General features: G+C 32.3%; 7 protein-coding genes and 1 long non-coding RNA gene across 14 annotated transcripts in view; 5 read left to right on the forward strand and 3 right to left on the reverse strand.

Annotated features, from left to right (window-relative positions):
* LOC148276284 (uncharacterized) overlaps positions 1 to 3,073 on the forward strand; it is a 6,578-nt gene extending 3,505 nt beyond the window's left edge. The window contains exon 2 of the mRNA XM_088234486.1: positions 2,000 to 3,073. Within this exon, the coding sequence (XP_088090612.1) occupies positions 2,000 to 2,983 (984 nt within the window). The 3' untranslated portion in view covers positions 2,984 to 3,073. The remainder of the gene's footprint in view (positions 1 to 1,999) is intronic.
* A 5,769-nt stretch (positions 3,074 to 8,842) lies between these two features.
* Positions 8,843 to 16,317, reverse strand: Srp54k (signal recognition particle 54k). The gene is made up of 7 exons (XM_088234485.1): positions 16,120 to 16,317; positions 15,835 to 16,011; positions 14,293 to 14,522; positions 13,260 to 13,410; positions 12,547 to 12,695; positions 10,572 to 10,830; positions 8,843 to 9,350 (listed from the first exon to the last, which is right to left on the reverse strand). Exons 1-7 carry the CDS (start codon positions 16,195 to 16,197, stop codon positions 8,883 to 8,885), a joined length of 1,512 nt encoding a protein of 503 aa, XP_088090611.1. The 5' UTR covers positions 16,198 to 16,317; the 3' UTR covers positions 8,843 to 8,882.
* A 2,069-nt stretch (positions 16,318 to 18,386) lies between these two features.
* Positions 18,387 to 19,976, forward strand: mRpS2 (mitochondrial ribosomal protein S2). Its single transcript, XM_088234469.1, has 3 exons — positions 18,387 to 18,561; positions 18,723 to 18,830; positions 19,271 to 19,976. The coding sequence occupies exons 1-3, from the start codon at positions 18,537 to 18,539 to the stop codon at positions 19,915 to 19,917; spliced, it is 780 nt and encodes a 259-aa protein (XP_088090595.1). The 5' UTR covers positions 18,387 to 18,536; the 3' UTR covers positions 19,918 to 19,976.
* A 2,828-nt stretch (positions 19,977 to 22,804) lies between these two features.
* On the reverse strand, positions 22,805 to 30,771 carry LOC148276287 (dehydrogenase/reductase SDR family member 7). Of its 3 annotated transcripts, none has more exons than XM_088234480.1 (6): positions 30,627 to 30,771; positions 30,137 to 30,281; positions 27,358 to 27,507; positions 24,375 to 24,727; positions 23,425 to 23,711; positions 22,805 to 23,077 (listed from the first exon to the last, which is right to left on the reverse strand). In XM_088234480.1, exons 2-6 carry the CDS (start codon positions 30,258 to 30,260, stop codon positions 23,005 to 23,007), a joined length of 987 nt encoding a protein of 328 aa, XP_088090606.1. In that variant the 5' UTR covers positions 30,261 to 30,281; positions 30,627 to 30,771; the 3' UTR covers positions 22,805 to 23,004. The 3 variants fall into 3 exon arrangements, with proteins under 3 accessions (XP_088090606.1, XP_088090605.1, XP_088090604.1); XM_088234479.1 differs by having other exon boundaries at positions 30,137 to 30,286; XM_088234478.1 differs by lacking the exon at positions 30,627 to 30,771 and having other exon boundaries at positions 30,137 to 30,393.
* A 4,472-nt stretch (positions 30,772 to 35,243) lies between these two features.
* LOC148276288 (protein THEM6-like) lies at positions 35,244 to 55,508 on the forward strand. 4 transcript variants are annotated; one of them, XM_088234481.1, is made up of 6 exons: positions 35,244 to 35,371; positions 35,913 to 36,099; positions 41,147 to 41,361; positions 47,784 to 47,975; positions 49,064 to 49,194; positions 54,790 to 55,508. In XM_088234481.1, exons 1-6 carry the CDS (start codon positions 35,306 to 35,308, stop codon positions 54,863 to 54,865), a joined length of 867 nt encoding a protein of 288 aa, XP_088090607.1. In that variant the 5' UTR covers positions 35,244 to 35,305; the 3' UTR covers positions 54,866 to 55,508. The 4 variants fall into 4 exon arrangements, with proteins under 4 accessions (XP_088090607.1, XP_088090608.1, XP_088090609.1 ...); XM_088234482.1 differs by lacking the exon at positions 54,790 to 55,508 and adding an exon at positions 50,543 to 51,994; XM_088234483.1 differs by having other exon boundaries at positions 35,245 to 35,526.
* A 2,814-nt stretch (positions 55,509 to 58,322) lies between these two features.
* On the forward strand, positions 58,323 to 62,770 carry LOC148276289 (protein THEM6-like). The gene is made up of 3 exons (XM_088234487.1): positions 58,323 to 58,611; positions 59,767 to 59,981; positions 61,906 to 62,770. The coding sequence occupies exons 1-3, from the start codon at positions 58,470 to 58,472 to the stop codon at positions 62,134 to 62,136; spliced, it is 588 nt and encodes a 195-aa protein (XP_088090613.1). The 5' UTR covers positions 58,323 to 58,469; the 3' UTR covers positions 62,137 to 62,770.
* A 6,010-nt stretch (positions 62,771 to 68,780) lies between these two features.
* The window catches only part of LOC148276290 (protein THEM6-like), a 4,625-nt gene continuing 1,316 nt past the window's right edge, over positions 68,781 to 72,089 (forward strand). The window contains exons 1-2 of the mRNA XM_088234489.1: positions 68,781 to 69,295; positions 71,376 to 71,590. Of these exons, the coding sequence (XP_088090615.1) occupies positions 69,154 to 69,295; positions 71,376 to 71,590 (357 nt within the window). The 5' untranslated portion in view covers positions 68,781 to 69,153. The remainder of the gene's footprint in view (positions 69,296 to 71,375; positions 71,591 to 72,089) is intronic.
* LOC148276291 (uncharacterized) lies at positions 69,422 to 71,463 on the reverse strand. Of its 2 annotated transcripts, none has more exons than XR_015823808.1 (2): positions 71,345 to 71,463; positions 69,422 to 70,795 (listed from the first exon to the last, which is right to left on the reverse strand). It is a non-coding gene; the product is annotated as an uncharacterized LOC148276291 (long non-coding RNA). The 2 variants fall into 2 exon arrangements; XR_015823809.1 differs by having other exon boundaries at positions 69,422 to 70,828.

Below are 72,089 nucleotides of genomic sequence, written 5' to 3' on the forward strand. Positions count from 1 at the left end.
GTAACAAATACCATAACACTATAATCGAGGTTATTTTCACAACATTTTGTGTACAAAACATAAAATAACATACTTATCTTATTTTTTGTTTCGTACACCATTTTGTGAAATGGACCTAATTTACATTGTCATGGCATTTGTTAACTAAAGTAAAAATGGCATTTTTCAATTAAAAATTATAAAAGCGTTATCTATGAATAATTAGTTTTATATTTGCCTTTAGAATCACCTTAACTACTGTTCATTAAATAATATCGAGTTTTCTGGCCAAAAATGCGTATATTTGTGTAAAATTTTTAAGTTTCTTCGTCATTTACCTAAAATTTATTAAAGATGTTTTAAAAATAATTATCTGAATATTTACTTTTTCATACGGGAAATTCGCTACATAGACAAATGAAGATAATTCTGTTTGACATTGGAATACGGGCTTAAGTAAATGTGTAGCTACAGTATAAAGAAATTGAAGCACCAGTGTTGAATAAATAACGAGGCAGCCTCGCTAGTTCCTCTTAAATTCGCCTGCATAGAAAATCGAGTAGGTACCTACACTTGTATAATTAAATCGGCCATTAAAACTCTCAAGAATGTTTTTTTAAACACGTTTTTAAATAAGGTTTATATTTTTTAAATATTTCGTCGTATGGCATCGGGTTCGGTGACAGAATTCTCGAGCCCCTGGACAACGAGGGATACGGACCTCTTTACCCCCACTATTCGCAATATTTATTGAGATTTTTTTTACACAATAGGGAAATATAACTTTTTTTTACATGTTTAAATTAATAAAGGTCTATGAAATACTGTCCATTAAAAATTTTTTTTGTTAATTATTAGAAGCGTAAAAAATACTTTTAAATTTGTAATTTTGAATTCCCGCAAAAACGGTCATTCCATTGGCCACGCCCCTAATACGTCACGATTCATGTTTATTTGTTCCTGGCCATTGAACTTTGTTTAGAATAATATCGCAAACCTTGACGCCACGACAACCAAGGCCAAACTCGTCACATTTTTCTAGAAACGTATTTTATTAAATTTCTTTTTTACATTTATGTATGAAAACAATTCTCCAGAATATCCATATTGATTTTGAAAATACAATGAATTATTCTATTTCCATTTTATATATTTTTATCGGTATTCGTAGTTTTATTATTATTAAGTGATATTTCCCTATTTCCGCATAAATATTCTCGTAGCTCCAGGTGTAGTAAGAAAAAAACCGCGGGAGATTCAAAACTAATAGTATTTAAAAAAAGTTTCCGGAGCCTGGTTGTTGAAAGGTCCGGAAACAGCTAATCCTATGGTCCCGTGGATAAATTCGTGGAATCACGGATCAGGGTACGAAAACTTGATTCCCATTTCCTTACAGTGAGTTATTTACAACACGTTTAAAATGGCCCCCCAAAATTGAAATATTCGGGTAAATAACAGGAACAGTTATATTTCATTTTTCAAAAATTGAGAAGATTTAAGATCTCGACTTATTTAACGACTCAGCTCTCCGCTGCAAACGGAAGCTGAGTCTCATTTACAAAAATAATACTTAGCCTTTCATATTTAGCCACTATTAATAATATTTAGGCTTTCAGAAAAAAAATGGATATAAAACAAACACTACATTTTACACAAATCACTTCTTAAACCATACTCCTTATTCAAAACTATGAAGATACCAACACAAATGGAGTCACGTGTTATACATATTCTCGTCACATCAAACAACAAATTGTCCTTTTCAGAAATTGTATTATATATTGAGTTGAGTACATAATTGGTGATGTGTTAGGTTTATGTTTTTTTAGTACTGTGTGCACACCAATAAACTTAAATAAATAAATAAAAATATACTGCAGACTTCAAGTTTAGACTCTTTATGTCTTTATGTTTTAGCTTCAGCCCTCGGAATTCCCACTCAAATGACAATTTTAAAATATACAACTTACCTTAAAGTTTTTAGGACTTCTTATTGATTTTTGTATGTTTAATTTTTCAGTTTTTAATGCTGGTAGCTTTGGTTGGCTGCGTGAGGGCGAGCGTTGTGCCCCTCCACGCGGCGCCCCTATCAGCAGTCAAAGCAGATTTCGATTCCAACCCTCAATACGCCTTCGCCTACGATGTCCAGGACACCAACACTGGTGACTTCAAGAGTCAGTACGAGACCCGCTCGGGAGACGTCGTGAAGGGATCTTACTCCTTGGTAGACCCTGACGGCACAAAAAGGACTGTAGATTACACTGCTGATGACGTGAATGGATTCAACGCTGTCGTGAAGAAGGAACCGATCGCTAGTGTGGCGATTTCTTCTCCAGTCGTTGCTGCTACCGTCCCCCTTGCCGTCTCCACACCCGTAGCTGCATCACATGGAGTAGGCGTACTTGCCACACCCTCAGTTTCCCATGTTGAAACCGCCGACGTGGCTCCTCTTAAATACGTAGACGCGCCATCAGTATCTTACCAAAATGGCGCCTTAGCTGTTTCCGGGCCTAACTCGGCATACGCCACTGGTCCCGTAGCACAATACGCTAGCCCAGTGACGTCTTACGCTGGACAACTTGCGTCTTACGCTGGTCCAGTCACGTCATACGCTGGCCCAGTCGCGTCTTACGCTGGCCCAGTTGCGTCTTACGCAAGCCCAGTTGCGTCTTACGCTAGCCCAGTTGCGTCTTACGCTAGCCCAGTTGCGTCTTTTGCCCCGGTTCCGTCATACGCCCCGATCGCTGCGTATTCTTCTCCAGTAGCTTCCTACTCTCCCTATCCTCTGACTTACACTTCTTACCCCAACAATGTTCCTGCCTACCAATCTCCCGTCGCTTACTCCGCTCCTTACATCACATCCTATGTTAAGAATGCCCCAATCTCCTACGCTGCAACCAGCTCGTATTCTGCCCCCCTGGTAACTAAGGTAGCTGCTGCCCCTCTGCAATACACAACCTTCCAAGTCCCCAATGTCTACTCTTCCCCGGTTGTTCAGTGGTAATCTAGATCAGTATATTAATTTATTTGATTATTATAACTCGATGTGGTCTTGTAATATCTAATTTAGACAAATAAAAAAGGTAAACACCTATTTATGTGACTTTAATTTATCTATGTACCAATGTAATAAATGAATCCTCTATTTCCAAAACCCAGTATCTTCCTATGGCGACCATAGGAATAAAGCGGGGTTCGGAAATACACTACTCAAATGCAAAATATAAATTATTGTAAAAAAACAGTAAAAATTTAGCTTTGGAAATTTAAAAAAAAATTCTGGTATATTACTTCTCAGAATAATAAAATATCCCAGAGTGGAGAATGCAACAATTTGTAAAACTTAAAATATTACAGAGTTACATTTTATACAGCTAATATAAAATGTGTAGTAAATAATTACATGGGTTAAAATAAAAGCGCTAATTAACACAAGGATGATATTTATTATGGAACATATATTTTTTACATTATAAATGGTATCAAAAAAGCTCAATTATTATCAATCCTATAATGTGGTGTAACATCTATGCTATCCTAATTTATTTTTTCAAATAAAAGTATTAGGCTCAGCGGAAAATGGTATACCTCAACTATTATAAATAGAGAAATTATAAAATAGAATTATTCATTATAAAACATAATAGATTAGGAAAGTCTAAATTTTTAAGACCATTTGAGTGTGGCATGAAGTTTCATCGCATTAAAAAATGAAAAATCTTCAAATAAATCGCTCTCTAGGGGGGTAGAGAAGATTCATAATATCGCCACAGGGTTGAGTTTGACTTGGTTCAGAATAACACCCAAGATAAGAAACCAATGAACTGAGTATTGTATAAATCAGCTTTTCACTGTGTGTTTCTCAAAAACAAATCTACAAGAAATTGAAGGAAAATGTAGTATACTATTTAATTATTCAGTTTTACATACGATATTAGATTTAATTGCTGTCGAATCAAAAATTGGATTATGAAAATGTTTATAAAAGTTTTACTACTACTACAAGCATGCAAAAATGATTCACTACCTCCCATGATGCAAAATACAAACACCAGAGTTACTAGACATTCAACCCTGATGCGGCAAAAGCAATTAAAAATCGGCATAACTTTCGGTCAAAGACATTAGGTCTAATTCTCCATAAAACTGAATAAAATTGCATACAATAAATGTGTTATGTCCACATATTATGCATATGTATATTCAATTTTGAAATTTGGTATAATTTTTTGGGGGAAACTCTACTAATGTGCAGGAGGTTTTTAAAATTAAAAAAAAAAGATGTGTAAGGAAAATGGTAAATGCCGATTACCTGGCAACATCCAAGCCAATTTTTATTCAATTAAATTTACTAACAATAACGGGTATTTATATAATTATTGTTAAATTAAGACTTGAATATTTTAGTACACTGGAAAAAAGAAACTTACATAACACCAGGAATAAAAGTAAATTAAAAATTCCATTGGCGAAACAATCGTTTATACAAAGAGGACCCATAAGCATTGTAGTAAAAATTTGTAATTAGCTTCCCAAAATAATTAAGGATATAAACTTTATTAAAAAATTTGCAAGAGTGTTAAAAATGTTTCTAATAAATACATGTTTCTATAGTATAAATAAATATTTGGAAGATTCAATCGAAAAAAATTAAATGATATTAACATATTACAACAGAGATGAAGAACATTTTAGAGAAGGTAATATTGAAGTCTAGGCATCTACAGCTCTTTGACTTCACAAACATCAATAGATGAAAGGATTGGAGGAATATAAATGTTCAAATATGGGCAGAATGGTGAATGTTACAAATTGTGTAAAATGGTCACTTAAACCAGCCAATGACAGGTCATAAGCCCTGTAGATGCCTAGACTTCTATATTACCTTCTCTAAAATGTTCTTCACCTCTGTTGTAATGTGTTAATATTAACAGCTCCCCGGGAGTTGAATCCAGCCCTTGTCTACAAAAATTTGGACAAACTCAAAATATTGTTGATAAATTAAAATGCATTAAATGTAAATAATGTAAGCAATACACACCATAACTAATATGTTTTTACTGTTTGTGTTTTCTTAACTATTTATTTATTTGTTTTTCATTTTTCAAAATTTATTTTTTCTTATTGTATTTTTTATTTTTGTATTTTCACGTTGTATACTTATATTATGGTTAATAACCTTAATTATCATTATAAATTGTAAATAAATTATCATTATAAATTGTACAAGCTACTTCCATTGTCCATAAGGACAATTATTAGTAAGTACTATCATTAAAAAAATGTTATTAAGAAATGGATCATGGAGGTGGGTTGCGCACGGATTGATGAGTGGATCAGGCCAAAATCGGCAAAGAAGTGTTTTTGTTTGTAAGTTATTTGTGATTTTATTATGTTTAATACATATTTAAGGAATGTTTCAAAATGATAAAAAATGTTTACCTCGGCACGGGACATCCAAGTGAGGAAAGGGAATATTATCTTTGACGTAAAACAATTCATACATAAATTGTGAAAGAATAAATAAAACTATGTGTATATAAATGAAAATTCATTTTTTTTATTGAATAAGTAAAGTAACCAAGATAATAAAGCCAATAGTAGTCACGATTTTAATATAAATGTCAATAAAATTCCCCGGTTAAGTTTTGTTACATTAATTTATTTGACCAACCAGCGCTTTCTACTCAGAAAGCATCTTCAGAACTGGTCAATTGTTTACAACATTTTTAACTCATATACAGTAAAACCTTGTTATTACGTTCCTCGATTTTACGTTTTCCCGCTTTTTTACACCGAAATGTTCAGGACCCATTTTTTTAACACATTTTCATACAAATATTCCCCCCCTATTAACGTTTTTTACATATTTCATCACCCCGGTTTTACGCTTAAAAATTTTCGGAATGCATTTGATGTGTTAAAAAAGCCAAAATTATGTCATAATAATGATGCTGCGGCCCACGCGCCACGGCGTGTGCCACGCGAATGAAGAATAAAAACAAGTAAACAACTAATAAAGGATAAATTATTGTCTTAACCTAAATTCAAAGCAGGTACAGTGTAATTGACCTTTTGTTTGTTTAAGTGTCTTCTTTAGGGTTAGTCTTTGTTTTCATTTAAACAAAAACGCCATATTGACTTGTACCAATCGTGATACGCAGTTAACAAACGTTCAGAAGAAGAAACAATAAAGTTTTAATATCATTAAATTGCGATGCTTAAAACATAACAACAGAAATATTTAAAGTTATAAAAAAGTTGTCATGGTGGAAAAAAAATTGCCGCGATCCATATGGCAGTTGTTTTTAGCGATGCCATAGAAAAAGTGATACCGTATAAATAAAATTTCCCAACATGTAGGGAAAAAAATATTTTATGTTATTTTATGAAAATTTCAAAATATATTTTTGTTTTTTCTTTATTTACACATAAAATAATTTTAACATGCTGTTTTCAGATCAAATAAAGAAACAGATTACATAATTTTGTTTGAAAACATATAAAAATATTTTTAGTAAAATCATTGAAAATAGGTAAAAAAAAATTGTCAATTTCCTCTTATTACCGTTTTTACCTTTTCTGGAAGCATATGTACACTATAGTGTGGCAAATAAATTTTATTTTTATGTAGTTCTTATTTTTTCCATACATTTTTCATTTCCTTAGCGTTTTCCTGTTTTATAATTTTTTTTTTGAAAAACGTAAAAAGGTGGTTTTACTAGGTAATTTAAAAAAATATTTTTTTACAATTATAAAATGTTTAAAATTATAAAGACGACACGAGTTCTCTTCGGTGAGTTCTGCTGATTGATGAATTGGCTTCCCATAAACCGTAAATCTATCACAACACTTCATCATTTGTTGATTCGGAAGACCTAGTGAAATCGTTTAAAGTACTTTGTTTTTATTAAAATCATTTTTATAACTTTTTTCATATGTTTTTAAGAAACTTCATACAATTAAATGGTCTAATTTTTTTATCGCACGTAATAAAACATTTTTATACCTAATTTCCCGTAGCATTGAACTTCCTCATTCCAAAATATTGTAGGTAAGACAGGTTTCTTATTAAACTTAAAATTAGGGCAATAAAGGTTTGGCTAAATCTAACAAAAATTCTTAAAAATTAGTTAAATTTTGTAATATCCATTGATTTTATGAAAGTTGAACAATAATGTTTTTGATGTAAATGCCAAAATTTACATTCAATTTCCATGAAAAAAAAGTGAAGGGTCAGTTCCGTAGAACGACAAGTTGAAAATTTAAAGTTTTGAGGTATATTGCCCATTATAGGTACATATATTAAAAAAGCACTCCTTTTCAATTCTACAAAGGTATAAATAACTCCAAAAATGCACAATAAGGTTTTTCTGGGTTATTTTATGCTGTATGTCGTTCGTATTATTTATTGATGATGAACGCTGTAATGCGGTCCGAAACATCGGTAAATAGTACAAACGACACACGCCATAATAACCCAGAAAAACTTATTGTGCATCTAAACGGCCTTGAAAATCTAAGAAGTTTAATGAACTCTTAATGTATGTTGGTTTTCTCTTATAAGTTTTCATAAGAAAATAACTTAACACAATCTCTCAGCTCCAGAACTAATTAAAACGTAGTAATTTGCATAAACAACTTTACTCCTAAAATTAGTAATCCATTGTGTACATATGTGTTTTATAAAAATTTTATGTCACCGCTAAATAGTTAAATTGGCCACTCAACAGAGCGGCTAGGCTGTTCATTAAATACCGGCTTTCACTGGAATGGCTAGGCCATTCGTTGAATGAACGTTTAACGAAAGGGCTGAACATCGCTTAGCCCCTTTAATTTTAATACAACAATAATAATCATTTTATTTTTTAATTTATTATATTAGGATGAGTTGGGTTAAGTTTAATAATATTTTTTAAAAAACAGTTTTTACTTAACTTAACCCTTAACTGAACTCAATAGTTAAATTAAAAAAACTAGTATTTTTTATTATTAAACTTAACCCATCCTAACCTAATCCGGCGGCTTTTGGATCAGCCATTTCCAAAGGGCTAGCTTACACGTTGAAATTGAGTTATCTTAATTCATTCAATGAACGGCCTAGCCATTTAGGTGAATGCCGGCATTTAATGAACACCTTAGCTGCTCTGTTGATTGTCTGATTGAACTATTTGGCGGCGGCAAATATATAATATACTTCACTTGACTCTTTATAGGACACCTAGAACAAAGTGGTACATAAATATGCCACCAAAATTGAGGTATGTATTTATTATTTCATATGAATAATAAGGCTTATGTCACAAGAGTATCGTAATAACATACACTGGTGGATCAGTCTTCCGCTCAGCTTTTTTTAATGCAATAGGTTTGTTATCTTAAAAAATAACATATTTCATTAGGTTTGCAAGACGTAAATCAACACAAAATATTTGTCCTTTAAAGAGTTAAGGTGATATAAATATAAATTGTTACAAATCAATTTAGATGAGTCAAAACTTTAGTCAGCCATTTCTCAAAATGAACTATTTCTAGATGTAGCTTAATGCCATAAATAAATAAATATGTATAAATCAAATTCAGCTATAGTGGCACATCAGTTACTAAGCCTTTTTCCCATCAACATGTATAGAAATTCTAGTGTACTGTGAATGTCCTCTTCCAGTACATATTATTATTTCAAGGTCACTGATTAATTGTTAAAGATGGAGTGTTTTTTGGGTGATTCAGGATGAAGTTAATGGTCGAAACGTCAGACAAAACTTAGTTCACATGTATCCACTAAAATAGTGCTCAAATATAAATCTAGTTTTTTCATAACTCCATCGTTTGTAAAAGTCAACGGATAATTTGAAACACAATATCAAGAATCAAAAAACTTTAATGTTTATAATACAAATATGTTACTTTCCGCCCATCAAACTAGAGAGTCCCCCGAGACCTCCAGCACCCTGTTGCAGCTGTCTCATCATATTCTGGAGGCCCGATACTCCCCCCATTTGGTGTAAGACTCGCGGGTCCATCATCTTTGCCATTTGCTGATTCAACTTGGCCATTTGGGTTTGGTTGACATTCTTGGCAGCGTCACCTCCCTTGAACAGACCCTTGATGCCTCCCATCCTTTTAACAACGGCGGCAAATTTAGTGTACTGGGAAATAAGGTCTTTGACTTCTTTTTCTGTAACGCCAGCACCCTGGGCTACTCGAATGACCCTGCCATTTTGTTTGGAGAATAGCTTTGCTCCGTCTCGGTTGTCAAGTTCTGCATCATTCATGGAGTCCATCATTGTCATGAGACGTTTTAATCTAGCCATTGATTCTTGCTCACTGCCCTTTGATGTCAGATCTTGGGAGAATCCTGGTATCATGCCCTGTAAATAACATCATAAATAATAAAGAAATAATATATCTAGAATTAACTCAATTCAATTATAGTATTGCTTACTGGTAAGGTCTCGATTAGAATATGCATCTCAAATCTGGTCACTTATTTATAATGTAAATACATATAACTTAAGAGTCCAGAGAAAGTTCCTACAAAATATTGACTATAAGATGGGTCTACCCCTTTCTGAGATACCATATGATTTATTATTTAAAAAATTGCATATATTTTTTTAATCATTTATTCATTCATCCAAATACATTTACACGGGTAGGCGCTCGAAGTGTTACCAACTTCACGCTGCTGTAGCAACCAAACGGCTAATGACAGTGCGCTCATGTTTTGACACGTGTCAGTCTGTTATATTGTTAATAATTCTACAGAAGCATATCGTTTTACGTCTCAGTTAAAAAAGTTATCAAAATGGAATTTAAACACAACTATTTGGTTGGAAAATCGCAACTAGCCATTATTAATGAACTACGACATTTACATATGAACAAAATGTTTGTGTATCGGACCATTTCACGTTACAATGATACTGGTAGCATAAAAAAACGCCATGGAGGTGGACATCCAAAAACAGCAACATCGACAGAAATGGTTCGAAAGGTGAAGGCCAGAATTCAAAGTGCAGTTCAACTGGCGAAAAATCTCAATGTGTGCTCGTAGCATGGGGCGCATATTAAAAAATGAACTACGATTGAAGCCATACAAAATACAAAAAGTGCAAGATTTAACGCCTGCACAAAAGGCAATTCGCCTAGCAAGAGCAAAGGTGTTAAAACACTTGCATGTTGGTGGCGAGCTAGAAAATTTGGTCTTTTCTGATGAAAAATTTTGCATCCTCTACAATTTTACAAAAAAATCTAAATTAATAATTTTAATTAATATTATTATTTGAATCGGCATTGACTTCGTAACACTTTATTATGAAAATGAAACTTTGTTATTAGTGTTACACAATTTTATTCTTTTACAGGAACACTACTCAAGTTTTGGAAGAACACTCTTCTCATCGACGGGTGATATAAAACGTTTTAAAATAAGTTTTATATCACCTGTCAATGGGAGGAGTGCTGTCCCGAAACTGTAGTAGTGTTCTTGTAAAAGAATAAAATTGTGTAACACTAATAACAAGTTTGTTTTCACGATAATTCATTGTATATTAAATGGAGTGGGCTTTTTTAGTAAATAATTCGCATACCATTATTTGTGAAAAGGGTCCCATCTTCATTATATTTTGAAACTGTTCGTACATATCTCTTAATGTGAATTGACCGTGTTTGATTTTTTCCAGTAGCTCATTATCGTCTAATTTTAGTTCATTAACTTTATCTATAAGGCCTTCTATATCTCCCATGCCTAACAGTTTGCTAATAAAAGGTTTAGTTTTGAACGGCTCTAAATCATCTATGTGTTCTCCTGTCCCGATGAATATGATGGGACTTTTTGTTGCTGCAACCCTGGTAATGAACAAAAACATGAAAATAGATTATCATTTAAACAGAAGTATACAAGAAGTTTACACGAATTTAAACGTACCCAAAATGCTTTTATTTACTATCAAAAATACGAAATATTGCTCATCGCTGAATGAGAAAGAAATACATAATTATATACATTATTAGATTGAGGAAAAAAGGTAAGGGAATTCTTCGCTGACTGGGATTTAATCGATTGGACATGATCAATTCGCCAAAATGATTATAAAATATATCGGAGGTCATAAAAATAGGCTAAGGAGAGTAGCGAGAAGCACCACAGGATAAATTTAGTAGATTTTAAGATAGGTAGCTTGCCCCTCACATATCGCACACCACATCTGAGGACTTAAGTCTCCTTGGCTCTCTATAATCTGGTAGCCTTGGCATTTTCCTTTCTTGGCAAAATCCAGGAGTATTAAATGTACAACTTTGTTTCCACCGTTTTCCTGTAGATGGGTTTAGCGGTAAGTAGTGGTCGAAATAAATAAATCATACATGTCATGCAGTAAACTTGGGCATCTGTCAACATAACCTCATAGAAACATTAGATTTGTCTTTGCATCATAAAGTTATTCTCGATTGAAAATGTCAGTTTATGAGCCAAATTCTCGTAATTTGCAGGAGGTTTTAATTTTCTGCTTCAGTATGAAGAAATTTGTGGGTTAAGCTCATCGAATGCTCCAAATACTTATAGTGAGGCCGCTATTAGTGAAAGTACGTATCGTCAGTGATTTCAACGCTTAAAAAACTGTGATTTTTATGTTGAAGACGGCCGTAGCAGTGGAAGAGAGAAGATTTTCAAAGATGCAAAATTGGAAGCATTACTTGATGAAGACTTGTGTCAAAAGAAGAATTGACACAATCATTGAGAGTGACTCAAAAAGCAATTTCAAAACGCCTCAAAACCGAGAGATATTGAACGGCGTTTGTTTGCTAGTGAACAGTCGCTTGAAAGGCAACAACAGAAGGGATTTCTCCATTGCATTGTAACTGGGGAAAATAAATGGGTCCATCACAATAACCCTAAATGCAGAAAATCATGGGGATCGACGGCCAAACTGAATATTAACGGTTCTGAGGATATGCTCTGTATTTGGTGGAACAAGCTCGGCATAGTATATTATGAGCTGTCATAACCGAATGAAACAATCACAGGTGATCGTTATCAAATGCAATCAATTCGTTTGAGCCGAGCATTGAAAGACAAACAGCTGCAATACAACAAAAGACACAAAGTGATTTTGCAGCATGACAATGCTCGACCCCATGTTGTGAAAGTGGTCAAGACATACTTGGAAACATTGGAATGGGAAGTCCTACATTGCCCCCACTGACTATCACTTGTTTCGATCAATGGCACATGGCCTGACTGACTAGCACTTTCAGTCAGAAAGAAGAAGTAAAAAATTGGATCGATTCGTGGATCCTGTCAAAAAATAACCAGTTTTTATCAAGGCGGGATTTATATGCTCCCCGAAAGATGGGAGAAAGTAGTGGCCAGCAATGGACAATACTTTGAAGCATAAATGTATAACCATTTTTTTACAACAAGGCCCCAAATTTCGGAGAAAAAAAAACGGCGGAAGCTAAGTTGTACACCTAATACATAATATTACTTCATTGGATTGAGGAAAACCGGGAGAGGAGGAGACTTAATTTTAAGATGGCAAGATCTCTATAATTGATCAAACTTACGCTGACAAAGCACCTCCTCCTTTGGCGTGACCATCAAGCTTAGTTATGATAACCGATCCAATATCAACTTTGTCTTTGAAAGCTTTAGCTTGTGCCTCGCAAGCCTGACCGATTGTGGCATCCATGACGAAAATAATATTATCGGGTTTCTGAAAAGAAAACAGTCTTTGTTATTATTTCATATGGTGTCAAATTAAATCCAACTAAATAAGAACGAAACGATTTTAGATTCTCAATATTGTCGGGTTTCCGGAACAAGTTGGTAACTATAAATTTTCAAAAAGTAAGATCTCTTCATAACTGGCATCAAATAATCTTTACTAAAAAAGTCAATAGAAATATTTTGCAAAATAATGTTTTACAATAGTTTGCTAGCGGTTTTGATTTGGGGTGAGCTTTCAACTGTAAAAGTAACAAATATGACGCAGTGCCCTATGCACCATTAGATATGAAAAAGGAATAATGATAGTGAAATGAATATGTAGGTATCACCATCAAAAATGATACAACATATTAATAAATTGATTAAAATAAGATAAAAATACCATGACATCACACAAATGTATATACAACTTTGTTGTGTATTTAGATGCTATATTTTATACAACATTGCATATATCATTTCCTGTTTGTTTAGATATGTTTCTAAAAATATCATTGTAATAATGTAAATCACCATAAAAGTTTATGTGATTAGATGTATATCTACTTACAATAGCATTAGAAACTGCCAACATCTCTTCGAAAAGAGATTCTTCCTGTTTATGTCGACCACTGGTGTCAACAATAATAAATTCAAAACCTTCTTTTTTGAAAATTTCTACTCCTTCTTGGGCAATGACAACAGGATCCACTTCTGTGTAACTGGAAAAAAAAAATTAAAACTTATCAATAATTAAACCTTATAACTGAGGGTGACAAACAAATCAATACTGGTTAAAATGGTATTTTTATTTCCTTAGTTAAAAATAATCAATTCAAACGTGAGTTAAGATTTGAATAAAATTATATATCAGTTCAATTTATGAATAATGGTAAATTTATGACGACCCGCGACAAATCAGCACACACTAGTGGTAACACGTGCGTAATAAGTTTACCTAGCTGTTTTTAAGACCTATTTATAAAGAAAAATCAATCATTTGGAATCCTCATCTTGAAATTTAAGAAAAAATTTGAACTGGGTTATAGTCCCGTGGCTAGTGTTGCGGACTCACGGATCAGAGGTCCAAGGTTCGAACCCCACTCTACCCCAACTTGATTTCCATTTTTTAATAGTGAGTTATTTACAACTCATTGAAAATGGTCACCAAAATTTAAATATTTGGGTAAATTATAAGAACGCTAATATTTCTTTTTACTTAAAAAAAAACCAATACCACAAATGTTTAACCCATTGCAACACAAAGCCGGCGAACCGCCGGCCAAGGTCAATTTGTCACTGACACACAAAGCCGGCGATTCGCCGGTTTGTCTTTGAAGTGATTTTTTTACATTAAAACAGAATGACAATAACTTTATTCATAAAAATGACATAAATAAGTATATTTCAGTTACTGATTTCATAATAAAATGTAATAATCACAACTTATTTCACATTGTTTATTACAAAATATTAATTTAGTCTTAATGTTATTGTAATAACAAAATGTGTCTAAATTAAATAGTGTGTTGTGTGAACAAATTATGTCATCTTTATTAGTGGTGCAGTGGGTGAACTATAAACAGATAATGTTTTTATATTACCTTCCATAAAACGGAATTCGAGCTTTTGTTGCGTTTTGCTTAATTTGATCATACGCTCCGGCTCTGAAGGTGTCAGCGCACACAAGACAAGATTTCCAGTTCTTCTTCAGGTAGTGGTAGGCTAACTTGGTACATGTGGTGGTTTTACCAGAACCTTGCAAACCTACAAACATTATTATGTTTGGTTTTCCTTTAACTGGTTGGTATGGTTTCACCCCTGGATCAACGAGCTAAAAACATGAAACAATTTATATCGTAACCACCTCAAAATTTATAGCAACAAAGAGGGAAATATTTATGAAAAAGAATATGGAAGTTTAGGCATTTACAAGGCTTATAACTTGTCATCAGCCGGTTTAAGTGGCCAATTTACACTGTAGATCTTAATAACTCCTTAGGAAAATCCAGCCAGTCTACAAACATTTGGACATACTCGAAACATTGTAACTTATTTTTAGTGGTGGGGGAAAAGAGAATCATTCAAAACACACGTATAATATCGTCTATGTAAAATCAATACCGCGGAAGAGCCAAAAAAATTCAAACAGGTTTTTTTGTATTTTCAATTAAATAGGACATGCTGCATTGATTGGTTCATTTGAATTTCGTTTTTTTAAAGAAATAACCCATTAAGCCTCTATTTAAAGGCTTGTCAGCAGGTGGAAAAGAGGGGATATGGAAGGAGGTTATGAAAAATACAACATCACCCAGTCAAATTGAGAAAAAAATCTCTCTTTATATTTTTTTCTTGCAACTGGTGGGAATCAAACCTGCAACGCAAATTGACCAACAAATTGTTTGCATTCGATTCAATTTTGTACCGCGAACAAGTTCTCCCTACTAAAGCAAAGCAATACCGAGTATATCCCTAAATCCAATACAGCTGATGAGACATAATTAATTTGCGTAAAGACAATACAGCGAATACGCCATATGCAATGTACTGCGGGCCAACTGTTTGTGACACCTGATTTTTATCATTCTTATAATTTCAGTCATACTTATATGTTATTCTTATTTATATATTATGTAGCTGCATATAATATGTATTTGTGGGTTCGTTTTGAATCAACGTACACGTATTGTCATACCTATATTGTTTGATTTTTTATATTATATCGTATTTACTGCATTTTGTGGTTACCAACTTGCCATTTTTTAATTGGCTCTAGTATTGTTAATATATTTCTACTTATTTTCTTATGTAATAAATAGCTGTAAAAAATCCCAAATTAAATAAAATAAATAAGTAAATGCCAGTTTAACTACCACAATTAACTTCACATAGACGCATACAATAGTAAAAACATATTTTCTAGTATAAATGAACAACACAAAATAAACTGTTTTTCAGATTATTTTTTATCTTTTTTTTTCATAAATTTGTTTGTCCCTCCTGAACATTTTGACAAATGGTTCACCAGCGGTATTGAACTTACATAGACGGTATACCAAAATAAATCAAATTGGTCCAGCCATTTTCAGATAAGAACCTAGATAGAGCTACAAATATTGACATGTAATAAACAATCATATATTTACCTTCACAAGCTCCTTAAATACCGCTGACTGTATCATTCTCCTCTTATTGAGCCCTCCAGCCATCTCCTCGAAGTCAATAACAGCTCTGACATTCTCTCTCAAATTTTTCACTAATCTTATATTTACATCCGCTTCCAATAATGCTGCACAAATTTCTTTCAGCATAGAACTTAAAACCTGAAATAAAACATTTTACTATTATGATTACCGTCTTACAATCAAACGCACTTGTATATTATATACAAAGGAAGCATATGTGTTAACACAATATAATTTAGTAGACACCTCTTCATTTATTATCGTTGCTTTACTGAGCGATTGGAGGGCGGACGTAATCTTACGCCCTAAATCTGCTAACACCATTTCGACTGTTTATATTTGCACAATTTATAATAGAAGAAAACACTTTTTAATATTGAAGAAGAAACTAATGTTCCAATTTAAAGAATATCATCTGTCATTTCGCATGGCCAACACGTCAATATCCTGAAGTTGGCAGTTTACAGATAAGCAGAGAGCACAGGTCTCAGTATCGAAAACATAAGGAAAATATTGTTGATGGTCAATTAACCCTCCCTTCCGGTAATGTGTAGTTAACCCTTTCAGAACCAGAGTGATACTGGCCAGTAAAAAAATATTTTTTTGCATTAATGGATTTCTGATTTTTTTCTCATATTTTTACAAAAACCTTAAAGTGATGTAGTTTACAAAAAAAACATGTACTTCAGGAATGACATTGGAGTAAAGGAACACAGTACCAAAGGCATATATCATAATTTCATATTTTTTATAAAAAGAAAACTACAAAATACTCACAAAATAAATTCTTATACTACATTTACAATACAAAACTTTAAAAAAATAAACATTTATTTGTTTTAAAAAAATAAAAAATAATTAAGGAATTTTAAAAAACAATTTCCTTTTTTTAAACGACTAAGAGCCACACCACACTTCAGGCGTTAGATTAATGACCTTTGATGTACAGTTTACACCTTTGCTGTTTGTCAATCAAGGTAGGCCCATGCCTCTAACCATCATATCATATCTGATATTGGCTATAGGACGCATGGCAGCCAGAGTACGGTGTTGTTTGGTACTGGGTCCTGCTTCATCCGCAAAACAAAAAGGTCGACCTCGTTTTTGAGTTTTATTTCCTATAGACATAAGCGCCTTAGCAATTTCCGCATGAAATTCACTCAAGACCTTGGATTTCTTACCTAATTGACAAGAATGTCATTTTTACAACAGCCAAGCATTAACCACACTCATGTCAATTAATGAAATACAATTCGAAGACAAAATCTTTTGCTTCTTAAGTCTAGACAGTAAGGCTTTAACACATTTTTGGGGTCAACCCTACCCATTAACCTATTATATTCGGCAATGATAGCGGGACACGGTACATGGACAGAATCTGCCTGTGACCATCGTTTTACAGTCGTTATAGGGTTGTGTCTCAGATACAACATAAACTGGCTTCCGAACGAACCCAGAATATCCAAAGAATCCTCTAAATATGCCGTCTCTAGATGGACATCCTCACTGTCTGATCCTCACTGTCTGATTCCCACTCAACATCGAAGATATTGCCTGCCAGCATAACAATAATGTCATCATGCGTTAATGCCATTATTATCTTTTAAAAATGGAAAAGATCATATTATATACATGTCTTCATAAAATTTCTACATATAATCCAATATATACGTTATTAATTAGTAATTTAAATTAGTACCAAATCACCTAGAAAGTTGGTGAGTATCAAGCATACTCGCACAACAATCTTTGAATACCAATGTAATTCCAGAAGTACATGAATTCATTGATCGAAAAATGATACTTCAATAATTATTTTAACCTTAAAATTATTTAAATCTATTAGTTTATACTTCCATAAACTTTTTTTTTAATATCCACAATACGTATAAGTAATATAAATATTTTATTTGTTTTATTTAGTTTATATAATGTTTGTGCTATTCTTAATTTTGTTTTTCTGATTATTTTTACTTTGTAATGGTAATTAATAAGGCAGGTTTGGTATTGCACTACTCGCCCAATTAAGCGGATATAGAAATTATTATTGTTATTTTAATATTTTTTTATTATTGTAAGCTACCTAAAGAAACACACCTTGTAAATTTTATCAAAATTACACACCTTACCCGAGACCCCATTAATAGTAGATGATAATAATTTGACGCCATAAAACAGGCACCGTGGCGTAGATCGTTGAACAACCACCTGTGAAACTGGAGTCGTGGGTTCGATTCCCGCCAGTTTCAATAGAGTTCTAGAAATCTTATTTTCTCAATTGGTCTTGGTGTTGTGGTGTATTTTTATAACCTCCTTCCATGTCCCCTCTTTCCCATCTGCGGACAAGCCTATAAAATAGAGGATTAGGGGCTTATAAATTTTTTAACAAATAAAAAATCATAACATCGTGCAAAGATCTTTTTTTTAGAGAAATAATCCGCTAAACACGAATAGCCAATGTATGGCAAACTATTATTTATACTAGGTTCTTACTCAACATCGAAAAATTGACCATAAACAAAATAAAAAAGAAACATGTAATTTGTAAACTCCTGTCAAAATTGACGAACTAATATTTTAATTTTTAGGTTAGGGTCGTGTGGACGGGAAAAGAATACATTTTGCACTGTATTTTTTTAATAAAAGAAAGGTTTAGATCTAAAATGTCAACAAAAGCAGCATTAATGAGTAAGCTTATATGTTTAAACTTCATTAAAAGTTTGTAAACCTTAAATCTTATATTGTTTATAATATTAATAAGAAGATTGAATCTTAAAATACATCGATTAATGTTAATAAAATGTATTTTTAGTATTAGAAATTTACTTACGAATTAATTTATGTTCAAGCTCTAAACCCACTTAAACATTTGCGGTTACCATGGAACGTACTGAGAAGACAACATCTTTCTACATTAACTGAACAGAAACCTTTGGAATCACAACCTCTCGAAAGGGGTAAATATTCTATGTACCACACTTGATTCCCACTTCCTAATAGTGGGTTATTTATAACTCGTTGAAAATGCCCCCCAAAACTTTCGGGTAAATCCTAAGAACTCAAATCTTTGTTTTCTTTTTAAAATATAGAAGAAATACCCTCCCATAGAAAGTCAGGAGTTTTCATTTAACTAAATACCAATATTGTGTTGTAAGTTTTAATACCCGATCACTATTTATTTCAGGCAATAATTTTGTTTGAAAGAATTAATAAACCATTAACTGATACCATTTCAGTCGATGCATGAATACAAATTTTTTAAATGTAAGGAAAAAATTCCTACGTGTTTATTTAAATAATATAGCTAGGAATATTCTGTGTTAAGGAAGGACAATATTTGGTTTGATGTTTTAAATTTATATTTTCACCTGTTTATTTTGTTATCTTATCATTTCAGCTGCGTCTCCTGCAGTAATTGATCCTTTAAAACATCCAGACTATTTTCAAGTTCACAACATGTTTACTGTAAAAGAACTTTACGACGCTCGAGTACACTTTGGCCACAAAATGGGTTCCTTAAATGACAAAATGCGCCCTTATCTGTTTGGTTCTAGACTCGATCATTTAATATTTGACTTAGACATAACAGCGGAACATTTAAGACAAGCGTTGAACATAACCGCTCACATAGTGCTCAGAGGAGGAGTCATATTGTTCTTCATCAGAAGTCCGAATAATGCCTACGAAGTCGAGACAGCAGCAAAAGAATGCGGGGAATACGCTAATACGAGGTACTGGAGGGGAGGTATTTTTACAAACTCACAAAATCAGTTCCAAGCTGTTACCCGTTTACCTGACTTGTGTATTTTCTTAAGTACCTTAAGTCCCATACTAACTCAACACACAGCCATCAGAGATAGTGCTAAAATGAATATCCCCACTATTGGAATTTGTGATTCCAACAGTGACCCAACTCTCATTACTTATCCAGTGCCCGGCAACGATGACTCTGCAGTTTCTATTCAGTTGTATTGCAAGCTGTTTAAAGAGGCTATCCGCCGTGGAAAGGAAGAAAGAAAAAAGGTGTTAACGGAAAGTGTTTAGAGTCTGTATATTTAGTTGCTTAGATTTTTTTAGTTTATAATAAATAATTTAATATCAAATTTGTTTTTTTATACTTTATCAACCCCACTAAATAAATAATAGATAAATCATTTCAATTGGTGAGATTTTTTAAAGTGTTCCCCACAAAACTAAGTACCTAACCTCCTTTAAACAATATTTTTCAAATGGCGCTAATACTTAAATAAAATTCTGTTTTATTTAAAAAATAAAATCCTTTTGATAAAAACATTGTAATATTCAACATTAACCCTGTCAGCAGGGATGTTCATTTAATAAATCTATATAATATTATATAAAAATGAATCGCCATTATTATTCTCGCAAAAACTCGAAGATGGCTTGACAAATTTACGTGGGGTTTTCTGCAAAATTGTCTAATTTACGTCCTCAATAATAACATAACGTAAATAAATAACAACATCTTAAATATGTTGAGTGGAAAAAAGTTAGAAGCATATAATATATGCTTTTAACTTTTTTCTAGCTTCACATATGTGTTTTTCATCGATATTTCAGGGTTGCATTAGACTAAAATGCATATATTAAAAAATAAAAATAAATGCTTTTTTATGTATGAAAAAGTTTGTACTTTAATGATTACACAAAATTATTTTTAATGGATACTAAATTGATTAATGTCCTTGCAATTTCTTAATTTCTACATATTAACTTATTTTTAATGGATTTTCAGTAAAGCTTAAATAATTTTAACTGACATTTGATACATTTTTGAAAAACGGATTCTTACACAAAATGCATCACTTAAGTAAATAGAGCAGAGTTTGATATTTGCAAAAAGAATTCAATATTTGAAAATTAGTTGTTTACAGTTTTGGAATTCAACCATAAACAAGTACCTAGGGTTCTACTTACCCAAGAAAAGTTACACTATCTTTTTTACGTTTATCTGGTTTAACGGTTTTTACATGCTTTCACGACACAACTAAGCATTTTGGTTTCGAATTAAATGTCAAGCTCACGTCGAAACCTGGCTGGCAATTAAAGAACGACTCAATATCGAACGTTTGGGCATGAGTTAAGTGTCCGGGTGCGTATTTGTGATTTAATAGGTAAATGGTTTTAATTAAGAACACGGAACCTGTTTCTATGGTTACATAAAAGCATTATGAAGTAAAGTTTTTGAAAGAATCTTTCAATTTGATTTTTTCAAGATACTTATTTTGTAAATAGAAATTCGTTTTACAGTTTTACCTTTTTCTAAAGCATATACAGGAAACTCCGCGTTGATCGCGGGGGATACATTCTGGACATGGCCGCGATAACCAAAATTTGCAATCAACGTAGGATTTTTCACGGAACTCTTATCGGATATTTTTCAGCTAATTCTATGCCTATTGCCAATAACGTTCAAAAACACCATTGCTTGCGTTAAAACAATTTCTTCTCGCTTTTTTCTATCGATCGCACCGCACTGTGGACTCAGGCAATTCGAAATCCCTACCTACAACTGCAATTTTACCACCATTTTCTATCATTTAGATTATTTTTAGTTTGTTTTCTAACATCACTACATTGCGAAAAATGTCACGTTATAACGAATCCGGAGTCGCGACTAACGGGGGGGTTACCTGTATTTGGTAAGTTAGATTAGAATTTCTAACCATTATTATTATTTTTATTTTTTTAAATCTTGAAATAAGGTACACATTTTTGCCGCAGTTAAGTAAAAAAAATAAGCTACCATACCAATCAAAGAGAGGTTGCTTTTAAATTAAATTTTTAAATTTCAATAGGTACATTGAAAGGTGATGGGGCTGCATAGTTAAAATTTTTACTGTTTTGCAAATTAAAAAAAAAATTACAATACATTTTTTCCTATACAGATAACAATTTGATATTCATGAAATACTTGTACAAAATTTTAGGGAAAACCTTAAATAAATAAACATAGTCATAATATTTTAAACATTAATATGCCAATATCTAAAACAATGTAAATTAGATTATTTAAAATAAAACAACAATTTTAAATAAAGAGTCAAAATTTATTTTTTATATTATAATTGTATAAAAAAACATAAAATATTATTTAAGTCAACAAAAATTGTGTAATTAACAAAACTTATTATAACTGTAATTTCGGTGAACACAAAATATAAGCAGTCATTTATCTAATTATAACTGTGGCTTGGATCTATAAGGGCCAATGTAGTAAATCGTAATATTACAGGAGAGTAATTATTTAGCCATTTTGTGGCATTATAATGAACTGTTTGACATATATGACAACAAATATTAATGCAAAAATTACCACACACTTATGTGTCTATAAAATAGTTAAGTGTACAAGTTTTTAAATTGATGGCAAGAAAAATATGAAATCTGACGTTGGCCCTTTTAGATCCAATGCACAGAAATATAAAATAATGAAGTCATGGCTTCAAATATTGATTTCAGTCAAGTGTTTATTTTTACTGTTTTAAAATTACGCTCGTCATTTCGCTGCAAGAATTTGCTTTTTTTTATATTCTCCATAACACTCGCACATAACATATAAACTTGCATATTCTGTAAAACTATTTGTGCTTAAATTTGGGTCATATAAAAAGGTAATATTAATTATTAAAACAAATATGGCATATTTTGTTAGTTAAAAATATTAATAACAATTGAAAGGCACAATTCTTGACATTTGAAGTCATGTACAAAGAGATAGAAGACTGATCCCCCTAGAAGATTGATAGCGTAAGATTGATCGCCTTACCTTTATGTAACAGATGATTGAAATATGCTGCATCTAATATACTAATGCAGCGCCCTATGCACCACCAGGTGCAGATAGGGGTATGATGATGACAAAAAGATGGGTAATTAATATTTAGAGACAATACATTAAAAAAACATCTTTACGTTCTATTTAAAGTTGATCTTTATGTGCAAAGTTTTAATATTGTTTAGGAAAAATACAAATGTATTTAAAATAAGGTTCTCTTTTGTATTAGCTGAAAAATAGACAGGAAAAAGTGTAATATTGATACCTCTTTGTAGTGTGTCTTCATTTATACACTATCACAATATAAAATTATTTTTAATCTTGAAGAGGTATTATTCAACTTTTAAAGACACTCTGCTGTCTCTGAGCTTGATAAGAGTTTTGGGTCCCAGGATCTTGATGATGCTGTTAAATAAATGAATCTAATTAGTTATTGTCCTATCATCTACTTCGTTCAATATAGTCATACAAAATAATAACAAGCAATTCATGAGAAAAAATACTGATATAAGGTTTAAAAATCACTAAACTATTAACAATTTTAAGGATAAACAAAAATCATATCATGATAGCATTTTATCCTTTTCACTTTTTAGCCCAGGTTAAAGAACTTGATTTGTACATAATGTAGTGCAAAACACACTGATTAAAAATACAATTTAATGTGTAATTTAAAATTCAGTGGAAAAAAAGGTTGCAGATTCAGATACATCATTTTATAAATAATAGGTAGATTCAAAATATCATTTTACCTTTTCAGCAGATTAGGGAAGTAACAGTGAAGGTAAGATAGGGCAACGATGGGAAATACTGCTACCCAAGCTTCATCTATCTTATTTGCAAGAGCCACAGCAAATAAATAGCCACATCTTTCTCCAGTCATTCTCTTGTCGGTGGACTGGACAGACTGTCCAAATTTCTCATTAAGATTTCCAGTAAAACTTTCTTGGAGAAAGTTTGAAAATGTTGGCCCAGGACAAACAACAGTCACTGCTAAATTCTTTAGGAATTTTTCTGAGCGCAATGAATCAAAATAGCCCTGAAAATTAAGTTTTTTGTGGTAAATTAAATTGGCAGATGATGAAATATAATATGTTAATATTAATAAACTCCCTAGAGGATTATATCCAGTACTTTTCTATGATTTGGACACTCAAAATATTAGCAATTTCAAGTTTACTTATTACATTATAAATTACATACACATTAAACTTGTTTAAGCAAACCGATTGTTTTAATTTTCTATTGTTAATTGATTTGTGAGGTATTAATATATTTATTTTATTAACACAGGACAGAAGTCCATTAGAGTTGGAGCAAAGTGGGTTTTTAAAGAATAGTTATAGTTATTAATGTGAAATAATTTATTTTTTTTTAAACTTATTCATATTGAAATTTATTCCAACAGAAAGTGAAAACATTTTTGAGAAGTTTAACAAATTGTCAAAATAATAAAAAAAAGTAGGTATTAAAAAACGGCCTTCATATTCTTAAGACATTTCTTTTACATATTATTGTTTCAAAATTAAGTACTTTTTTGTAGAATTACACTAGAATAAATAATGAGTTAACAGGAAAAAAATAATATTGAGAAATCTGATCAGTTGGCATATTAATTCAATAATAACGTAAGAAAAAATCTGCGCATACATTGTTTCCATAATAATTATAGATTATTCATCGAATGAATTAATTAACTTACATGTATGGCATGCTTCGTGGCAGTGTAAGAAGCTGAATATGGAACCCCAAGTATTCCCGCAGTACTGGAAGTAACAGCCACGTGACCATCTCCCTTGGTGTTAAAATATTTCACGGCGATTCTCGACAAATGAATTAATCCGAATACATTGAGTTCAAACATACTTCTATCAATTTCAATTTCAATATTCTCCCACGTGCATCTCTGTGATCTCCCGGCATTGTTGACCAGTATGTCGAGAGTTCCAAAATGTTTGATAACTTGATCGAAAAGGTTTTGGTGGGATTCTACTTCAGATATGTCAAATGGCAGGACTAAAACATCGGTTTCAGAGAGTTTTCCCAGAGAAGCATCTGTAAAGAAAATAAGAAAATAACTATGAAATAAAAATAATTTGACTGATATAATTGTTAGACTACCATTCATAACTTTAAGAAAACTTTTTTTCATATGTACATAGTGTCCTAGAGTTTGGTTCACCGATTTGGAATCCACAATATAATACGTATTGAGCATATTCAAAACTGTTTTCTTAGACAATTAGATTTCAAAAATAATGTTTCATTTTTAAGTTGGACTGAGTCCGCTAATTTTCATAAGGTTCAAAATCTTGCAACTTTGCAAATCATGTTGGATATGAGCTTTCTCTATAAAATTGTAAATAACTTGATTGATAGCCCAGAAATTGTTAGAAGCATTTCATATCGTGTCCCTGTCCTTAGAACTTGTCAATCGGTACTCTTCGACATTCCTAACTCAATTACTAACTATATGAAAAATAGCACTCTTCGAAGAATACAGATTACCTATAATAACAGTTTTAGTGACATCGACATATTACACTGTAAATACCATATTTTTATCAGATCTGTTAAAGACATTGTAAATTTATCTCCTGCTGAACTTTTAATTTTAACTTTTAATTTCAACTCTTAATTTTTTACTTATTCATATTTTATTTATACTTTTACATAGAAAGTATTCTTTTTTTTATACAGATTAATGTTCCCTCACTGGGGTGTCCCGTGCCAGGGAACATTTTACAAAATGTAAAACATGCCTTAAATTAGTTATTTAACCAAGTTAACATAATAATAATAATAAGAAAAGTAATTAATCTAATAAACCTACATCTACTACTTGCAACTAGTGAATTATTTTTAGTTTTGAATTTTTACTAAGAAATATATATGTTCATAGAAGCAGAGAGAGAGAGGGGAGGAAAGTAGAATTGGAGCTATACAATGTCTTCTCCCTTTAATGTATTTTTTATTTAATTTTATATATTTATTTTAAATTTAATTATTGTTTTTCCCTCTCCTTCTGCATTCATAATAAATTAATGTGAAATCTGTAATTGGTCTTACTTTTTTTAATTGTTCTTTTGTACCTTGTATTTATAAAAAAGACTGTGGTTTCCTTAATAAATAAATAACAAAAACGCTACAACTTATAAACTTGATTTACTTTATGATGCAATAAAGGAATTCTTCAAATTTTAACAAAAAAATAAGTTTGTTTCTTTTTAGGTGATACCGTGTGTGGATTTGTTCCGACGTTTCGGCTACCATTGCAGGAGCAATCTTCTGGGTAAAGTCCCCTTTTTTCTCTCCCTTTTAATTGCTATACCTTGAAAGGTGTTGATTTATTTCTAGATGTTTTCTGTACATCAATAATTTTTTTTGGTTATTCTACCTGTGTTTTTAAATTTACAGTTCCGAAATTTGTTACATTTTCCATGTAAGAATGCCCTCCAGTTTGGAATGTAATTGTTATCTTATTAAGTCCATGGACAATACAAACAATATATTGTCAGAATTTAAATATGGTAAAGTTCATTTGGTAGCCTCCAACTGAGTCACAGAAAATGTGTAAATCGTGAACAGAAGATGGTTTGAAATAAGTTACATAATTAAACAGAAATGTGGCAACTTCATTAGGACTCTTTTAAACATTAGTTTCATTTTCAGTTCCAAATATTCATTGTTAATATTAAAATTAAACCATTTTCTGTTCACGATTTTCACATTTTCTAAAATTTTTAATTATGAACACATTTCAATATATTCACTCTTTGCCTTTCTTTCACATTATCAAAGCATTAAGCCTTGTACACATGCAGTTTTCTCCGGCTTCATGGCATTGTACATTATTAGAAACATCTGTTAATCTACCAGTTTTTCGTTTCTTCTTGGTTGACTGCAAAATTATCACACCATTGTCATTGACATCATTATCACTCATTTTCAAACAGTTATGTTAAAAAGATTATAAATAATTGAAAATAATTACTTATTGAGAAACAAAAAAAAATGCACCTCCCACGAAAATATCTGCTTCGAAATGATTTACACTATAGTAAGTATCGTGCATGATTGAAAACACACTGTTAATATATGACTGACTACGCTCATTTCTAGAAATTACGCGCAAACTTCGAATTCTTCTTCCCAGTATCATACTGAATGCTCGCATTTCTTCGGCTTGACCCAAAATTTCAAATGCGTTTTGCCAATGAATGGATGGGTATTACAACATTTTGATAAGACACATGGGTGCATATTTTATATTCACTCAAATCTGTAAAAATCATGACCTCCTCGTTCTTCCACCTACCCTTCATATGTTTTGTTTTGGCATTATGAATACGAAATAACTTTTTTAATAATCCTTTTTCCATGACTTTAAAATGAAAATCTTGTATCGCAAGGAATGTACAAATGACAAAATGCTGTATTTAATTCTGAACATTATATTTTCACATAATTTTAAATTAAATAATTGTGAGCCAACCATTTTCTTAAGACGATAAAATTTATATTTTAGTTGTTGGATCTTATTGTGAAGTCAATTATCTCTGAGAGGTCTTCGAGCCTGTAAATCCTTTAGAGAAGAAGATAGATACATTTAAATGTTATGTTTTGCACATGGAGTTGTGAAATGAGAATGTATTTCATGAAGAATTGTTAATTTCAATACTTACTTAAACAGCTTTTTTTTACTCTTTCTAATTCCCTTTCTCGGCGAGCTGATATGACTAGTTTTGCTCCAACTTTAGCGCAAGTAAGAGCCAGATGCTCACCAATTCCACTAGAAGCTCCCGTTATCCAGATAACCTTTCCCCTCAGAACATCTATTAAGAAAATTTAAAGTAAATATTGATATAATGCAAGTCAATGTTTATTTGATATTGCATACAGTTCAAAAAGTAGAAGACAAGAGTAAATGTAACAATTTGTATTAAAATAACATGTTTAAGGAATCTTTGATGCACTACAACAGGCTGACAATGCCAATTACAACTTTTAAAAAAAGTCATTTTTTATTATAGTCTTACTAGGATTCAAACCTAGAATTCCTGTGTGTAAGGCAATAGTCTTGGCCATAACATCACAGGAGTTGTCAAGCTATTCGTTTATTAATGCCCAGAGGGCATTAAGCAAGTATAAATTCAATACAGTTAAGCAGTGGTACAACAATTTTAGCGTCTTACGTAAAGGTAAAACGATCAGTCTTACGTTGCAAATAAAACTTTAAAAACTATAGTGAAAAGACTTGTTTTAAACTAATATTTCAAGTCAACTCTCAGGAATCGAACTCGAGATCTCAAAACCATGTATAAGCTACCATTAGCCAAATGTGATATTCAATACTTTACCGTCCCAAGGGACACAGTGTTTTATTTCAAATTAAAATAGCTGATTTTACTGATAGGTTATTAAGCAGCGAATAACTGAAAGGAACAAATATTAAAAGCAAAAACACATCTGATATTTTATGGGTTATTTTTTTAATTTTTTTTTTTTATTAATTTTTCACGCCCATAAGGCTTTTACATACATGAAAGTTATACAAAATATAAGTATATAAACAACATTAAATTTAAAAAATACAATATAAAGCAACAAAAGATAGAACAGTGTTTAGAAGTAAAGTTGGTATAAAAAAAAAGAAGATGAGTATATAAACAACATATTTTTTTTTTAAAACACAATATAAAGAAATAAAATATAGGGACAGTGTTAAGAAGTATAGTTGGTATAAAAATAGAAATAAAAAGATGAGTGTATTAACATAAATTTTAAAAAAAATACAATATAAAGTAATAAAATATAGAACTGTGTTTAAAAGTTAAGTTGGTTTTAAAAAAAAAAAAATTATGACAATATATATATATGTATATATATTTTATTTTTTATTTTTATTTTTTTAATAAGCTAAAGAAATACAGTTAAAGGTTTAAAGCAGCTAGGTACATAATGTTATAAAATACAATATGAACAGAATATTAAGTTCTATTTGATAAGGAACATATACATTGATATTTAAAATTTACAAGACTCACGCTAAAGACATCGATGTTGTTAGCATAGTGGTTCGCGAGTACATGCATCCACATTGCTGGTGAATTCGCGCTGTAATTAGTCGATGATGGACCGCAGTAGAACAAAGAATTACATCGGGTAACTCGACCAGGCACTCGCACATTAATCAAATTGATAAGTTCACAACAATCGAACATAGATATTATTATTTTAAACAAAAAAGCAAGTCATTTAATTTTCGTAAATAATCATTTAAGTATGTGTAATTTATGTATTCAATCGGTATACTTAATTTAAAATTGATAAAACGCAAAAATTTATGCTGAACTCTTTCGATGTCCTTAACATGAACCCTGTAATGCGGTGACCATATAACTGAGTTATACTCGAGTTGACTTCGCACTAGGGCAATATACAATGTTTTCATTATGTTTATAGACTCAAAATCCCGTATCGTTCGCAGCGAAAATCCCAAGGTTCTCATGCTCTTATTTGTAATGTTTTGTATATGTGTAATAAAACTCAGTTTTTCGTCAAAAAGAATACCTAAATCTGTCATCTCTGTAACTTTTTCTAATGGTGAAGAATTTATTTTATACGTGAAAACGATGGGATTCCTGTTGCGGCAGAATGTCATAATTTAGCATTTTTAAATATTAAGAAATAAATTATTATTTTACACCAATTATACAGATGATTAATATTTGATTGCAGAGTTTCACAATGATTAATGTCCGATATTTTTTTAAATATTTTAATATCGTCCGCAAAAAGCAAAACTTCGACATCACGGAAATAGGATGTAATGTCATTTACGAACATTAGAAATTCTTGACCATGTAGAATTGCTAAGGCCCAAGATTCAAACAAGCAAATCAGCAAGGTTAGGTATTTTATGTACTTGCACAATCTTACATCCCGCCTAACATTTTATAATTCAAACTCAAAGCATTTATCCAAACTGACAAATAAATAAATATATCGTTAGAACTATTTCGGTATGCTGCCGCCGGCCGAGCCTATAAAAATTTCAGTGGCGACAGGCGCCTCTAGCGTTCGAAAATATTTCCAAAGTTTGACTGAATTATAGTGAACATTTATTTACTTTGAAGTGGATTTAACATGTTTAGAGTATTATTTAACTTATTTTATCTGGGAAAATGAAAGGATTTTTAAAAGATGCCTGCATGGAGCATGACAGAAAAGGGATTTTTGAGGTTTTCATGTAAGTTCCTGCATTTATTTTTGACGGTATTTAATTTTCTTTTGTTTGAGTATTCAATTACTGTAACCCTTATATACTTACATGGCTATCCGTATAGAATCAACAGTTCTATCATCAGTATTATTGTTTCTTTTGGAATGATGCAAAGTAATGTTTCTGATATCTGACCCTTATTGTTTATTATAATTATCACAAAAGCTGTAAAATCTTACCAATACGTTTTCCGAATTTCTCAGCATATAGCATAGCAGCGTCACAATCGCACAGCAAACATATTAAAGCATAACCCAGATAATACAAAAATATTATCAAACCTAACCAAAAGAAGAAATCCATTTTGGGTGTTTGTTTTGAAAACTTTCCTTAAACAAATAATGTTGTATTTTATATTTTAATCAATTAGTTGTAAATTACGTGTAAATTATTAAACGTAAGAACACGCCTGCTGTCGTCAGCGCGCTAAACACACTAAGCCCACTTTAATAGACTTTAATCTTTGCCTACATTATTCAGTGTTAACCGAAACAATATATTCATTATTAGTTATTACTTAATACATGAATGATTAATATGTGACGTAAGATACAGATAAATTTTCTGTATTATTTGATAAAAATTCCAAATGAAAGCATTTTAGTAACTGAAGTACGATTTTTATTTTTGAAATTTCAGATAACACTGTTAATATTGCCAAACAATCACCTTGATTTTTATTCAATAGTTTTCTTTCAAAAATCAGTATCACAAATCGTTTTTGTATGAAGATGACCAAAATATAATTTAAAATATGTCATAACATACTTGACATTGAAGATAAAAGCGGGTCAGTGGGTGACAGCTGTTCAGTGTTGCCAGATCCAAAAAAACAGTTTTCCGTTATTTAGATTGCTGATATCCGTATGAAATTCGTATGGAAAACTTTTGCTAAATGAGGAACTTCAGCCCTAAGGTAAATTGGACACAATATATTTATGTTTCTTGCGCGCGGTAAAAAATATAGCATTGAATTGTACCGCAAAGTTTCCTGAAAATATACAAAAAAGAACAGTATCACAAAAACGAATTACTTTGAACGACGTCACTGGTTCATATGAATCAACCTATGATAAGAGAGTTATTGAAGATTTCCGGTTTGCTTGCCATGAATGGACCAATGGGCAGAACTGATCAAGAATACGCGGAAGAGAACCTCTGACGTCACACGCGTAGTTATTTCAGAAATACAAAACTTTCAAAAATCGTAGCGCTGGTAATACGATAAGTATTTTTGGTGAAGCATGAAACACCTACATATGAATTAACTTAGGCTCTCTCGGGACATGGATGCATGAGGGAATATCTGCATCGCTTTGGACTGCGAGACGATAGTTGCTGTCCATGTGATGGCATCACTGAGCAGATTGTAGAACATCTTTTTATATACTGTCCAATGTTTGATAGGCCAAGGTGGGAGCTTGAATGCAAAGTAAACACTCGGATTGCTGCGACTAATAACCTAGCTGAGCTCCTGAACTGTAATGATACACGAAGAATGACTGTTCGATTCATTACAGGGACGACCAAGCAGGCTAAGTTATTCAATGGTGGTATCTAGCTCCTTTTGTTTTTTTGTGTCCAACTTTTACGATTTTTATTTTTTATTATTTGTTAATGTAATATTTCTAGAGTTATTTTGTTTATTCTGATTCTGCTTTATTTTTATTATTGTTATCTACGGTGAAAAATGTTAAAGTCAACGGAATATATTCGATAAAACCTTGCACACAACAAAAGCAATGTACAAATAATTTGCAACTACAAAAACAAAAAAAGTATTTTTGTTTTAAAATTGTTTAATAGTCTTTAAACAATTAATTCAAATTAAAAAAAAACCACTGAACTTTCTCATTACATATGAAATCCATATATATTTTACGTAAAAAAAGTATTTGCAGCATTTTAGAGAAAGGGTATGGAAGTCGAGGCATTTACAGGTCTTATAACTTGTCATTAAAGCAGCCAATAACACGTATCAAACCCTTTTAATGCTTAGACTTTCATATCCCTTCTAAAAATGTTTTCCCTCTCTGTCGCAATATATTTAGAAATCAATTACTCCCAAGGGAGTAAAACCCAGCCTGTCTACAAACATTTGGACATACTCAATTGGTATTAGAAGATGCAAAAAAAAAAAGTTTTTTTAGGCGTTACCTAGTACATGCAATAATTTAGCAAAATGAATTTCATCCACATCAATAAACAAAGTTTTAACACTTTAAATTCACAAAATTCAATAGAGGGAAGAGCTGAGGAAATGTAGGTATTTTAACATGTGCGGAATGGTAAATGTTACACAGTGTGTAAAGTGGCCACTTAAACCAATCAACGACAGGTCATAAACCTTGTATATGCCGAGACTTCAATATCCCCTTTCGAATTTTTTTTCCCTACCTATTGCAATAGATTTAGATTTTAATAACTCCCGAAGGAGTGAAATTTAGCTTGACTTGAATATCGTTTGGTGTAAAATTCGTTTGTCTTTGTATTCCAGTTGCCACTTTTGCTCCAAGGTAGATCCTATCTATTGCATTAAAATTTCTGGGATCAACAAAATCAGCATTTTTAGCACAGTTCGAGACAAACGCAATCTAATAGCCCTGCCATACTATGCTCCTTGCGCTGCTCATCACTTTGCTCCATGAGCTGCCGCCCTCTCGCCCGAATTGCCCTCTCTGTCCACACCCTGCTCTACTCGCGCAATTGATCGCGACGCTCCGCACTTGTCATTTGTCTTTCTATACAATGAACGATGAAACTGTGACAGTGTGCGCGCCATGCATTTTTAGTATGGTTATTTATATCAGTCAAACAAAGAAATATACATCATTCAAAAATGACGCGTGCGTCTTGTGTGAGCGCTCGATGCGTAATGCGATCGCGCGATTATGTGGCCAGCCACTCGCGCTCATATTGCCGGTCCTTTGACTCGCGCTCAAAAACTCACAAAATAGGGAGCGGTGGGCACGACAAGCATGACGTGCGGCATGACGAGTAATGTTGCTAGACTACGTCTTTGCCTCCTTTCCTCGCTACTTCCCATGCCACTCGTCGAGCGTGTGGCAGGCCCATAATAGAGTTCTGTAAACATTACCATGATGTTTTTATGTAGTTGTGGTATTTCAAATAGCATCAGTTTATTTGAATCGTTAAAAAAATCCATCAAAATTTCTAAAAAAATCAGATAGAGTTTATTGTTTAAACGCTGCTCTAAATAAAATACAATGGTTAGAACCCAAATTTAAAATCGGACTCTTAAAGTAAACGCAGATTTATACAGAACAGAATACAGGGTTAATAAAATTAAAAAAATGTATACTATTTGAATGTTCCGTTTTTTTATCGTAATAGAAACAAAATAATATATATTGTCCATAATAATATTTTTATGGTTATGCTTAGGCTACATTAAATGTTAATGCCGCGAATAAGATTGTATTTTGACATTAGGAACGCTCTTTGTAATGCAATTATTACAATTTAATATAATCATTAGGAATATAAGCTCCTTGGTATTATAAAAACGGCGTTTGAAAAATCCATATAAAAAGCCCCGCACATTAATTAGGTATTAGTTTTGATCCTTTGAATCCGTGTATCTGGCAACACTGCAGCTGTTAACAACTATTGCCCTGCCAAGAACGGTAAAAGACCGAAGAGGGGTGGTATTCTGAATCTTCTTTACCCCCTAGAGAGTGGTTAATTAGGGGTTTTTTTTAAACAAATTAAACTCGTGGTGTGTTTATAAAGTGTGGTATATTTGAAAACGTAGGAGGACACCAAAAGTAGTCAGGAAAGTGTGATGGATTATTTTCAAATCGTAGATATGAAAGAGTTATTGTTTTTTTCTCGGAAACAAAATAAAATACCAAATGATACGCAACTTAAGAAATAATTTAAAAATGATATGGCAAAATAATGTGCTACTCAATTTGGTTTAATCGCTCGCTTTGGCTCGAATTACTTTTTTAAGCCTACTCCTATCTCCAGAAATCCATTAAAAAAAAGTGCCATAAGATAGGTATATGTTTTAGAGGTTGTATCTTTTCACATTTTCATCTTGTCACAATGTTTAACCCAAACTTATAAAGTCCGAACGCATACGTATTATCCGGTTATCACACATGGTTCCTGACCCCAACTCTGGTAAAGTAAATCCGGAGCTGGCACGGCACCCTGCTAGTACTTATGGGCAAACCCGGAGGATGTCGACCTTCCCTTTCGTTATTTTCCTACACCATGAGGCCAACAAGTGATGAAAAACAAGTGAAGTGAAATTTTACTCCAATGTTATTTATTCTTTTAACCATGGTCTCGTATGTGTTGAAAAATAAATTACTTCAGCTTTCTCACTGAAATTTTTATATTTTTGCTGTAGTGTAGGACTTAAATCCCTTACTTTTTACTTTAACCTTACTTGCGACCGCGACCCCGAAAGCAAAGCTCTGCGACCCCCCTGGGAGTCGCGATCTACAGGTCGAAAAACACTGATCTAAATCATCACTGTATTGATTTGCAAACCGCTGCATTATTATGTAATACGTTCCGAACTTTACTTTGGTTTCGAAACCGATAAGTGATTTGTGAATTTAAATAAAGATTTCCTATGAGCAATCGTAATCGGATAAAGAATACAGGTCTGTATGTAAAATAGAACCAGAACCCTGGACTAGTGTTTTTGACTCAATGACTGCTCTCAGCAAAAAATCCTGAAAAAGGAAATCGAATGGAGATAAGTTCCCCTCGTGTAGTGGTTGGGGCATTTGCTTACCATGCCTGAGGCCCCAGGTTCAATTCCTGACAGGATGGACTTGAAGTATGTTTTTTAAATGTGGTTCTACACAGTATTTCATTGTTCCTGGGCTGGCACCTAAAGCGTAACACTGATCACCTTACCTTCCATGTAATTTGTTTTATCCATATACGCTGCAATTGGTATTCCAATGCAGTGCTCTATGCACCACTGGATGTGGATATTGCAATTATTATCATATAAGAAAGCGCAAAGGCCGAGGTTCGGTTGAACCTTACGTAAGCATGCGCCGAACAATAGGCAATTTTCACATCTCATGTGTTTTAATAATGATTGATTTCTACAACACTGTTGATATTGGAAAGTAAAATGATAATAATTAATTGAGTACCTACTTACTGAATTTTGGATACATAATAAACCCACGTATCTTACGAAAATTTGAAATAGGAATACAAATTCATTTGTTTCTAAGCGCAATTTTCTGACAAGCTTTTTCCTCCCTTATATGGCAGCACTAAAACGCCTGTCAGCTGTATTGATCACCGGTTGACGCAGCATTACTCCATAAACCAACCGTTTTCCACGTAAAATGTCAGATTTATCGGCTTTTCTTCGCAATGTTTATTTATACTTCAGAGCTTGCAGTGTCCAAAAAGTAATTTTCAACAGAAATAATTAGAACAAAGTATATGCGCTCTGAAACGTGAGAACGAATATATTTTATGCTTGAAAGGCGATCCACTCCTAAAAAATCTGCTGTTTTAGGTTAAGTTCATATAAAATTTTCCTGATTACCGTCATCCAAAATCGGTGAATAAAGAACACTTATTCAAATATAGTTTAAGGTTTAAATTACTGTGCCAAGAAAACAATTCGTTTTTTCTTTGCTTACTTTACGTGTGTTAATCGATTGTCATCCAATTTCAATTGAATCAAACGGATATTATTTAACCTTCAATTAATTTTTTTTAAAATACAAATCAGCATTTTAAAATATCGGTTCCTGTATTGTGACCCAGATTTTTGTACTAACAAGCAGAAAATTTCTTCAGTTTTGATTCCCGCTTTGTGTAGGCAGACAGTCATTTTTTAATTCGCGTTAATTGGTCTTTCAGCGGTGTATTTAGGTTTGATTTGAAGTGTTTTCTAAAATGTGTTAATTGTTAAAATTGAGTTGTTTTCTTGTTGTTAATAAGTTGTTGGAGAAAATGACGTCCGATGGAAGTTGCTGCCTAAGTTGGTGGGTTGTCACAACACTTTTCGTCTTGCTTCTGCTTTATTCCCTATTTGATGTCGCCTACTTCTGCAGGATGATGTATACAATAATGAAAGCAAGATATTGCAAATCCAAAATATGCGTCCTAGAAAAACTCGAAATCAAATGTGAGTACTAGGAATATTGATTTTAGAAATTGATAACACAAATTGTTTTTATTTTCCGTGTAATGATGAGTTGCATGATTTTTTAATTATTCAAACCCGAAAACCATATAACAAAATCGTAATTTTGACCACTAATAAAATGTAAAAGTGATTTTGATGAAGTTTATATAAAGACAAATTATTATTCAGTAAAGTAGGTGCCACAAATTAATTTTGTTTCGTCTTTGTAAAATTATTCACAGCCTCTTAAAAAATCCTGGTTAAAAAAACATTTTGGTATTTGTTCATAATAAAACTCATTTTGATCAACATAAAATTAGTCTTTTTTCTAAATTAGAAAACAAGTATCACAATGGAGTCATGGTCCCGACCCTGATGTATGGACTTGGAAAAACAGGGATGAAAGTAGGCTGAATGCAGTCGAAATGCGATGTCTTAGGCGAATGTGTGGTAAAACTATATACGATAGATACACAAATGTTGAGATCCGTACATTCTGTAAGGCTGAGATAAGCATTATCGACGAAATCAAAGTGAATGGACAGCGAAAGAACGGCCAAGAATATTTAAAATGTGAATATTGATGGATGCAGATAAAGAAGAAGACCGAGAAAGACATGGCATGGCCAAATCCAACAAATACTTGAAGATAGAGATGTTAAAAGTCGGAATAATCGGCGTGCGTGCAGAAGAAGATGTATGAATGTAGAGGAAGCGAGATCTGTATACAAAGGTAGAGGGATGTAGCGTTCTATTCTCTCTGCCTACCCTTTCGGGGAAACGGTGTGATGGTTTGTTGTTGCTGTTTATTAAAATTAAATTAAATTAACATAGAACGTTTAACAAATAACCGTGTTGAAAAAACGACTGATAATTACAATCAAAGCCAAATTAGCAGTTCACAATGGAGTCCTCGTGTTCGTTCTACAAGTTAAGAATATCGCTATTTATAACAGGAACATTTGCAGTGGTGTTTTATTGGTGTCAAAAAAATGCAATAAAAGAGGCAAAAACATAATTACAGCAACAAAAAAATAAGTATAATTAATATGAGAAAACATCTGTATGCGAAGTAAATTATAGAGAATATCATTTTGTGATAAAAGTAATCGATAATATCATGCCTACTAAAAAATAATATTTAAGAAAACTAACCAATACACCAACCCTCGCGTGAACTTCAGAACAGGGAGTCGACGCATACAAAGTTGCTCAAAGAATTCAATCAAATGAAGAATGGAAAATACGAAAAAATAAATAAAACATATTGCGTCTGAATTTAATAACTTATAATATATTGAAAATTTTTTGTTGTTGTTTATATTGAGTATAATGTCAGTTAAAACTACTTGTTTAAGTTTTTTTTACCTTTATGTATGGAAGCGATGTAAGGAATCGGAAAAAACATAGATAAAAGTAGGCTGAATGCTGTCAAAATGCGATCTCTCAGGCGAATGTGAAATAAAACCATGCATGACCGGTGCTCAAATGTCGAGATCCGTGCATTATATGTAGGGCTGAGACAGGCATTATCGAAAAAATCAAGAAAGGAGTTCTGCGTTGGTTTTGATGTGTAGAACGAATGGATAGCGAAATAACATCTAAAATGATTACGATTTGAATGTTGATGGATGCAGAAAATGAGGAAGACCGAGGATGACCAAATACGTGTAGATAGGCTGGTCGATTTTTACTTTTGTAATAAAACGCTTAAAACAATTTAAGCGTAGTAAAAATGCGGGTCGTAAAATTAAGAAGACTATTCTTAATTCTATGATGCGGGTTAAATAAATATGAATCTGATTAACAGCTTTTTTAAAAATTTTGAATTACATTATGCTTAATAAATATACATATACAAAGATTAAATATCGGGTTGTGGTCCCGAAAATTACAAAAATTACAAAATTCCCAAAAATTACAAAATTTGTACTTATCATGTTAAAACCTTCTGGGTGTATATAATAAGTAAATATAATATCGTCGAGTTTCTAGCACAAGTTGGTAACTACATCTTCATCATCATTCCCTTTCCACACCTAATGGCGCATAGGACACTGCATTGATCACCAATTGCAGTGTATCTTGTTCATTTTTGTTACATGAAGGTAAGATGATTAGTCTTATGCTTCAGGGACTACGAAATAATTTAGTTTAATAACGTCTTTTAAAATAAATATTTTACATCAACCACATCGGGAATCGAACCCGAGGCCTCTTGCATGGTAGGCAAACGGGCTGACTATTACACAACGAGGCCGACAAAATAAATTTCGACAATTTAGCTTACATTAACTACACTTTACTAGTTGTAAAAAAATGCACTTTTAAAGTTATTAGCGCATCCCAAATCAAAAATTTAAATAAAACTGCAAGCTGAATATTATGAAAATTATTTTTTGGGTTTATACAATACGAAATATTTTTGTTCACATTTTAAGTAAAGATTATTCTGTGCCATTTATGAAGACATCTCATTTTTAGAAAATTTGTAGTTAACAACTTGTTCTAGAAACCCGACGAATGTTGATGATAGCTATCCTGTTTATTTTTCATCTAGAGTAGGAAGTTACTCGGCTTCTTGTAGACCCAATAAACGTCCGTAGTAACAATCATCTCAGATGCTTAATTTCCGTTATATTAATGAGGCACATAAATGTGTCCGAGACATTAAGGATTGTCTCCATTTTCAGATTGAATTTTTTTCATTAAAATAAATTACCTTCTCTTAAATGTTCTTCATCTCTGTTGTAATATGTTGATATAAACAGCTCCCCAGGGAGTTGAATTCAGTCCTTGTCTACAAAAATTTGGACAAACTCAAAATATTGTTAAAATAAGAGTTTATTTCTTTTTTGGGTGATACCGTGTCTGTTGGATTTGTTCCGACGTTGCGGCTACCATTGCAGGAGCCATCTTCAGGGTAAACTGAGTGTTTTGTAGAAAAAAAGTAGGTGTTTAAGTACTAGTGATTTGTACCGTGGCACATTTCTATTCATTTTTGTAGTATGTATTGCTGGGAACTATGTTGAGTTTAATTTCAGCCCGTCATCTTTGTTTATGTTATTTGGGTGTCTGTGTATTTCAATAGCCTCTTTTATTATTCGTGCACTGTAATTACTGGGTTTATGCAAAATTTTCGGTTCAAAGGCGAAACAATGTCCGGTGTCTATAAAGTGTTTCGCTATTGCAGATTTGTCAGGATGCCCAAGTTTACACGCTCTTTTGTGTTCGTCAATCCTTTTCTTTGCTGTGCGCCCTGTTTGTCTTATGTTTGTACTTTATCACATCCTTGGCAACTTAGTTTATAAACAGCTTCCGTTTTTACGGGATTCTTATCTTTTGGGTTCAATAAATGGTTCTTTATTTTTTCCACAGTCCCAAACGTTGTTCCAATATTATGTTTTTTCAGCACTTTGGCTATCCTGTCAGTAACACTCTGTACATATGGTAGGTATGCAGTTCCTCTTGTAATATATTCTTCCTTGTTCTTCTTTGTAGCTTGCGATTTAATAATGTTGTCAATTTGCTGCTTCTTTTATCCATTATCTGCAATGGTAGCCGAAACGTCGGAACAAATCCAACACGACACGATATCACCCAAAAAAAAACCAAATTGATAACAGCGACCGTGAAAACCTTCGCACCTAATTAAAATAAGAGTGTTTGAAAAAAAAAAAGGATTTTTAAAAAAGTTTACCATGAATAATGTTCCTCTAAAGTTTCGCGGTCTGGCCCTGAGACACATGTATTTGCTTGAACACGGCGGAAATAAAATAGTAACATAACACCCAATACAATTATTTTATTTTAATTTTTTTTATTTCTTAAACACTTAAATTTAAGAAATAAGGTCTCCACAGGAATTCTAACCGTCTATTTGCTCTATAGCTGCAAGACTTGTTGTCATTCAGCTCTTTTTTGTAAAATCGTAAACGATTTTTTAAAAATTAAACACTAAAAAGCCAAAGATGGACACATTTCTTTAAAATAATGTAAATGGGGGCTAGATTTCATACCGTCGAATCGCTCTGTTGCTGTAGACATGCTGTAATATAGATCCTATCAGCAGCGTCGGCGTCGTAGCTAGGGACCGGCCAGGCGGGCGGCTACCGGGAGGCGACCCTTAGAGGGGCGCACTTTGGAGACCCACAGCCTTCTTATCTCTTTCTCTTCCTAGAAAATAAGTATTTGGGGGCGCACAATTCAAATCTTGGCAGAGACGCTCATGATCCTGCATATTTTCGAAGCTGCATATTTTATTAAATTGTGTATTAATTGGAAACGAGAAACTAGAATCCTAACCGTCCATGCGCCATGTACCTGTAAGGAGTGTTGAGAGACTTATTGTACGGCGCCCTTGAGCTAATGTTTACAAAAACAGCGCTTTATAAATTAAACATAATAAAAATAAATTTACGGTTCCACAAAAAAGGGTATGAGAATTATTTTAAGAAAGAATAGAAAACACAAATATTAAATTAATGCAAAAAGGAACAAAAATTACGTCAATAAATATATTTTAATGGAGTCTTTTTTATTTACGAAATAATAAACGGTTATTCCTCGAATGAGTTCACTTTGAATCGGGTTGCGGACCCGTGGCTAGTGTTGCGGACTTACGGATCAGATGTCCAATGTTCGAGTTCCACTCTACCACAATTTAATTCACCTTTTCTAATAGTGAGTTATTTACACGTTGAAAATGGCCCCGAAGATTGAATAATTCGGGTAAATCATAAGAATGCAATTAAAAAAATAATAATAATTAATGTGAACAGGAATATTTTGATTGTTTTATTTATTTGGAATCTTGAAATAATGCACACATAAACATATTATTATCTGTGCTGTTATAATAACAATGTACGTCTATTTAATTTAGAATATGAAACAAGAAACAAAAATCAAATATAGTTGCCATTTCGTAAAACGGCAAAATCACCGAACTCAAGAATCACCAGTGGAAAAAAGAAAAAAAATAAACAAATAAAGTTCTTGAAAAGTGTGAAATGTATTGTGTATATATTGATCAAATTGATTTTAGCTTGGTGTTTTCTGAACGACATCGACACCCTCTTGTACCACATGAACAACGCACGATACCTTCGGGAACTAGACTTCGCCAGAGCTGATTTCTACGAGAGGACGAAGCTATGGGCCAGCATTAGGGGGGCCGGGGGTGCTGTGGTACAGGGGGCCACCACTGTGAGATATAGAAGGTTCCTGAAGCCGGGGAGTACGTTCACAATTACGTCACAGGTAAGACGACAAATCTGCATAATTTTCACTCCATTTATTTAATAAAGAAGTTCAGAGGTTTTTTTTATTTTTAAATATCTGTTGATAGACTATCAAACTAAGCCAAAAAATGTTGTTTATGTGTCGTATTATCATCGCTTTGTTTTTGTAAAAGTTTTGTAATTTTTGATCTTCGCCGAACTTTCAAAATGACACCACCCGCGACGTCACAAGGTCAGTGAGGGGTTCTGGCATTTAAAATTTGAACCCCATACAATTATAAAAACCCTCTTAACGCCAACACACACTTAATGTCGAGAAACGTGGCTACATGGCTTGAATAAAAAAAATCGCCTTAATGATAATTTATTGATTAATTCTTTTATTTTTTGGCACCCTAACAATGATGAATTACAGCTCAGAACACCTAGGCTTGAGTAAAATCTAATTATATTACTTTGTGTTATCACCGGGATCAGACCTGGAACCTTCCGTGCGCTAGTCAAACGTCTTAACTACTACACCGAGAAAGCCGCTGATGATTTTTTATTGAAAAGGCATTAACAAACAACCTTTTGAAAAAAATTTTGATAAAACATCATTAAATACTGTACTCTATGCGTGATATAATTCTATTGGAGGTCATTTGGAGTATTTTTTAAATGTATTTGTAATGTTAAACGGCTTATTATTCGTGGCAATCAGCGTTATACAATAATATTGTTAAAAAACTGCTTATAATATCTCCGCTATTCAGGAAAAAGTCACTAACCCTAAAAATGACAGTTTTGAGTCATAAATGCCATTCGAAGGGTAAAATTATGTTCTTTAAGAGGCAAACGTCACCAAAATAACAAAGAAAAATGTTGAAAAATCCGAATAATTTGTTTTTTACTATTTGACTTTATATTATTATGTTTATAAACAAAAAAACTTGTCAAAAAATATTATAATTTAACGATGTCGTCACAGATTGGTTTGAGGTCACCACTGGAGTTCGCCAAGGTTGCGTCTTTGCACCGTTCCTTTTTTTAATCCTTATGGACTTCATTCCAAGAAAGTCAATCCCACTAGATCGAGGAATATCCACCTCCCCCTCCCGAAAACTCTGCGACCTGGAGTATGCCGATGATGCGGTTATAATTGACGATTCAGTCGGGGGTCTTCAGGTTACTGTAGATAAGCTCAATAGGTACTCTGCATGCATGGGTTTAAAAATCAATATTGCAAAAACCCATGAACTGTGTAAAACTTCGTGCCTTGATGCTTGAAATTCCTGACTCTGTCAAACCAAATCATCGGAAGGGTCGAATGTTTCAAGTACCTGGGAGTTTATGTTACAGAAAATGGCAGCTTTCAAAAAGAACTGGGAGTGCGGTTAGGAGAAGCATGCGCCACATTCAACAGTATAAAAGCTGTCAAAGATTGAATATTTACTCAGTGAAAACCAAATGCCGCTTATATAACGCCTGCATAACACCTATTCTCCCCTACGGATGCGAATCGTAGTACCTTAATAGGGCCCAAACAGCAAAATTCTGAGTTTTGAGAATAGGTGTCTCAGAAAAATCTTGGGTGTGCGGTGGTTTAACTTTGTGAGGAATGAAGTGATAAGAAAACGGACGCAGCAAACTCCGTTGATAACTATCATCAAGCCGAGGCGATACGGTTGGCTAGGCCATATACTTCGAATGCCTCCTGAGAGCCTTAACCACGCTTGCTTATTTTACAAGGCATCAGATTTTCGACGTCCTGAACGTCCTCTGCTGTCTGTTCGTCGGCAGTTTATGTCAGAACTTCGGGACGAGAACATGACTTGAGAAGACGCAAAGTAGTTGGCAGCAGATGGAGATGCATGGAGGCTCTTTGTGGATACCATATGCTCCAACTAGGGAGCGGATATTTATTTTATATTATTTTATTTAATGCACAAAATACACAACTTTATCACAGAGCACAATTATATATTTTTTAGAAAATTCTGTGTTAAGTCGGTACTCTTCTATATATAAATCGAAAACATTTATTAATATATTAAACAATTTACAAAATAATCAAAATAATATACAAAATATTAATGGAAAAATATAAATAAAAAAAATTTATACAACATTATACATGAAAAATGGAATGCAGAAAATTTATATAATTATACATGGCAATATGTTATTAATAATTAACAGTAATATTATAATTCAATTCGATAATTAATTGTGTAAAATTTAAGTAAAAATAAACACAAAATAATTCAATGAAGTAATAATTGTAACACATCTACATTTACGGTAGAATGTGTAATTTAATAAACATAAAAATCAAGTTAAAATATATATTAACAAATAATTATGCATCACTATTAAGTTTATTCAAAGATGATTTACATATATATATATATATATATATATATATTATATATATATATTTATACGTATATGGATAATAATGAAGGCAGCATCGATATTATATACTTATTCCCAAAGCAATCTTATACAGTGCTCTCTACCCCTCGATAGAATCCAATTATGGATCTTCATCTTAAAGATAGACGTTGTTTTGGAGAACTTAATATGTTCATCCGAGACGTTGAACACTCTTGGAGCCATATGTGAAAAGTGTCTCTGAGCAAACATCGTACGTGTTCTCGGTATTAAGTAGTTTAGGTTACGCGAAAACCTCGTACGGGCATTCTGTTGGGACCTCCTTCCGTGATCGCCTGACCAGAAAATTGTCAATACATTCTTGATATAGATTTGACGGATATCAAGTACTTTTAATAATTGAAATAATGGTTCAGATGGGTAAGTCGGAGAGGAATGATTATGATGATGAAATGAATTATTTATTATTTTTTCTTCCTTTCTCTAACTCTTATAGCTTGCATTGTCCCGATGATGATCAAGCATATTTTAGCCCCCTTGCCCCATCCATCCAGATATTTTTTAATGGATCAGAAGGAAAAAGTTGCCATTAGAATTTATTAAAAAGACATGATTGAATTATTCTGTGCACATAAAACCTCCAAAACACAAAACTCTGATTTTACCTAGGTCTCCAAACCTTCAAATTGAGGATCCTTTTTTTTTAAACTCGATATTCACCCCACATTACGATTTGTTTAAAAAAAAATTAAGCCAATATTGAGACGCATCGATTACATGAAAAAAAGATACTATAAACACGCTAAAACCTAGCTTAAAAAATATCAAATTCTTATCGCTTTTTCAAAACACGATATTTTATCGCTTATTTCAATAATTTATATTGAGTACTAATGAAATCTAAAAAAAACATTATAAACTATGTAAAAATTATAAATTTGATTACCCTCAGGCTTAGACATAGAATCAAGAATAGTCCAGAAGGAGCGTAGAATCATATTTGAATACATCGAACTGTGTCCAACAAACCCCCCACTTCACCCCACTTTCACCGCGCGCATGATTTAAGTCGCCGCGTAATGTTGCCAGATCGCAAAAAATATAATCATTACACAAATGTAAGATAATTATATTTTTAAAAAGCAAAAGTTAATTTCTCAAAAAAATTTATTGTACACGTGGAACCATTGATTGGCACAACAGAGTAGATGAGTAAAGGGTCATTTAATGAGAGTTATTTAATTAATGAACTTAGAGCTTAAAAATAAAACTAATTTTATTTTACAGAAAACGGATGTTTTTACATCATGTTAAATAATATTTGATGTTTTAAAGATAATGTCTGTCAAATGTCCACCACGGCGTTGTTTAATCCGACGTCCAATTTTCATTAGTTCTCTGATTAGATGAGAAAAGTAGGGTAAAAAAATTTACTACCCTGACAACACTAACAAAATGTCCATTTTGATTTCTTTGACAATCTGACAGATGGAAAAATAATTAAATTTAAGTAATGCATTTGCTACTTACACATGCATTTGCTACTAACATATGAAATGTTATCCCATACTGTTTCTGTAAGATTCCAGCAGTACTCCTATACTTTAAAACGACACAACACGCATAGTTGAATTAAAATCAGGAGTTGCGTACTGAGCGACGTCTACAAAGAAACTAATGTGTCTAAAGGTAAAACTACTCCTTTAAGAGTAGTTTAGTCGCCTTCTGTTTGATGCGCGTATGCGGTTTCTGGACTATTCGTATGGCCTTAGAGTTGTAAGGTGTAATTTTTTAAAGCAATGATTTTTCACGCGATTTGACGCGAATAACAAAAAACCTTCTCCTGAAAAATAATGTTTCAAGCGAATGTCGAATTTCAAAAAAACGGTCCTCCAAAATGATGTTTTTTGGGTTAGTGACTTTTGCCTGAATGGCGACGATGTTCTCTCTGAGGGAACACTCGTTTTATTTTTTTTAAAGTTGCCTTCTTTCGATTTGTAATAGTAACGTGAGTGCTTATTGATTTTTTGCCCTTAGTGGGCAAGGTCGTAGTATTTAGACAGGGAAATCTTTGCAAGTCTTTAATTAAAGCCTATATTATGAAATCGAAACTCTGATTTCAACAATTTGAAATAATTATTATTTTTGTTTTCTTTTTTCAAATTAAGGCTGAGTAAGTTTCAAAAATGTGTAAAATCTAAACACTTAATTGTTAGCTACAAATGAGGTTTTGTGATGGCCCAGGGGCACCTAAAAATGGAATATTCAGAATTCTTTTAAACCAGAAGAGAGTATATAGAATTAGACAAATATGTAAAATTAATTATAATATAATGTATATGTTTGGATATAATTATAGCGTCCGTGATTAGTACATATTTTAATCACAGGCTGAATTAAAATGGGAAGTTAACATAGTCACGTTGAATATTTTTATGTAAACTAAAATCGAATTTTCTGTACAAAAATACGTATATTTTTATGAAGTTTAGAAATCATCGTCAGTAGTTTTTTTTTTAATCCTATAAATATACACACAGAACTTGTGTGTATATTTATATGATTTTTTTGTGCCTAAATTACGATTTTATTTTTTAGACAATAATGAAGTTCAGTGCTACGGTAAAATGGATGAAAAAAAATATTTATTACACACAGTAAAAATTAGAGCATTTAATTGTACGGAAAAGTTTCTTCAAAACATCTGAAAATATTAATAAAAATGAACTAACAATGTTTGATTATGTCCAAATGCTTGCAGACTGGCTGGATTTCCTCCCTAGGGAGTTGTTCATATTTAAATTTATTTCAACAGAGAGGGAAAATTTTTGAGAAGGGAATATGATAATATATATTCCCTTCTCAAAAATTTTCCCTCTCTGTTGAAATAAATTTAAAAATGAACTACTTTGAAATGTCACAAGTTTATGTGAACAATAACTATTCAATTATAGCGTTTTTATGTGTTGTAGAGATTTTTGGTTTCCGGGTAGCCATGTTTTTCAACGTTTAGTGTGTTTTGACAGGTACGGGGTTCTTTTAAATGTTAGTAAAACTCACCGACTTTAACTCGTGACATTGCAATGTGGGGGTAAACACCATTCCTCGGAGATGCTCGCCCGTCTATCTCGGTGGCAATGTCTCGGAATAATTTTTTGTCCTTTAAATTGCGGTTACACGTGGACAATGATCGAGTCCTGGGAAAAAACAATATATCATTGTCCACTTGTAAACGGCCTTTATCTCATGTTATCCCCACAAGTTGTTTTACTATGTGCTAAACAGATTGCGTAAAAATAGGCGCAGATTTTCAAGCGTACCAAGATAATTGAATTTAAAAAAAATATATTTCAGTTTATATTATTCATTTTATAAATTCTAATTAAATTTATTTAATTAATACGGATAACTAACATCTCACATTTTTCGTTACATAATACTTAAATTATGCTATCATTGCGATACAAAATTTGTGTACTAATAATCAACACAATTATAAAAATACAAAATCAAAAATAATAACCTGTTTTTTTTATATTTTTTTATGTGTACTTCATATTTGAAATAAATAAAAATATGTAAAAACATCAAATTATGCGTTTAAATAAATGAGAAATTTAACTGTTTTTTCTATAAATACGAAAAATTCTTAAATTAACATTCTAAATTATTTTTTTGGTTAGTCTATGTCAGCTTTAAATATTTTATGTTTTTTTTGTTGTTTTGATAATACTACGATATTTTTAATAGTTGATTTTTAAGTTCTTTTTCAATGAGAAAATAGGAAAATAAGATATGGTGTCGTCAAAATAAGTGTATGTGAAATGAGTAGAAATATTTTGTGTTTGTCCGAATGTTTATGCACGAGGACTAAATTTCAACCCCTAGAGAGTTATCAAGATTCTATTCGTATTAACTTTCTAGTGGGTAAAATCCAGTCATAGTCAACAGACACTTCGATAAATCAAAAATATTATTCATAGAATCTTGATAACTCCCTAGGGGGTGGAATCCAGTCCCTATCTGCAAACATTTGACACGTGTATTTATTTGTTGTGATTACAGGTGGTGTACTGGGATGATAAGACAATCTTCATGGACCATGAATTCGTGTCTCCGGACGGGTTTGTGAACGCCGTGGCCACGTGCAGGCAGCGCGTCATAGGATGTGGTGCTTCCACTGTGGCCACCCTTCTTCACCAGGTACACTGTGGAGGGACTTGCAAGGCCACCGTACCCACTGACATCCCACCAGAGGTAATATTACCAATTGGATACGACCTGAAATAAATATTGTTGTGCTGTCCTTTCTGTCCTGTTCTGCTTTTATAATCATTGCGTTATATTGTTAAATGTATGTACTAATTAAAATATGGAGTATAATGTATGTTTAGGCATTTACAGAGCAAATGATCTGTCGTCGGTTAAGTTAAGAGATCCCTTTGTCGCAAGTTTTTATAATTAGTTTTGTCCAATCATATTATGTAAGATTATCCCCAAACTCCACAGATATTATGGTAATGATTGTGAAAATAACGTTAATATATATTTTTTATGAAAATTTAAAGCATTTACTTTGTGTTCAAACATTTTACTAAATGTTATGAAATATTTGTAAATAACTACTTACCGACTTTTCTATGTCTACCGGTTTCGAGACGTACCCTTCTCAACGTCAGGACACCAATTAAACCAACATGCAAAACCCACTATACACCTTCACCATAGTTGTTGCACAAAAATATGAAACCAACACGACATGCATTTTAATAAGCACATGCACTGATAGACTAGAAACTAGAAACCGGTAGACATAGAAAAGTCGGTAAGTGATTATGTACAAATATTTCATAACATTTAGTTAATATATTTGGTTTGGACTTTCTAATTATTAATAGAGTTTAATCTCATTTTTTTAACTCGTAATATAATTCTAAGACTTTCTTCTTTCTTCGAGATGTGGTGTTAGCGTCGCATGCTGAGAATCTCATGAACAGCCAGAAAAACAAACATCTGCATACTGGAGGAATTTGACGTGAAAGTTCTTAGAAAGAAAAGAAAAAAAATGTTGTACTAAAAAACTGTAATTTTAAAAATATATTAACACAAATTTCAGCTATTTTTTTAAGTAGTAGCTTGCACTTGTAAACTTTTTAATGAAAATACTCGTAATATACGCATTACATGATGAGGAATATAGAATTATGAAATGAGATTAAAAAAACCGTAAGAGAATCCAGGAAAAAAAAGAAATAAATAAATAGAAAATGAGTTATTATTATAATTAAAGGCAGTGCTTCAAATATGAATACTATTTTATGATTTGTTTTCATTTGACTTTCTAGATTGCAGCTTGGGTCCAAGCCAATGAAATATCGTCAGCCAAACTGAGAAAGACCCTTCTGTGCAACTGTGAACCCGACAAGTGTGTATGCGTCAAGGATGGAGAAAATACTGAAAGGCCAAATGGACACGTGTAAAGATTACATAATATTACAAATCATATTAATACTAACCGAACCATTCCAGCATTACTAACAATGACGTATAATTTAATAGACACGTTACAAGCGCGTAATGGATGGCACTTCAATTCCTAGATAGTTGTCTTTCTTGCATCTCTTTCTCACATAAATAGTTGCATGTACACAGTTTGATAAAAAAAATACACGGAATTAGTGTATATTTAAAAAATCTTTATTATTTATTCTTAATTTAAATATGTTTTTATTTATCACAAGAATTTGTTTTTTCTATTAATTTGTTGTCCTTTTATTTATTTACAGTCTAATTATTATCGAAAGTACATTAATACTAATAATAATAATAAAAAAGTGTATGTGTAGTCACTTTTTATTTTTTTCTTATTTATCATATTCTTGTCTTTGCTTTTTACAAAAGGTTAGAAATACACTATTATGTAATTGATATAAATACAAAAAAACACAAAAGCATGACATGTACGTGGGTATATATTTTATTTTGAATTTCAATCATTCTTCTTCTTCAGCCCTGTTCTCTTCACTGCTAGACAAAGGCCTAACGTCTCCAACGTCTCCATTCCTAACGTCTCCATTCCTTCATTTCACTCGCTTTTATCATCCACGCTTTACCGGCTATTGAGGCAATGTCGTTGGCTTATCTTTCTTGTGGCCTTCCAACACTTATTTTGTTTGCCCATGGTCTCCACTTTATTATGGGTGCCACCTGCCATCATTTTATTTCACCAAGTGTCCTGCCCGCTGTTATTTTTATTTTGCTGCACAATTCCTTATATCTACGACTCCGATTCGGTGCCTTATTTCTTCATTTCTTTTTCTGTCTCTTAGACATACACCGAGAATCTGTCTTTCCATGGATCGTTGCGTGCATTTTACTTTCTGGCTACTTTTGTGAATCATAGACATGGTTTCTAGTCCGTATCTCGTCACTGGTAATATATACGATTTAAAGACTTGTCTTTTTAAGCACTTAACGTTTTTGTGGCTACTTAATTTAAGATACATTTATGTATATTTTTACTATTATTTTTTGTCATTGAAATGTTGAACATGTGACGAGTTTATTCTAATATCATATTTAATTATTCTTATGTAATATATTTCTGTCCAACTCGGACTTTTACCTAAATGCGTTTTATCTGATAAAATAATTTCCCTTTAAAAGTAATCACCATCGCTTCGGCAGCGTTTTTGCTAATCCACAAAACATTTCTAGATCACAATTTTTGTTATGGCCTTCAGCTACGCCAGCGATTTGGTGTTTATCTCCTCTATGGTCACGAAATGTCGTCCTTTCATAGTCCTTTTCATCTTTTGAAACAGGTAAAAGCCGCAGGGGGGCAAGTCCGGTGAGTTCGGCGGCTGGTGCATCAATGCGGTCTGGTTTTATCAAAATGCCGGGAACTAGGCCACGAGGCGTGAGCAGGTGTCCACCATTTTTGCTCTGGAAAAATCTTGAAAATTCTCTTACCTCACCAAGACGCGTCTTATAGTTTGTTTGTCAAAAACCAACTACGCGGCCAAAATGGCCGAAAATTGACAGATTAATTTAAAATATGTGTACCAATCTAGAAAAAAAAACAGACTGTCACTAAGAGGTAGTTCAGTGGTTTTAAAAAAATATGTCTTTGTTAAAAGACTATCAAACTAAGCTTAAAAAAATGTGTTTCGTATCGTGATCTCAATGATTTTTTAAAGTTTTCGAATTTTGGAATTATTCCTCCCATGACTTCATGGGTTTTGCTGACATTTAAAAGTTACATTACATTATTATTATTACATTATTTTTTTGCACCACAATAGGCCAGGAGGCCTAATTACAGTGGTGAATTACATCACAGAGCACCCAGGCTTGAGAAAAATCACATTTTTAATTTTTGTGTTCTCATCTGGAATCGAACCCAGAACCTTCCGTGCGTGAGTCAAGCGTCTTGACCACTACACCACGGAGGCCGCCAAAGTTGAATCCTCTAGCGTCAAAATACACTAAAGGCTGAAAAAAATGGCTACTTGAAAACCGGGAATCGATTACAACTCCATGATTGGTTTGTTCACAAAAACTTGTATCGTAGTTCAAAGTAGTTAGTTTTTTCAATTTCATATTAAAACCGTTTTTATTAATTTTTCATACATTTTAAAGAATTTTTATAAAATGTTTTAATTTTTACCGCGTGTAAGAAAACAAATTTAGATGCAATTTCCCATAGCACTGACCTTCATTTAAATTCGAGATTAAAATATTTAACGAATTTTTTATCATACCTCGTATATCGTGATTTTGGATTTTTTAAGGATTAAGCAACATCAGGCTATATCTAAGATGGAGCTAGTATAGGAATAACGTGTCTATTAATCATACGTCAGTGATAATTAACACAATATGCTTTGTTAACTCAGTCATGTTATCACTTAATTTACTGGCATCGCATTATTATTGATGTTTTTGTACATAATCGTATTTTTTTACATAAAATTCTGTAGCAAAGTATTTTGATGCGAGGTATCAATCGAACTTCCTTGAAGATGCCTCATTAGGCGAAAGCGCTCAATTGTCAAACAAAAAAGTATTAAGCCGTTTCACCGTAGAGGTAGGCAGAGAGGATAGAACTTCACATCACTATATCTTTGCATACAGACCTCGCTTTCTTTACAATAATACATATTCTCATTCATGTGCGCCGATTGTTCCGTCTTTTTACACGATAATCTGAAAGTATTTCTTAGATTTAGTCAATCCAGAAAAAAACATAACTGCGTTCTTTTACACGACAAAAATAATTTGTAAAAAATCGAAGAAATACATACATTAAAACATAAGAAAAATTGTAAATATTTACCCCGCCTTATAAACTCTTCAAAATCCGCATTCCGTTTTCTTTTTACAAAATATTTTCCGTCTTTGATGAAATCTATCTATCAAAACCAAATAGTTTGAGTGATAACTCGCATTAAATTTATAAGTGAAAAATCACACTTTGTTATTAAACGTAAAAAAATATATAAACAATAAATAAAAAGATTGACGACACATTATAACATGAAAGAAGTCTTATGTCCATGGATTTGCTCCGACTTATTAGAAAAAAAAATATTTAGCCATGACCTTTCTAAAGTTTTCGCACTTTCCAAAAAAATAACATCTTAAAATTGCTTTACTTCAAATCAATCCATTATTCAAATTAATTGCAAAGGAGAGGTAAAAGATTTAGAAGGAAATATGGATGTCTCGGCATTTACAGGGCTTATGACATGTCATTAGCTTGTTTGAGGCCTATTCACACACTGTGTAACATTCACCATTCTGCCTATGTTTAAGCATCCACATTTCCTCAACTTTTCCACCTGTTTCACCTCTTTTACTTCACTTTTGCTTTTCTAACGTTTCATGCAACAGATGATTGAGTCATGCTGCATTTGGTGTTGCAATGTAGTGCCCTAAGTACCATCGTTGCGGATCGGGGTAAAGTGATATGAACTTTGTCTCAGCTGAGAAATCGGTCTTTCGAAAACAAAACTGAATTAAATTAAACTGTAAATTATATAAGAAATGATCATTCCTTATATAATTTACAGTTGATTCTGGACATAAGAGAAACGACTTTACATATATACATAGTAGTACATACATAATAGGAATAGCCTATTCCAATTATGTTACTATTCCTTCTATTCCGAATAGGAAACCTGGTAATGTTTGTAGACCTCTGTAAATGTAATCACGGATCTAAGAGAGACCTCATTAAAAGAGGAAAAATGTCCCGGTCCCCTGGGCCCTCTTATTTTCAGGTTTGGCTGTAATATAATTTTCATTTGTTTTAACATGCTGTAATTATTAACAAACGGCACTAAGACAATTTATTATTTTTTGTTATTTAATTAAGTGCGTATCATCACACTTAGGCAGATTCGGTAAAATTAATACAGGATTCTTTTATACCTCGCAATTGGATAATGTCAATTGACTTTCGAAACATAAATTCGTCGGATTAGAAAATGTTTCCAAATTCGAATACTTTACTTGCAAATAACATAACAATTTTTATTATTATAAATCTGTTGAAAGATGGCAAAACATGATGTCGTTTTTAGTACAAACCAATTTTTAAGTTTGATGGGCTTTTATAAATTGAAATTTTAGTTTACAAGCCTAATTCTGATTTAAGTAGATGCATTAAACATTTTTAATTTATTGAGGTTTTTTTTCACCACAACGTGTTTACACAAAGTGCTTACAAATTGCTGAAGAATTCAGTGATACTCGTATAATATAATAAATAACTGAGTATGCCTAAAAGCCGACATATCGTCATGGTTGTAGAACAACGACGCATGTTATATTCTTCAACTTTAAATTTTTATTTTAACACTTTCTGTCGCAACTTGATAAGTACAAAATTATATCCTTCGATTCTTGGGTTGAGTTTTTTTTTTTTTCTAGATCAAATATAAAAGAGAGTCAATTTCGCAATTTTCGCACATCCGTCATTGTTCTACGACCGTGACTAAATATTATATTTAGCCATCGTTCGACGGAATTAATGTTGTACTTTAACTTTTGTAATAACATACAATATGCCCAGTTTAGTAATAGTCCTTAATATTCATCCGAATTACGGATACGAATTTTGCATAGTAATATTTTTATCATATAGTTTTTATTCGTATCATGGTCTTTCAAATTGATTGCGTAATAAAAGTAAATTTGCAATAAGTAAATTAATCATACTGTAAAATGTTCTCTCAATTAGATGAAGTAGTTTTGTATTTGTTATTGATACTTTTTATACTTATTGTTGATTGATGCCTTTAATGAACAATTATTAATATAATATGCACAAGTAAATTGGTACATCAAACAATATGTACCGAAATACATTTAAAGTATTACAAAACCTCTAATTTATAAGAAATAAAAATATATATTTACATTTATCTTATATAAAATACAATCAATTATAAAATCAGAATTTATTCCAATTTGTTAAAAACAAATACGCATTTCATAATACCTTATCGTTTACTAACCCAACACCATTTTTGCACTAAATGTGAAACATTAGCCTTCATAATGTTTTTTTTAATGCTTCGCATTTTCACGCTTTTAAAAAGTTAGGTAGTAAATGATTTCAGCTTATTTTTTTTTTTCGAAATATATCAGTAAAACGTAAGTATTTTTTCAGTTACTAAAATATTTTTCAATTTTCAATCAGTTCATTGATAATTAATATGAATATGTATTTGATTCTGTCGCTTTCAGTAAGAATGTCCTACGTGTAAAACTAATTTGCTTTATATGAATATTAAAAATGAAATACCGAAAGCTTTACAATTTTCTCACTACTGTGTTAATCAACTATAATTTTTTAACGATAATTTTCATTTGTAAATTGCAAGATTCTTTTTTATGTTTAAAATAAATGTCAGTAAAACATTTTTTTTTTCATAAAAAGTCCACTGGCGTCCATAATAAATAGGACTTATAGAAAATAATAAGTATTTTATATCATGTTTATATTCCTCTAAATACTTTGATTTCTAGACTTTAACTAATTCTTTTTTCATTATGGCAGAACCATTTCCGTGGGAAGTTGCAAGGACAAATGCAGTCAGATAGGATTACCTGATACTCCAAAGGAAAAATACTAAAAGTATTTATTTTTTTGATAAGAGAAAGGACAAAAATATTAATCGAGTGTTTTAATGTGCATTGTAATTTAAAATGGTTGTGTTATGAGAAAATAACACATTAATAAAAAAAAAAAACCTTATTACTTTAAACTTAAACATATGTACATTAATCGGGTAAGTTATGACGGTATGTACTTAGTACAATAAATTACCTACATATTTATGTACCCCAGGTAGGTACATTTTCTAAAAAATAAATCTAATATTTACTTTTTTAAATATAACTAATATCTTAACGTATTAAAAATGTTATGAATATTTATTAAAATGAATAAACCTGATTATGCGCTTATCCTTCTTGAAAAAGATATCAAGAAAAGAATACTAGTTAAGTAACAATGAAAATGTTTCGTAGAAATTAAACACAACTAAAATGAGAATTCTGCGGGAACATGAATAATGAATTTTTAAAAAGTTTTCTTCGGAGCTTTTTATTTACTTTATTGTAATCCCTTTTCCCGACGAACCGTAACTCAAATAAGGTTTTTTTTTTAGTTTTAGACATTGTTTTGTAACGCAAAACCATGTTTTGTTGTAATTTCAAAATAACTGTTGTTTTGTTTTTTGTTTTATTTTTATAAGTTGCTGTCATAAAAATCAACGATTTTTTACAAAAATGACATTTACAAAAAAACGCATTATCGTTCGTCCAGTTCATTAGTCACAAAAGTCTGAAAAAACTAAATTTGAGAACCTATGCAGGTTTATGTGAAATTTTCATCTTTATCTGATGCACTCCTCAGATTACTGCAAAATGACAAAAAACTTCTACATAATAAAATGTAGAAGTTTCTTTCAAAATATTTAAAATATCCTAAATAGAGCAGAAATTATTTCCAATGTACGCAATCACTAAACATCCCATCTTTTGAAATAAAAATTGTGCTCTTTTTGTGATCATGATTTTTTTTTTTCACATTGCCCCTGTACTTGTAATTTAGAAGTGTATGAGTAATGAACTGGACAATCGAAATTGAGATGATTTTTATAAAAAAATAGCGCTGTATACAGTGCTATTTTTTTTTATGTAATAAAAATATTAAACAAGAACGTTCCCCTCGTTAAAATTTACATAATTTTGAATTTCTCGTAAGAATTCTCAATGTTGTGTTCTAAGTGACGCCATGTTTAAAAATCCCATTAGATTAAAAATTTAATACTCATAGAATGAGAAAATGAATTCTTTGTTTTTAAATTATTTTTCTCTGCTAATCTGTGATTTTGAAGGTTTGCCTTTAGCCTCAAAGGCCACAACATGTTTTAGAAACTTAATTAACCTAAAAGTGTAGTCGCTATTGTATTAGAATTAATGAACTAGAAGCACTTAAGTAGGTTCATAAATAATTGAATTATACAAGACTTTACATTCCAAAATATTTCAGTCTCAAAGACTTAAAAATTATAATTTATATTAATCAAAAATGTATATTGTTTTCATTTCAATCTAATATTGTGTTGTTAGTCTATTACCATAAATATATCAATTATTTATTTAAAAAGTGTGTTTTATTGATCAGGTAATTTAGTTTTTATAATGAGAAACAATCTACATAAAAAAGTGATAGACATGATAAATTGTCAAAATGAATTATTTCAATATACTTAATATAAATTAGTATTAAAAGAATAATTGTAAATTTGGTGATCCAACCAATTCAACTTCCATGGGGTCATCCAAAAAAGACAATATATATAATTTATTTATTAAGGAAATCATACAATCTTTAAATATATCCAAGGTACAGAAGAACAATTAAAAAATTAAGACCAATTACAGATTTCACACTCATTTATTATGAATGCACGAGGAGAGGGGAAAAATAATTGAATTCTAAAAAAGTTAAATTATGAATATTAAATAAAAAATACATAAAGGGAGAAGACATTGTATAGCTCCAACTCTACTTTCCTCCCTCTCCCTCTGCTTCCATAAACATTTATATTTCTTTGTAAAAATTAACATACAACAATAATTAATTAGATGCAGGTAGTAGATGTACAAATGAATAAGTACAAACTAAGAGTTGAAATCAAAAGTTAAAATTAATATCAAAAGTAAAATTTAAAATTAAAAGTTTAAATTAAGAATTAAAAATTAATTAGTTTAAATTGAAAGAAAAATTAAAAGTCAAATTAAAATATAAAAAATTATTTCAACAGAGAGGGAAAATTTTTTGAGAAGGGAATATGGAAGTCTAGGCATTTACAGGGCTTATGACCTGTCATTGGCTGGTTTAAGTGGCCACTTTACACACTGTGTAACATTCACCATTCTGCCCAAGTTTGAACATCCACATTTCCTCAACTCTTCCATCTGTTGACTTTTGTGAAGTAAAAGAGCTGAAACCTTTATCACGTGGGTGAGATTCATCCGGCTGAACCAAATCACCTACTAGGCAACGCCTGAAAACAACTTTTCAATTTTTATACTTCTTCTTTTACCAGGTAGTGATAAAGGTTTCAGGTAGGGATATAGGTAGTCTTTTACGTGATAAAGGTTTCAGCTCTTTTACTTCACAAAAGTCAACAGATGGAAGAGTTGAGGAAATGTGGATGTTCAAACTTGGGCAGAATGGTGAATGTTACACAGTGTGTAAAGTGGTCACTTAAACCAGCCAATGACAGGTCATAAGCCCTGTAAATGCCTAGACTTCCATATTCCCTTCTCAAAAAAATTTCCCTCTCTGTTGAAATAAATTTAAATATGAACAACTCCCTAGAGAGGAAATCCAGCCAGTCTGCAAGCATTTGAACATAATCAAACATTGTTGAATTACTACCTGGTAAAAGAAGAAGTATAAAAATTGAAAAGTTGTTTTCAGGCGTTGCCTAGTAGGTGATTTGGTTCAGCCGGATGAATCTCACCCACGTGATAAAGGTTTCAGCTCTTTTACTTCACAAAAGTCAACAGATGGAAGAGTTGAGGAAATGTGGATGTTCAAACTTGGGCAGAATGGTGAATATTACACAGTGTGTAAAGTGGCCACTTAAACCAGCCAATGACAGGTCATAAGCCCTGTAAATGACTAGACTTCCATATTCCCTTCTCAAAAAAATTTCCCTCTCTATTGAAATAAATTTAAATATGAACAACTCCCTAGGGAGGAAATCCAGCCTGTCTGCAAGCATTTGAACATAATCAAACATTGTTAAAATATAAAAGTCAAGCAGGAGATAAATTATAAATGTCTAACAGGTATAATATAATTTAATATTAGGTCTTATAATTTATTTTATAGTGAATCAAATAATATGAGCAAATAAAATACAGACCGCTTTTATACAACTCGTTAACAGTGTTATTTAAAAAATAAATATATTTATAGAAAACTACTTTACAAACCAAATACATAATTGTGTTGAGAATATTTGGTATGAATAAGTAATGAATCGAAAATATAATCTTTGACTTAATAGTCATTGTTATGCCTAGAGTTCGCTTCCACACGATATGTCAATAATTTATTTACCATTTAGTAAAGTTGATATTTTTACACGTAGAATGTGCAATAAAACATAAAAATTCAATACAGCTTGTTAAAATAGTCGTTCTGAAATTAAAATGTTGCATTTTGTGGTTCTAATTGTCGCTATTTTATACGTGTTTTGGGATGTAAACTATTTTTTAAGAACAAGTTTAACAGTTGCGCTTGGAAGATTGTTGAATGAAAAATGCAAATCAAATGACGCTACATATATTTACGGTAAGTGGAAATCCTTAAACCTTTCATCCCGGGTGTTCACTTAAATATGCACAAATTTTAAGATTTTACTCACGTAACTACCTTTATTTAAAACCGGGCAGATTACTGGTATCCGCAAGTACATCTCTTTTTTCTGCCTATATTGATAGTCGATATTATACAGATAATTTCGTTTTTAAGTTTTACACCTGTCTTTTGCCTGGTTTACTTTTTGTAGCGAATTCCCGAATTCCTGTAGTTCTTTTAAATAATGTTTATATCAAGTTTAAAATGTATTTCATTAGAATTAAACTAATTGGAATGAATACATATATAAGTATTGTAAGAAAATTAAACACGTTTTTTAAACGACGCCGGCAATTTATTATCAATTAGAGAAGAACCAGTGTTCGTTAAAAATCAACGATAATATTTTTTTTAAATATAAATAATTTTAAACATACTGAAAACGTAAAAATCTTTTGAAACATGCGGAACACAAAATATTTTTTACGTTCACGAGAATAAATTCAGGTGTCTCTCAGAAAGGATTAAAAGAACACAGTTAGAAAGTTCAGTGTTTTTATTTTATTTGTTAATTTACTATAAAACTTAGCCATTTTTTTTTTTATTAAAAAATTGTATTATTTCTTAAAAAATGGTTTGAAAATTAGTTAAAGTTTTAGTTTCGTCATTTTGAAATTACTCCGCGTGTGACGTCTCAAGTTCTCATCGATGAGGTTTTGGAGAATCGGCTTTCCGATAACCGTAAATCTACCACAAGACTATCATTGGTTGATTTTGGAGAGCTACTAACAGCATTCAAAATACTTCCCTTTTATTAAAATCATTTTTATGATTTTTTCATTCATTTTCGAGAAACTTCGCCATACTAGTTAAATATTCTAAATTTTACCGCGCGCTAGAAAACATTTTTCTATATCCCGTTTGCTGGTAGCATTGAACTTCCTCACTGTTAAGATTTCATATCCTTTTAATCCAATAATATCAAAATCAATATTTCTACCATTTCGTCAAAGGCTTTGTGACTATTTTTCTGCTTAATACTCTGATCACTGTCTTAAAAATTAAGGTGATTGATGGTAATTTTAAAATTTCTAATATTAAAAACCCGTCTACAAAAATACATAAAAATAATGAAACTGGATTTTTTAGGTTTTTGTACTACCAACGATGTTGACATATTTCTTCGTCATATGAATAATGCTCGTTTTCTAAGAGAATTCGATTTTGCTCGCTTCCATTTTTATGACCGTTCAGGCATTTGGCATAACATGAAGATTTGTAATGGTCGTTCACTTCAAGGGGCATCGAATATTAGATACAGAAGAACCATACCGATTTTCACAGCTTACAAAATTGAAACAAAGGTAATTTGTAATAATATGAAAAAAATAATTTCAGATTAAATTTTTCCGAAACTCCTGGATGTAGGTTCTGCAGTGCAGATGATGAAACACATATACACATTATATGTGATGCTTTATCATTATATCATTAAAAAAATCGCATCCTCGGTGGAACATCGGTTAAACCTGAATGTAAGGGCACTGACCCCTATCTAATAGCCCATTACTTTAAGGACTTGGGTTTAGAGGAGATTTGGCAATATGAGAATACTCGCCCCCTACTCAGCAGATAGGCTTTTTAACTCTAAAAGACTGTGGTAAATAATCCCTTTGCGCGAGGTGATGTAACATCATGTTACATGTAAAAGACGGAATATTCCAAGGTTAAGACATTTGAAATAAAATAAAAACATATGGAGACTTACTGTTTAATTATTCTTTTTCCATAATTTATGCAAATAAACAAAAAAAATAGCTCTGTTATGGCAAAATAAATTTAAAAAATCATAAATACCCCGCTCATGTTACGCGCGTGCGTCATCAACTGATTGAAAACTGAATCTGTTTTACACAACACCTGTCACAGCGTCTCTGTCTTCCTTGTTATGAGTTCTATCTTCGCGCTCTCTCTTATACAGATGTGTTGCTGAATCAGCGAACATTCATTCTTAGCGTAGCAAGGATAAATATTACGTCAGGGGCTTATTTAGCACTAACCCCCAGTAAAAAATGACTATTGTAATTTGTAAAATATGATTTCGAAGAAATGTACAACTTGATTATAAATAATTATTATGATCTCTTCCCTATGCGTACCTGGTGGTGCATATAAAACTACATTGGGGCACCAATCACAGCGTATTTTGATCATTAGCTGCTTGGCAGAAAGGGCAGTTTAGTATTATATACTTTTATTCGGTTTAGTCATAACTAGTTCGAATGTTTTCTGTGTTTTTTGCAGGTAACAATTTTACAGGTAATAATTTTTATATTCCCTTTTCGTGGTGAAATAAATAACGTGTTTGGCTACTATCCTTTAGGTCATGGGTTCGATCCTCGATAATGTCTAAATTCTAAATGAAATGTTTTTTAGTGTAATATTCCATAGTTATTGTGTAGTAGATATTGTAGATTTATATATATGACTCCAGTACCTCGGAATCTGCCGGAAGTTCCTTGGCAGACAGGTGACGCGGCTTGGACACAGTTATGTAGGCACCCGTGAGTGCAATCGGGGGCAGCCTCTGGCTGCTCAGGAGGGTCCTGTGGACGCCACTTGATGCACGATGAACCCAAACTCTAGCAGCATATTTATGTCAATTAGGCGATGTTTACTCCTTGATATACTTGAGAGTGGTTAATTTGGGGATATTTATTCTTTCAATGCGACAAATTTTTGCTTCATATGGCTACACTGATGATAAAACGTCAAAAAATGTGAACACGTGAAATCAAACATGATGATTTTCATTTAGAACTTTATTGCGACCTTAAGCATTACCCAAAACACTTGACAACTTTAAATTGACCAAACCCTATTAGATTTATTTCCACATTGAAGCAGTTTTATACATCATTTGACGTTTCATCATCAGTGTGGACATTGATATATGAAGTAATCGTATTGAAAAAATAATAATCTTCAAATTAATCACTCTATAGGGGTTAGAGAAGATTAAAAATACCACCACTGGTAGCTCTTCTCACCCTTCGTACCTTCATTCAAGCAAGGATGCCTTCGACATGACATGAGCCAAACAATCTTAAAGTGTCCGAGGAAATCCAAGATTTATTTATTTAGATAGATTATATACATCTATATTAATGTTTAATACACGTTATATTACATTAATTTTTATATTGTTCACAAGTATAGGTGTTTAAAGTATGTGAGGCCTCATACACATGCATCGATTTGTGTTAATAATATATTTATTTTTTGCAGTTAATTTACTGGGATGACAAAGCGCTTTACTTTGAACAAAAGTTTATCACACTTGGAGACCAATTTATCAGAGCTATTCTTCTGTCAAAACAAAATGTTTTAAACATGAAAGTCGAATCCTTATTCGAAGGAATAGAAGGCTATGAGAATAAACCGTCATGCCCCCCGGAACTATCACTCTGGTTGGATTCTATAGATGTATTAAACGCTAAACTAAGGAAAAAATATTAATAAAGTTGAAAAATAATCACAAAATAAACAACAACAGAAATTGCGAACGGGATAATGGAAGTAAGGACATTTACAGAGCTTATAAACCATTGGCTGGTTATAACTTTATTGCTGTTAACATTACCAATTGTGTAACATTCCCAATTCTGACTGTTTCCCTAATTCTTCCATCTTTGTTTTATATACTACCTACTTTATTATTGTCATCTTCTTTAGGAGTGCAATGCAGTCATTTTCTGGAAACATTTAAACATTCTCGAAAAATATAAATTTTACTTGTGTAATTTTTAGCTAAAAAATACATAAATTTATCTCGAAGTAACGTGTCATAAAATCGACATTATATAATTATTTTTATTTGAACAATAACATTTTTTGTACAAATTTATTGATTATTTTAAAGATTGTTTGTGTCCGTGGTAGTGTTGTGAACTCGATCTTCGTTGATCCACAAGTTGTTGTCCATTTTCTAACATAATGAATTAATATTGACTGAAAATAGTCTTAAAAATATTTTGAATGAAACACTAAAAAAAACTATATTTTGAGTTCGTCCAAATTTTTGTAGGCAATGTCTGGATTCAACCCCCTTGGAAGTATATAATATTTTCAAATATATTTGATTTGATTTTAATGTGATATTTTTAATTTGATATAAACAATGATTTTGTAAACTTTTTTCAATTATAAAATTAATTCGCCAGTGACGTCATAATTTCTAATCGGCGAGTTCTGATAATTGGTGAGTTAGCTTCCTGGAAATCGGAAATCTACCATAACATTCTGTCATTGGTTGATTCGGAAGACTTGTGACGTAATTCAAAGCTGTTAATTTTTAAATATATTTTCGAGATACTTTGCGGTACAAGCGTACACTCGGTTTACAATTAAATGCTTTAATTTTTACCGCGTGTAAAAAAACATTTTTAATGTCCGATTTCCCGTAGCACTTAAGTTCCTCATTAGACAGTAGTTATATTTAAGTAAGTAGGTAGAGCAGTAATTTAAAACAGGCATTTCTTCTTTATCGAAATACCTCTATTTAATTATGTAAATACCAGTATCATGTGTGTAACTCAGTTGTTAGTAGACCTAACACCAACTTTAAATTGAATAAAATACTTACGCGATGAATGGTATTTGTGTAGGTCCATTTTTTCTTTCTTCTTTTTCCGCATCACCAAACGCCTCCAGGAGACCCTATCGCTAGCCAGAACTTTCACCACGCTTATCGTCCCCGCATCCATTAGTTTCGCCGAATAAAGCCAAAAGATCGTCATCAACGGTCTTCCAGAATGGCATTGAGGGGAGATCCAAGCCCACCATTCACCCGCAGCTGTTATAGAGTCCTGTGGAACTCTCTGTCAGCATGCATAGAGAAAAGTTATTATAAATATTCCCAAGGAATACAAACTCTATGCAGATTAAGGAGGGGGGAGGAAGATGTATGGACATAGGCCAACACGTCCCCCCCCCAGGATCCCCTCAATGCCTCTGTTTATTATTTAAAAAATATGTATTTATACAAACAACTTACATAAATAAACGTATCCAAATACACAAAAACAATTTCTTAAAACTATAGTAGCACAACAAACATAACACACCAGACATAAGTAAAAACACGGATATTTACAATGAGAGAACGGCTTTGAATAAAGAAGGACTCCCTGGGTGGTCAGAGGCAGAGGATCCTAATACCACCCCCGTAAGGGGAGGACAGCTTACCCTTACGGGGAGGACAGCTTACCCACCACATACCGCACACCGCATCTGAGGACATAAGTCTCCTTGGCGGTGCCCACATACACGGAAAATTGGTCGTTGTCAAACGAGAAAAGCTGCCCGAAGGAGCTCTCTGAAATCTGGTAGCCTTAGCATCTTTGTGCTGAAAGAAAGTAATCCAGAAGTACATAATATGTACTTCATTGGATTGAGAAGAGAGGGAAGTGAATTCTTCACTGACTGGGATTAAATTGATTGGACATGATCAATTCGCCGAAATGATTACAAAACTTTTTAAAAGCCTTGAAATTCTTTTTAAAAGCCACCAGATCTGTATATCCAACAGGAGCTATAACAGGGCCACGGATAGTAGCGAGAAGCTCCATTCGGTAATCATAGAGAAGGGGAAAGGGACAAGAACACAGGATGTGTTCAAAAGATTGGTTAGGATATCCGCAGCAGCACGAAGGGGAGTCAACAATATTAAAAACAAATAATTTTTGATTAAATTTACCATGACCTGATAAAAACTGCGTAGTCCAGTAATCGGGGATAACCCAAGAAGATTCTAAGCGCTGACGGATTGAAGGGAAAAAAAGAAAGGTAACCCTCCCTGAAGAGGAAGATTCCCATCGCGATTGCCAAGCATTAAGAAGAGCATTTAAAGTCATTTTTTTAATATTTGATTGAGACATTCGTTCAGTTGGGAGTAGACGGACGCCACCAATAACAGAGGAACGCCTTCTTTTTAGGTGGAAATTTGCAGATCGTCGCTGAACCTCCAGATCTAAAGGAAACAAGCCCGTTAGAACCGGGAGTGCATCCGTTGAGCATGTCCTATATGCTCTAGAAAGAGCCAGAAGAGGTTACGTAAGGGGAGGACAAATCAAAAGAACGTGTGCGTTCCGCTCGGAAGGAAGCACAGTCTAAACTGAATGAGCATCCCACAAGAACAGTTGTCTGTCCCACCATATTTCACCCACCTAGGCGTCCGCGCATCTGAGGAGCTACCAACGCGATATCCAGATACCTTCCAGAATGGCAGGAGCCCGCAGTTGTGAAGATGAGGCAATTTGGGTCAATGCTCTTCTGAGGTATCCGCAGCACGTGCCAAAGAGAAGTCCACCGCTGTACTCGCAAGGTGCTCGTTATAGGAGGCTGCTGCGTCCGTTCTCGGACTTAATTGTTGGTAATAAAATATAACCACCTTATACGAATATGCATTCTCCTCAAGCATATAATATACTCTTAAAACTCAGAAGTTTGGTAAGGTGCCAGGATTCACACCAATATGTAATACATAATATACATACGAGTAGGTAGTGAATTTATTCAAGAGTTGAATAATCAGCAATTCGTTTTGACCGAGTATAGTTCTAGAGTCTATAGTTGGCCTCGTGGTGTATAGTTGACGTCTTGGGTTCGATTCCCGATATGGTTGACATGAAATATTCATTTAAAAAGGTGTTTTTACACTAGAATATTTCACAGCTCCTGGACTGGTACCTGAAGCGTAAGACTGATAATCTTACCTTCATGTAACAAAAATGAAAAGATACACTGCGATTTGTGTACCAATGCAGTGTAAAACTGAATCGCGGTAACGATTTAAATAGATAAAAATTTTAAAAATTTCACAGTAACGATTTTAGGTATATAAACATAAACATAATAATGTATATTATATTTTACGTCGCGGTACCTACATAAAATATATATATTTAATTTACAACCAAACATAAACCCACACCAATTATTAGCTATTTTATATAGGGAGGGTCCGATGTCTTGCAGGGTACCCGCTGGCACAGCGCGGGTTTAAGCTGTGTAACTCGGTTATAAGTTTAAACTATGCCCTGTCTGCGTAATCTATAAGTGTGAACGCACTGCAATTAATTATATGAATCATACACATATATAATTTATTTATTTAACCTTTTACATAATTACAATAAAACAATTGAAAAAAAATACAACAATATACAGCATAATATAAAAAATAACAAAAACATCGAAAAAACTATACAAAAGTAAACAATATAAAAAAAATTACATCTGTTACAAATATAAATATTTACCTATATAAAAGAAATGTAAATTAAAGAAAATAGTGGGTAGTTTTTTTTTAAAAAAGAGGAAGAGAAGAAAAAAAAAGTGGTTTAAAAGGAAAGTAAAAGCTAATTTATATTCAATACGTCACACAGTAATTTCTTTCTCTTAATTCCGTAGAATTAAGAATAGTCCAGAAACCGCATACGCACATCAAACAGAAGGCGACTAAACCACTCAAAAATGAGTATGTTTACGTTTTGACCCATTAGTTTCTTTGTAGACGTCGCTCAGTACGCAACTCTTGATTTTAATTCAACCATGCCGTGTTGTGTCCCTTTAAAGTGAAAAAATACTGCTAGGATCTTAAAGAAACAGGATGCAATCACATTTTATGTGTAATTAGCAAATTAATGTGTATGTAACAAATGCATTACTTAAATTTTTTATTATTTTTCCATCTGTCAGATTGTCGAAGAAACAAAATGAATATTTCGTTAGTGTTGCCAGGATAGTAATTTTTTTACCCTACTTTGCTCATCTAATGAGAGAACTAATGCAAATTGGATCTCGGATTAAACAACTTTATCGTAGACATTTGACCGACATTATCTTTAAATATCAAATATTATTCAACATGATATAAACATATCCGTTTTATGTAAAATGAAATTTATTTTTTATTTTAAGTTCAAAGTTCATGAATTAAATTACTCTTATTAAATGACGCTTTACTTGTCTACTCTGTTGTGTCAATCAATATTTCCGCGTGCACACTAAAATTTTTGAGAAATTAACAGATTGCTTTTTTTTACCTTACATTTGTGTTATAATTATATTTGTTCCCATCGTGCAACATTACGCGGCGGCATCACGAATGCGCACGGCGAAAGTGAGGCAAAGTGAGGGAATTATTGGACACAGTCCGATGTATTCAAATATTATTCTACGCTTCTTCTGGACTATTCTTAATTCTATGCTTAACTCATAAACTCCACAAAATGACAAAAACCCGTTTACACCGGCAAAACATCATTAGAGAAAAAAAAATCGGAACAATACAATTAGGTAGGTACAAATGCCAATGTAAAAATAAGGTAGTCAATTTAACACGGTTTTGATTTTGATTTATATTTTTAATTGTGTTGGTTGCTTTGAATTTGATGTTTGAACTCGTAAATCATCAGTTATAAACGTATGCTCGTGACCTATTTGCAAGGTCATGGATAAATACAAAATGACTATCCGTGACCAGTGGTTTTAACATTGAGGTGCGAGTCAGGTAAATTGAAATAATTACAATGGAACTAAAAAAATAATACTTTTCAAAAGTGAAAAGCGGTACATAGTAAAAAGTAGATAAATATGAGAATGAAATACCAGTGTACGAAAGTTAGACTGAATCTATACGGTTCCATTATGAGTAATTATGCGCTACTGCTGTAGAGCCTCCCATACGGACAAAAATCGTTCTAGGATTATCAATCCCGAATTTAGCTATAGTTTACAGCAAAACAATGGGGCGTAGGTACTCAGGTCGAGAATCGCAAGCACAGCGATAAAACCGTTCGTTACACGTTTGTTAAACCAAAAACCAAATTTTAAAAATGCAGCGCTTTTGTTTTATGCAGTAGTGCGAAATGCCGTCTCTACAGTTCGTGACGCCGGGGCGCTTTGTTTAGACGGGGTCTACGTTCAAAGCGCACGGAAGGAATGCGGTAATGTGTTTTGATGGTTAAAAATTGGCGCCTTAATATTCAAGAATATAATATATTAAAGGTAATTTTTGTATATACTGGATAGCATCACAACACATTATCGCATTTATTCCGTGCGCCATGAACGTAGACCCCGACTAAAGATATTCAGTATTTACTCATAAAAATCTATAATGAGATGGGTAGATGATGCATATCAAACTAATGTTTCTTACATAATTTATTATTATTAGAAGTGTACCTCCCTATTATAATGGAATAGAGAAATGAAATTTGCAACAGGTCTATAACAATATGAGATAAGTATCTCACTATTTTTATTCCATATATTATCGTGTCATCAAAAATATGGATTTTGATTTTGAAAATACAACTACAACCTGAAAATTTTTTAAGGCCTTATGAAAATATTTATTTTTCAGTTTTTCATTGCAATATTTCATAGTCCCTTGATTGGCGCTTAAAGGATAACTCTGATTATTTTGTTTTCGTGGATTCATATTATAAAATAATTGCAGATATGCTACGTAGGGTATAGTCCCGTAGGTGGTGTCCCGGACTCCAGATCATGAGAACCCCACTCTGACACATTTGTTTTTCATTTTCTAACACACTTCGATTTAAAAAAAATGGAAGCGCAGTTGAAATATGTGAATACATTGCCTTATAATGCATAATATAAGGTGCAAATAAACAATAATAATGAATAATTTCACAACGAGGGGTACCAAGGTACAAAATAAATAAATAGGTCTTATAGAACAATAATGACTAAAGATAATTACAGTATGTAAAAATATTCATTTTTGTAAATATGTGTAAGAATGGTGATTATTGTATCTTATTTTTGTTATCAATTTATTATTATCAATTTGTTACAATCAATAGCAATAACATTTTTGTCCTACAACTAAACACGTTGGCAGGTACATATTTTTTTGAAGATATCAAAATCAGTTATTGATTATTTGAAGTCAGTCTTTACCGCAAAAATAAAATGTTAGACAGAGTAGGTTTATATTATTATTGACCGACATAGTGCAAAATGATAATATTATTTCAATTAAAATTCATAAACAAAACAGACATAAAAAACACTTCGAGAATCTTCTGCTAAAGTTGTCGTTTCGGAAGAACCGGAAAAGTAGGTATCTGAAATACTTAGCACTTTTGATTAAAAAATATTAAACGAAATAACGAAACACAATTTAATTTTACATTTACTTGCAGAACGACGTTTGCTATTGAACCACAGACTACAGATATCTTTATTGAACGAGCAGTTGTTTATGGTGATTGTGAATATTGTGATCGGTAGATTCAGGTGTGGGTGTGTGTGTGTGTGTGGGGGGGATTTTGAATGTGTGTATTTGGCAAATTTCTCCTGTCAACTTCTTGAAATTGGAAAGTTGCTAAGTTAGTTTTATTGGTTATAATTCGCCAATTTTTTACTGGATAACACAGTGTATTTTCTTCGAACATTTAAAAGTTTATATATTATATTATAGTCTCTACTGATATCAAGATGCTGTGCTTTATATCTGTAATTATCACTCTTCTCTACATGTTTTGGGATGTAAACTACTTTATAAGAATTGCTATAACCATTGGTCTCGGAAGATTACTCGATAAGAAAAAGAAATTGAATGAAGCCACTACTATTTACGGTAATTCAAATGTTTTTATTTTAATATTTTATTTAACTCCATCAAGACATGCATGCATTAATTTGTCAAAACACAAAAAATATGTATCAAAAATCCAGTCACAATAAGTGATGGACAGTAATTTTTAGACCTCAATCAAAAAAATATTTTTAACTAATACGGTTTTAAATTACAGGTACACATGTCTTATTTAATTAGCGTTAAATGTGTTTACTTACTAAATATGTATCTACCCATGATTGCAGGGGCTTTATATTAATTTATTATAATTATTCACTTGACTTTTGACATTTGCGTATCTTTTTTAATAATTACCTATTCAAATCTTAGTTATTTGTTAGCTGGCATTACTCATTTATCATTTTCTAAAGAAACTAATTTTGACTGCAGTTATTATGTACATTGGATGAATTCTCCACTGCTACCTGATTGTGTACATCTTTCTATCACTGCTCATTTAAGAAGTTTTAGGAAGAGTTTAAACATATCCTATCAATATCAGTATTAAAAGTTGGCTATAATAAGCTATCTTGTAGGTAAAAAAAACTTACAGCATAGTTAAATGGCTTCCTATCAGATTATCAATATGTTTGAATACTAAATCAATTTTAGTTACAACTTTCGAAAAAAAATCTAGGAGAAATGTAGATAAAAAACTAATTTTTAATTATTTACCTACTGTAAATTTACATCCATAATCCAAAACTGTGAGCATGTTCTTTACCAATACACGAAGCTTCTTCTTCTTATCAGTCCGATTCTCTCCACTGCTGGATGACTCTTCCAAATTTTTCCATGTTTTTCTGTCCTGGGCACTCTGTTTCCACCCATGGCCCACGAGTTCGACGTCATCGTCAGTCCAGCTCCTTTGCGGTCTCCCTACTTTCCTTTTATTTTCATAGGGTCTCCAGTTTAGTATTTTGGGGGTCCACCTATCGACTTCTTGTCTCGCCACATGACCCACCCACTGCCATTTTTGTCTTCCCACTCTTTCTGCGATATCGGTAACCTTTGTACGGCGTCTTATCTCCTCGTTTCTTATTCGGTCTCTTAAGGAGACGCCCAACATTTGTCTTTCCAAAGATCGCTGAGTGCACTTAATTTTGTGAACACTTCTAGCAGTGAGTGACATGGTTTCAAGACCGTATGTTGCCACCGGCAGAACACAAGAGTTGTAGACTTTGGCCTTCAAATTATTTGGGATTTCCTTATTTCTGAAAATGTGTTTCAGCTTTCCAAACGCAGCCCAACTTAACCCGATTCGTCTAGGCAGTTTCGCAGATTAATTCAATTTTCCCATTTTGATTTTGTGCCCAAGGTAAATGTACTCGTCAACAGCACCGATAGTTTTACTTCCGGCACATATGTTGCTAGGTATTGGATTCGAAATCTTGGTTTTGTCTATATTCATTTCCAGACCGATCTTTCTAGAGGCTTCGAATAATTCTTTTACCATAGATTCCAGTTCATTTACCTCTTCCTTTATTATTACTATATCGTCTGTAAAATGGAGGTGATTTAGATACTTGCCATCTACACAAAGCATCAGAAACAATTAGATATTTTCTTACTTTAAAAAGCAAGTAATAATTTGCAAAATATTGGTTGAAAAAACTACTAAAAAAAAAAAAATTGAAAAATCTATTTATGAACATTCAAGTTATAAATTTAATGACGACCAATCGTTTAATGAGGAAGTTCAGTGGTTTATTTTTATTTTTTGGTGTAGTGTTATCTTTACAATATTTTAAAGTTTTGTAATTTTTTTATTTCTCCGCGCATTACATCGCTAGTTCTCTTCGATGATTTGTCTTGATTGGAGGGTCGGCTTCCCGTAAGCCGGAAATCTATCACAACACTATAAGTTGATTTTGATTAATTTGTTTCTAAGTTTTAGAGAAACTTCGCCATACAATTAAATGCTCTAATTTTTACCGTATGTAAAAAAACATTTTTGTATTCAATTTCTCGTATCACTGAACTTTCTCATTATTATAGCTACATTTGTCGTCACTCTTCTTAATTTATATTGTAGTGTTTATTTGTTACCTGTGTCAATAATGTTGTACCTTTTTTTAAGGCTTTTGCACTACCAATGATGTTGATATTTTCCTGCGTCACATGAATAATGCTCGCTATATAAGGGAACTGGATTTTGCTCGCTTCCATTTCTATGACCGTACTGGCATCTACGCAAATGTTAAAGCCGCTAAAGGTCATGCACTCCAGGGAGCCTCAAGTGTTCGGTACAGGAGAACTATACCAATCTTCACAGCTTACAAAATTGAAACAAGGGTAATCAAATTAACTATAATGAAGTTTTAATTGATAGAAAAGTGCAAACCACTTGAAAATGAAAATAGATATTTCTGCTTTTTTGCTTTACATGAATTAGCAGAGAAAGCACTCCCCCCACGCTCTTTAAACTATTTTAAAATTCCGCTACTTTTTCTAATTTAAATCCATGAGCTGTGATTTTAATTGAATTTAACGTACATTGTATCTTTCGCTGTGAGTTTCTTAAAAATCAGCAGGTGGAAGAAGTGGAGATATTAGGATTTTAAACATGGGTAGATTGATGAATATAACACAGTGTGTCAAGTTCTATAAATGTCCAGGATTATATATTACCTTCTCAAAGAGGTTCTCCATTTCTGTTGAAATATATTATGTCCATGCTAGTTTTTAGCCCTTTCACTGTCTCCATGGTTCCATCTAAACTATTCAATATTCTGAAACAAATAGTTTTAATACATCTCTATATAATATTACTATAGTTTTTAAATGCAATACG

This window comes from Micrasema longulum, unplaced genomic scaffold (genome assembly GCF_059751315.1).
Source record: "Micrasema longulum isolate JH-2025_06_02 unplaced genomic scaffold, ASM5975131v1 h1tg001246l, whole genome shotgun sequence".
Taxonomy (NCBI): Eukaryota; Metazoa; Arthropoda; class Insecta; order Trichoptera; family Brachycentridae; genus Micrasema; species Micrasema longulum.

Coding starts and splice junctions, on each gene's coding strand:
- LOC148276288 (XM_088234481.1), top strand. CDS start 35,306: ATGTCAGATTTATCGGCTTTTCTTCGCAATGTTTATTTATACTTCAGA. Junction 35,372..35,912: donor GAGCTTGCAGTGTCCAAAAA/GTAATTTTCAAC, acceptor GTTGTTAATAAG/TTGTTGGAGAAAATGACGTC. Junction 36,100..41,146: donor AGAAAAACTCGAAATCAAAT/GTGAGTACTAGG, acceptor AATTGATTTTAG/CTTGGTGTTTTCTGAACGAC.
- LOC148276287 (XM_088234480.1), bottom strand. CDS start 30,260: ATGGATTTCTTCTTTTGGTTAGGTTTGATAATATTTTTGTATTATCTG. Junction 27,508..30,136: donor GAAATTCGGAAAACGTATTG/GTAAGATTTTAC, acceptor TTTTCTTAATAG/ATGTTCTGAGGGGAAAGGTT. Junction 23,712..24,374: donor CCACGAAGCATGCCATACAT/GTAAGTTAATTA, acceptor CTTAATTTTCAG/GGCTATTTTGATTCATTGCG.
- Srp54k (XM_088234485.1), bottom strand. CDS start 16,197: ATGGTGTTAGCAGATTTAGGGCGTAAGATTACGTCCGCCCTCCAATCG. Junction 12,696..13,259: donor TGGCAGTTTCTAATGCTATT/GTAAGTAGATAT, acceptor TTTTCTTTTCAG/AAACCCGATAATATTATTTT. Junction 9,351..10,571: donor GACCCTTTTCACAAATAATG/GTATGCGAATTA, acceptor TGTTATTTACAG/GGCATGATACCAGGATTCTC.
- LOC148276289 (XM_088234487.1), top strand. CDS start 58,470: ATGTTGCATTTTGTGGTTCTAATTGTCGCTATTTTATACGTGTTTTGG. Junction 58,612..59,766: donor TGACGCTACATATATTTACG/GTAAGTGGAAAT, acceptor TGGATTTTTTAG/GTTTTTGTACTACCAACGAT. Junction 59,982..61,905: donor CTTACAAAATTGAAACAAAG/GTAATTTGTAAT, acceptor TATTTTTTGCAG/TTAATTTACTGGGATGACAA.
- mRpS2 (XM_088234469.1), top strand. CDS start 18,537: ATGTCAACAAAAGCAGCATTAATGA. Junction 18,562..18,722: donor AACAAAAGCAGCATTAATGA/GTAAGCTTATAT, acceptor TTTATGTTCAAG/CTCTAAACCCACTTAAACAT. Junction 18,831..19,270: donor ATCACAACCTCTCGAAAGGG/GTAAATATTCTA, acceptor TTATCATTTCAG/CTGCGTCTCCTGCAGTAATT.